At 44.5% G+C, this 72089-nt stretch overlaps 1 protein-coding gene across 2 annotated transcripts; it reads right to left on the reverse strand.

Annotated features, from left to right (window-relative positions):
- Positions 1 to 6812: 6812 nt before the first annotated feature.
- On the reverse strand, positions 6813 to 55002 carry LOC146556027 (uncharacterized). Of its 2 annotated transcripts, none has more exons than XM_085249970.1 (23): positions 54884 to 55002; positions 46147 to 46174; positions 45791 to 45838; positions 44221 to 44268; positions 43545 to 43592; positions 41975 to 42022; positions 41299 to 41346; positions 39729 to 39776; positions 39053 to 39100; positions 37483 to 37530; positions 36807 to 36854; positions 35237 to 35284; positions 34561 to 34608; positions 32991 to 33038; positions 32315 to 32362; positions 30745 to 30792; positions 29682 to 29723; positions 29535 to 29582; positions 18201 to 18248; positions 17928 to 18102; positions 9531 to 9632; positions 9377 to 9454; positions 6813 to 9147 (listed from the first exon to the last, which is right to left on the reverse strand). In XM_085249970.1, exons 2-23 carry the CDS (start codon positions 46152 to 46154, stop codon positions 9073 to 9075), a joined length of 1248 nt encoding a protein of 415 aa, XP_085106096.1. In that variant the 5' UTR covers positions 46155 to 46174; positions 54884 to 55002; the 3' UTR covers positions 6813 to 9072. The 2 variants fall into 2 exon arrangements, with proteins under 2 accessions (XP_085106096.1, XP_085106094.1); XM_085249968.1 differs by having other exon boundaries at positions 6813 to 9261.
- Positions 55003 to 72089: the final 17087 nt, after the last annotated feature.

Raw genomic sequence — 72089 nt, forward strand, 5'->3', positions numbered from 1 at the left:
GCGAACACCATGAGACCGGACAGTGTGCGCACCGCGGATGACGTCAGTGCGCACACTGTGTCTGAGGAGGATGTGCGGAGGTGCTTCAGGAAGGTGAACGCGCGCAAAGCTACTGGTCCGGACGGGATTCCCGGCCGCGTCCTCAAGTCATGCGCGGCTCAGCTGGCTGGAGTGTTCACACACATCTTCAACCTTTCCCTCTCTCTGTCTGTAGTCCCAGCCTGCTTCAAAATGGCCACCATCGTCCCTGTACCCAAATCCTCCACCATCTCCTCATTGAATGACTGGCGACCTGTAGCCCTGACCCCCATCGTGAGCAAATGCTTCGAGAAGCTGGTCAGGGACTTCATCTGCTCTGCACTACCCGACTCACTGGACCCTCTACAGTTCGCATACCGCCACAACAGGTCCACTGATGATGCCATAGCCCTGACACTACATACTGCCCTGTCACACCTGGAGAAGAGAGACACGTATGTGAGAATGCTGTTTGTAGATTACAGCTCAGCATTCAATACCATCGTTCCCTCGAAGCTGGACAGGAAACTGCAGGATCTAGGACTGAGCAGCTCCCTCTGCAGCTGGATCCTTAGCTTCCTGTCTGACAGACGCCAAGTGGTCAGACAGGGCAGCATCACCTCATCCCCCATCACACTGAACACTGGTGCTCCACAGGGGTGTGTACTGAGCCCTCTCCTGTACTCACTCTACACCTACGACTGCACAGCCACTAACAACTCCAACATCATTGTGAAGTTTGCGGACGACACTACAGTGGTGGGTCTTATCGCCAACGGTGATGAGACGGCTTACAGGGAGGAGGTCAGCGCCCTGACCCACTGGTGTCAAGACAACCATCTCACCCTCAACGTCGCAAAGACAAAGGAGTTGATAGTGGACTTCCGGAGGTGCAGAGAAGTACACACCCCCATCACCATCAACGGCGCTGCTGTGGAGAGAGTGAGCAGCTTCCGTTTCCTTGGAGTACATCTGGCTGAGGATCTTACGTGGTCAGTACACACAAACAAAACAGTGAAGAAGGCGCAGCAGCGCCTCTTCTTTCTCAGGAGACTGAAAAGATTCGGCATGAGCCCCCGCATCCTCAGGACCTTCTATCACTGTGCCATTGAGAGCATCCTCACTGGATGCATCACCACCTGGTATGGCAACAGCACCGCCTACAACTGCAAAGCTCTCCAGCGAGTAGTGCGGTGCTCTGAACGGATAATTGGAGGTGAGCTTCCCTCCCTCCAAGATATCTACAGGAAGCGGTGCCTGAGGAAAGCGGGGAGGATCATCAAGGACTCCAGTCACCCCAGCCATAAACTGTTCAGACTACTTCCATCAGGAAGGAGGTTCTGCAGCATCCGGTCCCGTATCAGCAGACTGAGAGACAGCTTTTTCCATCAGGCCATCAGACTGCTGAACACTTCATAGACACCTCAGCTTCACTACGGGAACTGCAACACTATGCACTCCACACACTGTATATAAATGCCACTTGTTTTGCACATATTCAACTCTGTATATTTTTATATATTTTATTTATTATTATTATTTTATTTTATTTTTTTTTACTATTTAATCTGTAAAAATGTGTATACACACACACACACACACACACACACGTAGGATAATATTTAGTATACACATCCAGAAATGCATACACTATTATATATTGTACATATATTTATTAGTTTCAGATGTAGCCATTCTTGTATTTTGCTCGTTTGTGTTGTTGTGTTTGTCTGTTGCTTGTGGGGCTCGCACACAAGAATTTCACTCGCATGTGCTGTGCCAATGTGCCTGCACATGCGATGTGACAATAAAAGTGATTTGATTTGATTTGATTTGATTTGAGGAGGTCGAAAAGTTCCAGACCGGGCAGAGAATGCGGAGACAGCGACAGGCGAAAGGACAAAACCTACAGCTCCCGATGGTGGAAGTGGCGGGACCCGAGGGCAGCAGCTGTTCAACGGGGCACTCCGATCGAGGCAACCTCTTACGTTTCGTCCAGTCCACCATGTCGTGTACCAAGGTACACCCCGGTCCGGAAAACACGTGTCTAGCACAGTGATCGCGACACACGTGTCCTGCGGCCTCACTGCTGAACATGCTTGCGTTTTCAACGCAATAACTCACCCACTGGGGATCGTCTATTAACCCCACAGATCGTCTATTAACCCCCACAGGAAACCCGGGTTTATACCCGGGTTTATACCCGGGTTTCCTGATCCCATCGCCATCTTCTGTGTGTGTGTGTGTGTGTGTTGTCCTGTCCTGTTCTGTCTTGTCACGGTTGCTCTGTGACTATCGTATGTACGTTCGTTGGAATTGCAATGCGAAGTTGGTTCTGATCACACTTTGTTGGTTTTGTTTTATTACAGGCGAGCAGGGGACAGAGCGCGGATCTGATCTTGGTTGACGAGGTGGGATTTGTCAGCTCCAAAGTGCTACTAGCCATTCTCCCCAATATAGCATTCAGGGGACGCAAACAAGTGCATATCACCAGTCACATCAATAACACCCCTTGGTTGAATAAAGTAGCAGACATCTGAGGGGACGACAGCGAACCTGCCTATCGCGTCGTATCACAGAGTTTCAAATGTAAACACCACGCGAGCGATCCTGACTCCACGTGCATTTGCATGGGAATCTACTGTCCCCAGCACATTTCCCTGGACAACCTTCTGAAGCAACTGATGAACATAATTGTGTCTAGGGGATTCGAGAGCGAGGTGACGGGTAGCAGCAGCACGTCCTCTTCGGACACCAAGAGCGTCACGACTACTCCGTTCGAGGCTTGTATCATAAACAAGTTCCTATCCAGCAACTGTATAGAGTTGGAACGCATGCTCCGGAGTTCAGCGGAGGCTCCAAGTCCTGCACCAGAGTGTGTTGCGTCGTGGAGCTAAGCGGCGGACAACTGGTGGTGAGTGTAGTCGTTGGACAAGTGCGGCACAAGTAATTCGTGAAATACGTATTCGTAATCCACCTTTGACTGTTGCTGTCATTTATCTCCCTGCGTTTCTCTGGGCAAGTCGTCTACGTGGAGGTTTAGCAGTGTACAAATGTAAGCGGTCACCCTGGATTCCGATTGTAACGTCAAAGAGGTTTCGGTGTCCGCAGTAGAGCGCGATTTCATGTCCATGACCTGAGCCCACGTCCCGCATGTACACACTAAACCTGCCAATCTCGCCATCCACCCCGTGATGGCAGTGGAAACAATTGCATGTAGATCGCATCGACCCCACTCGCCCTGATTTTGTAACACAGCCATGTATCGCAGAGCACTCCCGCGGATGCCTTCTACGGACGCGAAGGCCGCCAGTATCATATGGTTGTATCGAGAAAAACATCTTATTTTACTGTCACTATATATCATTCATAAAGCACCGTCATTATTTCATCGTTACTTCATTAGTCTCTATTACTTATCTTCAGTTTATCATGTATCATTTATCGTTTATTTCAGAGCACGCAGGATAAAACCCATTCTAGATGCTCTATCATGTGGCGAAAGCACCTCTCGAGCTAGAGGGTCCAGTTGGGCCTTCTGCATCCACTTGCAGGCTTACATAAACATGCACATACAGAGTTATGTAAAAACACGCACGTTCACATACACACTTATTAAGGAAAGGGAGGTCGTCTCAGGACATGCTCCCTGTTTGACATACACACACTCACAATAGACACGAATAGACATGCACACCACACACACTGTTTTCTCCGAGTGCTGGACTGAGTGGAAACATCTGGAGGCCATATAAGGGGAACTTCCCGAGTTCTGAGAACTGACTGATACTTATCATGTGACTTGACGTCATCATTGCAATAAAAACCTTGTGAAGTGATTGTTTCGGGGGAGATCAGCTCTTAAAGGCTTGTGATGCTCATCTTCCCCATATGTACATATGTATAATAAAAATCACTATTTTGACATCTACTGAGGACCATGCAGTCGTTTGTCTCCTCCTCAAATTCGAACCTTGACAGTTGTAACTGAGGAAATTACATTTGGCTATACACGTGTGTATGAACCACTTGGGCACTCCATTGCCTAACGCCAGGGTTATAACGTCCAACAGTGTACAAGGCACGGTGGGCCTGACGAATTCGGCGGCGTGATGGTGCTGCGCCTTGTAAGTAGACACTAATTTGTAGATCACTAGAATCCTGGCAGGAGAGTATGAGACCAGTTGAGAATACATGGTCTTAAGTTGTCTCAAGTCCGTGTTTGGGTAGAACGTTATGTTGCGGCGGTAGGCGGTGAACACAGTCATGAATTCATAGTGCGATATCACATAGTCCCACCAAGCAGCAAGCAACTGTTGGATGTCCCTTCTACACATCTCACATGTATGGCAAAATATTGTGGCCGCGATCTACTCAGACCGATGGTGATGTGTGTTGTTTTTCTTTGTCCTAACAGGTGGTGGGCTTGGAGGAATTGGAAATAGCGGACCTGGATCAAGTGACTCGCGTGTGCTCGGCAGTGTTGGTCAAGTTACTTCAAAAAAGAAATCAGTAACTAATTACTGATTACTCCCCCCAAAAAGTAATCCCGTTACTTTACTTATTACTTATTTTCAAAAGTAATTAATTACTTAGTTACTTTTTAAAAACACGATTTACAACCTGAAGAGGTGATAAAGCGATAGATCTTTCAGCCCAATTCTACTTTTTCTGCATAATCCATCTTACAAAATGTAATCAAATGGAAAAGTATCTTTTTTTTAACTTGTTTTATCAGTTTTAATCTTTTAACTTTATGCATCAAGCAATAATTATGTGCAACATTCTCTGACTTGAATAAATTAGTTTAACATTTAAACCTATTTTCTGCACATTCCAGCACATAAAATAAAATATTTTTTGTGTTTACATTCACTCTTTCAAATAGATGCAAGTAAAACACAGCAGAAAATAAATAAAGTCAAAGACTCAGCGTTCCTGTTGCTCTATTTTCACCTGTAAAGTAAGACTGGGGTAGGCGGAGGTTTACCCTGGTGCAGGTGTGGTGCGGTCAGACAAGAATTGTGAATTTCCCATTACGTCGTTGCACACTTGGTGCTTGTTTAGGGGTTTTTTCGCTGTAAAAAGAAGTTTTCTTCCCACGCACAACGGACGCTAATGTTTTTGTCACTTTTTATGGAATCAAACTCAAAGTAAGGCCAGTACAGCCACGCTTTAAACGCTGCACGCTCATATTCTCTCCCACAATCGACATATGATCCATTGTTGATCTGCACACAGCTGATATCACTAACGGTGCACTCGCTTACGTCACTGTCGTGAGACATTCTTGCAAAAAAATCACGGTTTTAGTAACGCAGTAACGCAGCATTCCTACGGGAAAGTAACGGTAATCTAATTACCGTTTTGGCAATAGTAATCCCTTACTTTACTCGTTACTTGAAAAAAGTAATCAGATTACAGTAACGCTGTTAGATTTGTATTGTTGATTGTCATTTATGCTTAGAAATATTTACTTATATATGCTTAGAGTTTTGTAATTAGTTGTAGATTGGTAGAGGTTTTGTTCCTTGATAGTCTGCAAACCTTGTGTGTATTAGAGAGCACTCTGAGAGCACGAGAAAGGTCGTATCTTGTCTTTATTGTTTTATGGTAGGATTAACGTAGCTACGTCTGTTCTAGTCTAAGTGCTTTTTCGTTTAGATGAACTGCTGGACTTCCTCACCGGGGGGGGGGGGGGGGGTGTCTACCCTCTTCCTGACCAAGGATGTTTGACCCTTTGATCAGCAGTAACACACACACACACACACATACACCCACATACACAGGCAAGGTACTCTTTGTGTGTATGTAGACGTCATGTGTTAATGAACCTATGCATATTCATGCAACCACAATAAAAGAAGTGCTATGGGGAGCCTGGCTGAGACTCTGATGGAAGTCAGGTGGTGGGACGACGCTTGGCTCCAGCCAGATCTCCCTCATGCATGAAGTAAACATGAAGAACCTTGCCTACTTGTGTCTTGCTTTGCAGTGTAATTATATTGTCTTCAACGTTCCAGCGGATGGGTTCAAGCTACAAACCTATCAAACGCGTTACTTGTAACGCGTTACTGCCCATCTCTGGTGCTCGGCTTTGCTGTGTACTCACGTGAGGCTATTGAAGGTGCTCATGCCCAGAGTCATGTGGAAGGAAGTACCTGTGGTTATAGTATTCGAACAAAACACGTACGTCAAAGCACTCGTGGATGTGAAGAACCCGATGGAGCAATCCTTGTTGGGTTCGGGATCTCTGATCAAATTCTACAACAAATGGTCTCACGTCAATAACAAATACATGCTCGGGAAACACGTCAGCGCCAAGACCAAACTCGACATGATGCTAAGCGCGGGATATGCAAGGGTACGCTTTGTTACTGTGACACCGTGATGTCTCTAGGCTTGGCCGTGCTTTCCGAGGCCACGAAGAAGACCGACGTGGTAGAGATGACTATGGGCTACACCAAGGGTCCTGGTTCCAGCAACAGAATGGGTTCGACTATGAACGTTGGTTTGTACAAGCGATCTTGGAGGGTGGCAATCTCCCCACAGCTATCACCGCGCGCATGCTGGAGTCGCACAATGTGACATCGTTACCGGATCACAGGCTGATGGACAAAATGCACGCTTAGCAAGGTGTTATTGGGTAAACTGAGGGAGGAAATGTCCATGGTCGCCATAACAAAGTCGTAAAAGGGCTTGGATGTTGTGAGCACGGGTGAGCATGGCAAAAGGTCTGTTTCCGGTCGTACAATAGTACAATGTGTGTTGTGTGTTGTGTGTGACAGTGTGTGTGCGTATCAAGGTAACTTTATTTATACCCATAGGCAAGGGAAAGTTCCTTTACAGAAAAATGATAGCATTTGGCATCCCTTCAAAAACACACATACCTAATAAAGATATAAACCTCACTGTAGCACATATATAGTAATTTAAATTTTTGAATCAAAAACAAAAACAGTTCTTATTTAATTCAGTGACAGCAATGGGGACAAAGCTATTTTTATAACACTTTGTCCTTCATCTCGGAAATAGAAACCGCCATCCTGAGGAAAGAAGCTGAAATTCACCCCTTAGAGGATGGGAACCATTTTTAAGGATTGATAAAGCCATCCTCTGTACCTGCTTAGAGTACAGGGAGGCTAAACAAGACTGTGGCTCACCTATCAGACGACTGGACCATCTCACTATCTGATTTAGAGAGTTTTTCTCTGTGACAGGGGTCTGACCAAAACACGCCACCAAACAAAAGGATAAAACAGACTCAATAAAAGAATGATAAAACAAAGTTAAAATTCTTTGGTCAATGTGGAAATGAGCAAGTTTCCTAAGGCAATAAAGGTGCTGGTGACCCTTTTTACAAACTGATTTGCAATTTTGATCAAAGTTCAGTTTTTCATTGATTATGGTCCCGAGATATTTATATGATTGTACTTGCTCTACTTTCTGACCTTTAATTAAAGTGACTCCGTGTCCATATTGTTGTTCCTAAAATCAACAACCATATCTTTTGTTTTAGATATGTTCAGCTGGAGATAAGACTCCTCCCACCACTGAACAAAGTCATCAATGACTGGGCCGTGGTTAGTTTCACCCTCTTTCAGTAAGCTGACAATAACAGAGTCATATGCATATTTAATGATGGCCCTGTTTTCATATCTGCTCTGACACATGTTTGTATAGAGAATGAATAATAAGGGTAATAAGACACACCCTTGAGGAGAACCTGTGGAGGAGAACACTGGGTCAGACAGAATCCAATTTATTCTCACTCTTTGTGACCTGTCAGTTAGAAAATCTAAAATCCAACCCACCAGGTTTTTACTAATTTCAAACTGTTCTAATTAAAATATGGGGCTGTGTTGTATTAAAAGCCAAAGAAAAATCAATGAAAAGAAGTCTTGAAAAAGTCCCTTTACTCTCTACATGTTTAAGAATCAGATTTAGTAAAGTCAAAAGTGCGTCCTCCACTCCTCTATTGGGCCTATATGCAAACTGCATTGGATCCAGCTGACCTTCAGTCTCTTTCATAATCAAATTTCTGATGATTTTTTTTCAAAGACTTGAAAGTGAGGGCAACAGTGAGGGCAACAGGCCTGAAGTCATTCAGAATTTTTGGACGACTAGATTTAGGGACAGGAACCACAACTGCTTCTTTCCAAACAGAGGGCACATGGTGTGTTTGCAAGGATTTATTAAAAATAACCTAAAATATAGGACTGAGTTCGACAGTGCAAGATTTAATTAGGCGGCCACTAATATTATCAGAACCCTGGCTCTTATTCACATTAACTGTATGAAAGGCCTTTTTGACATCGCTGAGTTCAATGATAAAGTGCTGAGTATCTCTTAGTTTCTGTTTCAGTTCCAAAATATCCTCGCTGAAATCAGAAGAACTAAAACGAGCATACAGTCAACAAAAATATAAACGCAACACCTTTGTTACTGCTCCCATTCCCCATGGGATGGACGTAGAGACCTAAAATTCATTCCAGATACACAATATAACCATCCCTCCCAAACAGTGGTCACAAATCAGTCCAAATGTGTGGTAGTGGGCACATCTGCTATATTGAGATAATCCATTCCACCTCACAGGTGTGCCACATCAGGATGCTGATCTGACATCATGAGTAGTGCACAGGTGTACCTCAGACTGCCCACAACAAAAGGCCACCCTTTTGATACAGCAAACACTGGATCAGTGTTTTCTGTCCTAACAGGCAATATTATCAGCATTTGCCACTAGTAGCTTCCGGCTGAGCCTTAAATCAATAAATGTCAGTAAGTGGAAAAAAGAACACTTACTGTAACAAAACTTTAAAAAAAATACATTTAAAATAATTTCTAATCATAGTTTACTAACAAATACTTGATTTACGCTCCATCTGACACCAAGGACCCAAAACACTACAGTTTGATTTATTTTTAAAGAAAAACAGTTATTGTAAATAAAGCCTCCAATTAAATCACAAAATTAAATAATAAAGATAGTAATTTGTGACCCCTTATGAATGACTATGACTTTGCTTCTTAGTTGCATAATTGGCTTCCTCATGAAGATGGCTTGATGCATCGAGGGAAGATGTCCCAACGGTCCATCCCAGGAATGTGATTCTGCCAGTCCGGCTGAAGAGAAGGATTGTTTAAAGCCATTAAGCAACCCAACCAGTAGCATTCAGAGAGCAGAGGTGCCAGCTTCACCATCACATCCTCATCAAGCTCTTTTCCAAAGACAGAAGTCTGAGGGAGAGAAACTATTCAATTTCAGCCCTGTAATTACGTCTGCTGGCCAGTTCTCACATCCACAAGTACGCTTTTGAAATTAAAGAGTTTAAAAATATAACTTGATAGATACCTTCAGAAGATCTTCTTTGTTGCTGTCGTACAGAGACACCTGAAGACTCTTAACCGCTAATATTTTGTACTGGTTAACCTGCACCAGGGAAAAATACTGCTTACACAAGTATCTTGAAACAAACAGTTATTTAGACAATAGCCCAGTTCAGTACCTTTTGCAGAGTTAGTCCACTTCCAGATTCGATCAATCCAAACACTTTTGCTATATTTTTCTTCTCTTTCTCCATTTGTTCTGATGCATCTCTAAAAATATTCTGTAATGAACCATTGAATTGTCAGTCAAATCAACATAGAAGTGCATTAGCATGTGTTCACTGTTTGAATTGCGAGTGGGCACTGTTAGGGTTGAAAATAATTATATAAAGCTCTTTTTAAAATTATTTTTATATACACAATACAGTGTGCTCATAAACGAGTTGGCCTTATGTATTTTGGGGGTCAAAAGCCTCGTCTAGCCGTATTTCTGGACGAAGCCTGAATAGAGTGTCCCGAAATGGTGCTTTCATGTCTGTCATTTTTATTCCAGGAAGGAGCAGATATGAGGCAAGGTGGGATGTGAATGGAGAATAGACTTGTAGGGAGACAATAGGACTGCCACATTGTGGAAGAAGCCATAACAATACTTGTTATTGTTGCAGTATAAAACTGGATGGCCCAATTCAGGGTTATCCTTGGTGTGAGGCAGATGGCTGTGTTCACATCATGGTGCAGCGCTTTAACTTGTATTTCCACCTGCCAATGCAAATTAAAGCTTTTTAAAACAACAGTTATTTCCCCTTACGTCCCTCTGAAAATATTTGAACAAGACAGCACTGAAATAGAGAGTAACGGTAAAGAGCAGGGGAAGTAATGGTTTTATTTTGTTGAATTTATCTGCAATACGTTAAAAGGCCAGTCCGTGAAAATAGTTTCAGACATAAGTCCATGGCGCAAAAAAATGTTGGGGACCGCTGAAGTAGTGTGTTCCTACAAAAAATGGCTAGAAAAAGGCAATTAACAATAGAAGAGAGACAGACCATCATAAAACTTAAAAATGTCGGTCTTTCCTATAGAGAATTTGCAAAGAAAGTCGAGGTGACAGTGAGTACAGTTCCCTTCACCATCAAAAGTCACCCAGAAACTGGGGCAAACTTTGACAAGAAGAGGTCTGGCAGACCCAAAGCCACAGCTGGATCAGAGGAGAAGATTCTGAGAGTTAACAGCTTGTGTGATAGGTGGCTCAAAGGACTACACCTTCAAGCACAGCTTAATGGTGGTTGTGTCAAACAAGTAGTGATGTGTCAGTCGTGAACGAAATGGCTCTTATAGCTTTCTTTTTTTTCCTCTGTCTCACTTTTTTTCACTTCACGCCACACATGAGCCTTGTGTTTGCGCTGAGCAGAGGTGGGAGGGGCAGTAGTTACACTCCCATTAGCACAGCAAAAGAGCAGGAAGGAGAGAGAAAAAGAGAGTCAGGGGCAAGAGCAAGAGACACCATCATCACATTAGAAAGGTATAGTAATCATCCACAACTATTTTCAGTTGTGGATGATAAAGGATTCAGAAAGGTTATTCATGCAGTGAATCCTATGTATGCAATTCCAAGCAGGAAAAAAAGTCTGGCATGAGATGAAGATGGTTAGTGCAAACAAATTGCTTCCAATTTCGCAGGTTTAATGTCCTTCACTGGTCACCAGGTCTTTCAATTCCAGTTGTTCTTCTTCAAGATCTTATCCATATTGTGCTAAAAAAAAACACAGTCTGAGTACACAAAGCCCTGCCCTTTGTCTTTCATGTCGGCCAGCCTTGTGGGATTTTGAACAGCTGTAGCTGCTTCTTGTTCTTTGATAAGCCAGGTACGAGCCAGCTCCAATCAGCCAGAACTCTGTTATCATGGTTCCGAATTGGTAGATGTCGTACAATGTCCTCCACTGAGAGTGTATCCAGACACATGACGAGACCGAACAATCAAGAATCCGGCAGCAAACGTCTCCGCAGGACAAATGGGCTCTTCCCAGTCCAGGAGTTTGTCAGTTTCGTTAAGGGACCAGTTGATCAAATCCATAATTCTTCTTTAGGTTTTTAGAGGACAAGTGTGGGAAACTCTCTTAGGGTTAGAGAATAAACGAGACTATACAAGACATGAGAATCCAAGCAGGAAAGATAAGGGAGAGGGAGAAAGTGCCACCGCCTCCATCAAGAGCCAAGAGACAGGTCAAGTTGGCTATGATTCCCCGCCATTGGGCTACTGAAGACTGGAAGAAGGTATTATGGACTGATGAATCATCACACAAGATCTTTGTACACAGTCGAGTAGGCAAAAGGAAATTTCCACAGTGTGTGGCATCAACTGTCAAACATGGAGGAGGAAGTGTAATGGCCTGGGGCTATTTTGCTTTTTAGTTGGTCAGGGGTTCATCCTACAGCAAGATGATGACCCAAAACACAAGTCCAAGCTATGCCAGAACTACCTCAGGAAAAAAGAACAAGAAGGTAAGCTTGAAAACATGGAGTGTTCAGCACAGTCTCAAGACTTAAACCCCATCAAGCGGGTTTGGGATGAACTGGATAGAAGAGTGAAATTTTCAGTTAAAAAATGGAAAAACTGGGGTGTTCTACAACTTTTGACCAGCAGAATATGTGGTGCTGAATTTAGATGGGTATCATAACAAGGTATGCAACCTTTAAAGCATTCAAAGACAGTATCATTCTAGAGCATAGAAAACATTAGGGTGTGCTGGTACAGAGGTGGAACAGTTAACTCAACATGCGTTCATCCAAATTCTGCTATTCCCACTGAGGTCACTTGTGTCTCATCATTTTGAACAAGATGTTTTTTAACATAATAGTGAAAAGCAGTCCTCCTAAAGAGCTGTAAAATAACACATTTGTCAGTTAGAGGGGTGGTAGTGGAGTAATTCACAGATTTATTAGCCAAAAGTCTATGGGTTGTTTAATTATTTCAATTTCACTCAGTAATTAGTTGATCTGAGTCACGACCAGTGTTGGGACTAACGCGTTATTAAGTAACGCGTTACAGTAACACGTTACAGTAACGCGTTACAGTAACTACGTTATTATTGTGGTAACGAGCACGGTAACTAGTTATTATGCCAAAACCAGGAACGCATTACTCGTTACTGGGATTTAGATAGGCTCGTTATTCGTTACTTCGTGTGGTGGCATCGCGGAGCTTCCACAGATTCAATAACTTTAGGAAGTGGTGGAGGCCAGCAGGTGGATGAAGGAAAAGGGAGGCAAGAGGAGAGACCCGAAGTGGCCGCTGGTCCGAGAGTGTCAGGTGAACTGAACTTCAGGTAAGAAGTTATGACCTGCAGTCCATCCGGGTCAGATATGAACCAAGTTTAGGTGGAGTTTATTTTCGTTATGCTGACTTTTCCGTACTGCGTGCTAGCTAGCATGACAGAGTTTCTATACAGCTGGGTGGTGCTATAATGTTACTGATGTTGAACTTTATTTTGTTCATAAGATTAGTTAGTAGAGTTGCCAACCGTCCCCTAAAAAACGGAATCGTCTCGTATTAAGAGAAAATATTACGAGTTTCATATTGAGGTGAAAAGGAACAGTTTGTCCCGGACTTCAGCTACAATGAAAAAGACACAAAGCTGGAGTTATTCTGTGTTTACGCTGCACAGCTGCCTCTTCTTCTTTCATTCCACCCCCTCCCTCTCCTGTTGCTACTTCAATCATGAAACTGATCAATGATCAGCTGATCGGCTTTTCTCTCTTGTTTGTTTATCGCCCACTTTGCGCCAGAAAGAGGAAACCAGTGGATGTCGCGGTAAACAACAGCAGCACGTTTAAGCTTGATCAGCTGTTGTTAGAATTTATTTAATATTAATTTCTAGTATCAGCTGATGTTTGCTGGAGCCACAGCTGTAAAGCTGCTGGTCATGATGTTGGTTTGGATATGTGGTGAGAGGGAAACATGAAGATGAAACCAGGAGATGTCTTTACTGAATCATCAGAGCTGAACAGGTGATGGAGAAACAGGTTTACCTTTTAGGTGACATGGATGAGTTGAAGGGAAGTTATGAACTGTTTCTGAGAGACAAATAACACCAGGATCCTTTTCTAAGTAGCTGACAGCTGGTAACTGTGCAGGGGCGGGTCTAGCAAAGTGTTGCCAGGGGTCCATGTAGGGCATTAACGGGGAGAGGGGGGCACAAAGAAATACTTTCTTATTCTCATTTAAAATGTCTCGCTTTTAAAAAAAATATAATTGTCTGAGTCTTACAGCAAACGATTGATAGATTGATACATATATACCATCAGAAAGGTGTACATCACTTTCACAACAGCGTTTGTTTTCATTCAAAGGCTTTATGATTTTTCCTATAATATAGTCATATTCCCTGGGACGATTTTTTTTTGTCCCAGTCCAGCTCTGTATGCAGCTCATCTGCAGTCTGGTGTTACCTACATCTTCCTATTCAGAAGGCAGAATTTCCGAGTTCTGAGTACAATCAGAATCAGAATCAGAATCAGAATACTTTATTGATCCCTGGGGGAAATTATTTTTTGTTACAGTGCTCCATTTTAAACCAACATTAAGACAAGACAGACAATACACTAACTAAGAATAGTACAATATATACATATATATACATACATACATACATAAGTCACTCATAAATAAACAGTTGGAAAAGAAACGTGTGGTTGTAGCAGTAACCAGTGTGTTAAGTGGATGCGTTGTACAGGGAGCCACAGGCAGGAAAGATTTCCTGTGTCGTTCAGTGGTGCATCATGGGTAATCTCAGTCTCTCACTGAACGAGCTCCTGTGACTGACCAGCATGTCATGGAGTGGGTGGGAGGTGTTATCCAACATTGTCTTTATCTTGGACAGCATCCGCCTCTCCGACACCACCTTGAGGGAGTCCAGCTCCATCCCCACAACATTGCTGGCCTTACGGATTAGTTTATTAAGTCTGTTGGCATCTGCGACCCTCAGCCTGCTCCCCCAGCATGCAACAGCATAGAGGATCGCACTGGCCACAACAGACTCATAGAAAATCCTCAGCATTTTCTGGCAGATATTGAAGGACCTCAGTCGCCTCAAAAAATAGAGACGACTCTGGCCCTTCCTTTAAAGTGCTGTGGTGTTTTTAGCCCAGTCCAGTTTATTGTCAATGTGTACTCCAAGGTATTTATAGTCCTCCACAATGTCAACACTGACCCCCTGGATTGAAACGGGGGTCAAGTGTTTCCTGGTCTTCCTGTCAGGTAATCAACAATCCAGGACACCAGAGAAGCATCCACCTGCATCGCTGCTAACTTATCACCCAGGAGGTGGTGTTGAAAGCACTGGAAAAATCAAAAAACATGACCCCCTCACAGTGCTCGCCAGCTGGTCCAGATGGGTGTAGACACGATTGAGCAGGTAGATGATGGCGTCCTCAGTTCCGAGACGAGGCTGATAAGCGAACTGAAGGGGATCCAGATGTGGCCTTACTATGGGTCGCAGCTGGTCCAGGATGAGCCTTTCCAGGGTCTTCATGATGTGGGAGGTCAGTGCCACGGGCCTGTAATCCTGGGGGCCACTGGGACGTGGCGTCTTTGGTAAAGGTACATGATGTCTTCCACATCACCGGGACCCTCTGCAGACTCAGACTCAGCATAAACAGTTTATGAAAGACTCCACACCGCTGGGGGGCACAGGTCTTGAGGACGAGGGGACTCACTCCGTCTGGTCCAGCAGACTTGCCTGAGTGAAGTCTCCTCATTTGCATATCAACCTGGTATTGAGTGAAGGTGATGGGTGGGGGAGGGGTGTCAGGAATCTCACAGGAGGCAACATGTGAAGAGAGAGGCTGGCACAGTGGTGTGGCTCTGGATTCCAGGCTGACTACAGGTGAGGTTGTGGGGGTGGGAGCAGACACTGTGGTGTCGAATCTATTGAAAAACAGATTCAACTCATTGGCTCTATTCTCACCTCCCTCAGCTCCCCTGCTGTTGGTTGGCCTGAATCCAGTGATGGTCTTCATGCCCCTCCACACCTCTCTCATGCTGTTCTGTAATTGTCCTTAGCCTCTCTGATCTTGTCCTTTAGTAACACCTGGATCTTCCTCACCTCCTCTTTGTTGCCCCCTCTGAAAGCCCTCTTCTTGTTGTTGAGGAGGGCTTTGATGTCCTTAGTCACCCACGGCTTGTTATTTGGGTAACAATGAACAGTCTGAGCTGGAACAATGGAGTTGCTGCAGAAAGTTATGTAGCCTGTGATACATTCAGTAAGCCCATTGATGTCCTCGGCGTGAGGCTCACAGAGTGTTTCCCAGTCGGTCACCTTGAAGCAGCCCTGTAGTTCTGCTAAGGCCTCCTCTGACCACCTCCTGACAGTCCTGGTGGTCACAGGTTCCCTCCTCACAATTGGCACATAGCGGGGGGTGAGGTGAATCAGGTTATGATCTGACCTACCAAGTGGGGGGAGGGAGGAGGAGCTGTATGCATCCTTGACGTTAGCATACAGTAAGTCTAAAATTGTCTCTCCCCTGGTGGGACAGTCCATATATTGTCTGAATGTTGTTAGTGTATTGTCCAGTGATTGTCATGGTCCTGGGTCGTGTGACCCAGTGTGTTATGTTTAGCCTATTTTGATGTTTATTGTTTGTTTAGGTTCTCTAAGGTAGTCCAGCCATTTGCATATATTACCCTTGCATTAAGTCTCCCTTGCCCTTCGTGGGTTTATGTCTGTGTGTCTTGTACTGTCAAGTTCATGCTGTCAGCTATGTCATCTCCCCTGTACTGAGTATCCCTGGGTCATGAGTCCTGTCTGCGTGGTTATGTTTAGTTCTTGTCGTGTCTAATTTCCATGTTTCCTGTTTTACTTTGTAAGTCTGTATTCATTGTCAGTGTGTTCAGTTGCACCCTCCTGTCCTGTCGTTAGGTTCATGTGTGTCAGCTGTGATCCCATGTGTGGCCACTTCCCCTGATCATCCCTCATGTGTATTTAGTCTCTGTGTTTCATGTAGTCTGCGTCGCGTCGTCTGTGTTATCTCCCCTACCCCTTGTCATAGTTCCCCAGCCTTAACTAGTCCTAGTTTGTACTTTGTTTAGCCATAGTTTTCCCAGTCTATGTTCAGGTTTTCCCTCAGTTGCTTTGCTGCCTTGTTCCTTAAGTTTTCGGCCCTAAATAAAGGCTCGCCTTCTGTTAAGTCCGGTTTTGTGTCCTCACCTCTGTTTGCTCTTGGGTCCTCCACTCACTCCACACGGTCTGCCCCGGCGGTCCGTGATAGTGATACATGGTTGAAGTCACCCGAGATCACAATAAAGGCACTCGGGTGCTGAGTCTGTAACCGAGCTATGGCAGAATGGATAGTGTCACATGCAGCTGTGGGGTTAGCAGAGGGAGGGACATAAACAGCCACCAAGATGACGTGAGAGAATTCCCTGGGTAAATAATACGGCCTGAGTCCAACAGCACACAGTTCAGTGTCCGGGCAACAAATCGTTTCTTTTATTGTTATGTTGGCAGGGTTACACCACCGGTTGTTAACTAGAACAGCAAGCCCACCTCCTTTCCGCTTACCGCTAGCGATGCTGTCCCTGTCCGCCCGAACAGTGTGGAAGCCTTCCACGGAAGCATTCTCATCGGGAATGTCCTGGTGCAGCCATGATTCGGTGAAACACATCAGGCTACACTCTCGGTATTCCCTCTGACTCCGTACCAGTGCTGAGAGCTCGTCGATTTTAATTGCCAACGATCGCACATTTCCCATCACGATAGACGGCAGACACGGTTTAAACCTCCTCCTCGCTTCGAGCCTCCGCTGTCTCACCGTCACCTTTTTTCTTCTCTTCTGTCCTTGACCTCTGCATCCCCGATGTGTTTTCCTCCAAATTTCAGCTGGTACTTCTGCGGGCCTGGCCAGCGAGCCGGCCGGCATCAGGGCGATCAGCTGATCTCTGGAGTAAACAGTCCGTGAGTGTGAGTGCCGCGTGAGTGCCGCGGTCCCGTTCCTTGATTAAAGTAACAGTTCCACGGCCACCAGAAGAACAAAAACTTTCTCAATCCACATGATTGAGTAAGAGATAGAAAACGGAGGAAAATACAAGTCAGAAAAAAAAAGAATACGTAAGAAAAAAGAGCTAAACTAAGAGAAAAGCAGGAGCGGCTGTAACAGGCAGCACGCTGGTTGGCGCATGCGCACTGAAGATCAAAGCACCATGACTGCAGTTTTTGTGTTGGATGTAAAAAGCAGGCTAGAATCATGCGGCGGTCAACGACGGTCCAGGCGTGGGATTTCTCTCGTGGAAATGTGCACATTATTTTTTTCCTTTCTATTAATAGGTGGCACAGTGCACTTGTGGCAAGTAAGCAAGCTAGAAGACTGGCAAACTTGCTGGGTATCCAGTTACAGAAGCAACACATTAACAAGAGAATTCTGAGTAAAACCAAAGTTACTTTCCCTAGTAACTAGTTACTCTGAAAGTAACAAGTAACTTGAAGTAACTGAGTTACTTTTGATAGAAGTAACTAGTAATGTAACTAAGTTACTATTTTAAAGTAACTTACCCAACACTGGTCATGACACAGTTGGTACTTTACCTGAATGCAGTGATTGGTGGCTTCTGGGTTGATATCTTCGGATTTAAGATGATCTTTGATCTTGGGCCACTGTAGCAGTTTCAGCTTTTGATACATCTCAGTCAGTCTTGTTTTATTGACTGGATTATTCATGCACTCAGTTAATCCTTCTGAAATAACCACCTCTGGTGTCACTCTATTCAAAAGATTCAGTCAATTTATTATGATACCGTAAAAGTGAAGAAATACACACAAATGTAATATTACTGATCTGGCTCTCTGTATGCATAGTACCTGTCTTTAAAATATTTCAGTTCTTCCTCTTTTAGCTTCAAAGCAGATCTGTGGAGAAAGAATTAACGTTTCATGTTACACTGAGAATAGAATAGAATAGAATAGAATAGAGTAGCCCTTTATTACCATTGAATATATGTAGCCCTGGTAAGTAAATAGTTAATTTATTTTGATGATTGTGTAAGAAAGCATATGCAAATGCATATTGAGCTGTGTGTCAATTAGACTTGCAGACTTTGCATTTTGAGGTGTCTGTCATTATTTTCTGTAATTTCATTGGCATGTGCTAAAGCCACGGCCAACCCGGAAGTAGTCTCAGGTAAAAGGGGTGGGACTTAGTGGGGAGCAGTGTGCATTCCTGGAACGAGGTATTTGTTAACACAGACAGACGGTTTCAGTGTGAGTGCGCAGGTGATAGTGTATCGGCACCCACATATTATTTAATTATTTGGTTTCTGTTGGTATTAGAGACCTTAACATTGCTCACCAGCTGTATCACTGTTACTCATTTTCTTTTATACTATTGGAACTAAATATCACTAAAGTTGAAATGAATTAAAACTGGCATGCTTGTGTGTGGTTCATTTCCATATGACCTATTTTAATGCACATTTCATGTCACAAGCACATATACACATACAGCAAAATTATGGGTACTCCATGCCAACTATGCATGAGTAAAAAATATAAATAGTAAAGATATTAGAAATAAATAGTAAACAGGAGAGATGTATACAGTCAAGAAGAATATATACGAAACAGAAATACACACATTGGAGAGCAAAGTGCTTGGAGCCAGTGCAAAACAGCATCACTTCATACAGTGAATACTTCTCTATATATATATCTATTTTATTTATTAAAAAGACACATCCACCCACTTTCAGGCCCTTTTATTCACACCTTAAAATTTGAGGAAATGTTTGAACATGAGCATCTAAATATCTATAACAGATAAAAACCTGATCTTTTTGATTTTTTTGAGTGTTTGCTATTCCAAGGACTGTTCTCGGACAAGGATCTTTGATGTTTTTCCTGGGATCGGCTGGAGCCACTCACCTAACTTGGGGGTCACTGCATCGAGTGCTCCGATTGCCATTGGGACCACTGTTACCATCACCCTCCACAGACACCTTTCCTTTGCTTGTCCTCCACTGCTATGGCTGGTTTGTTAGCCATCACCAGTTTGTTTGGTTAATTATGTAAGTCACACAAGATTTTATATTCTCAACTAACCTAGGTGGTGTGTGGCATTATGACCTCAAGACTTCCAGGCCATATTTGACACAGTTGTTCCTATATACTATCCCATCAACTCTTCACATGTATCAAGCCATGTGTCTGTTCATCTAAACTACTATGATGCCTGACAGGTGCTTCCATGTAGATTATGTCATGAGAGAGAGAGAAATAAGTGAAGCCCACATTAACAAGGTTCGCATCAGGTTTTGACGAACCAGAACACACTGATGAAAAGTGGGCTACTGGAACAAGAATGTACAAGTGGGCAAGGAATGAGAACGGAGCGCTGTTCAAATGCTACTATACAAGAAACCCCCCGTTGAAGGGGTTACATGGAGAGGATTAGGACCTCTGGAGTCTTCGATACCCAGCATCCACACTAACAGCACAACAACTAGTAGCTTGGTGTTCCAACATTTGAAAGGAGCAACTGTTATCACAACTGGCGTTACAACTGAGTCACTACAGAAATACTACAGCAAGGGGTAACTAGGATGTCACGGCAGGAGGGATATCTCATCAGCCACACTCAAGATTGGGTACCAAGCCCCACCTATGACTGAAGGTGCAACTGAAGGTGAGTACAAAAGCAGGTGACCTGAGAGATAGGATAATGGCGAAGCTGGAAACCCAGACCCTAACTGGCCAATTACCAAGACTGCACTAAGCACCCTCTGAAGGTCTACTGGAAGTTGTGAATTCAGCATTACGGAGAGTCCCTACTGCAACCATCATAGAAACTAACCAGCTGACCTAAACCATGGCAGCAATGACCACAGAGATGCTTGGCTGTAAAATGAACAGCCACAGGGATTTGATTAAAAAATTAAATTTAAAAATTTAAAAAAGGGTCCTTAAGAAGTATAGCAAGCCATCTATACCTGACACCCAGGAAATTATCAAGCAAAGACTCACATCCTTGGTGAAGCACACTCTCTGTGTACTCACATGCTAATTTATAGTCAAAGTATTCACTCACTGTGTCTTTAGGGTTTTGCAACCTTAACTTAGCTCAGCTGTTAGCCGAATCGCTAGCAGCATGGCCTCCTCACCTGTCCGTCCTGCACTTTCCTGCTCATTGTGTCAGATGTTTAGTTACTCATGAGGTTCCTCTAGCAGAAATGATACTTGTAATAAATGTGTAATAATTTGCAGCTCTGGAGGCAGGATCACTGAATTGGAGACTTGGCTTCACACCCTTGAAAAACCCATCACTAGCCAAGCAAAAGGTAGAGTAGGCCCCGCTAGATGTTCCCCTGGCAGACTGTTCAGAGCAGCAGTGAAAAGAGAACATCAAGGGTGAGGAGGAAGCATAGTCTTAAACAGAAGCCCAGGTACACCACCAACTATCTGAGTTTCTATCTGATTTCTCAGACTTTTTATCTGATTTAGTGCTCAGCTCAGATAAAATAATTATTGTGGGTGATTTTAACATCTATGTAGATGCTAAAAATGACAGCCTCAGCATGGCATTTAATTTGTTATTAGTGTTATGACCCAGTGATGTGTTTGTTGGTGTTGTGCCTCCCACCGGAGGATGGCTGGCCCCTTTTTTCTCTCCTAGGAAGTGGACACCTGGGCGTGGCTGCTAGGTATCTGGGTGGAGTCTCTACCTATCTTCGGACTGGATAATTGATGGACCACCTCCAGTACTTAACGTCCGGATGACAGTCACCTGGCAGCGCTTTTGGGAACCCTTGACTTGATCACGGAGTTGTGTGTTATGTTATTGTAGTGCAGGCTGGAGTATTCACGTGTACCTCTAGCCTTGCCATGTAAATAATAGTAAATAGGTTAACAAGTTGCGGTCACTTTTTGTTCCTTTGCTGTATAACTTTCACTGCCGCAGCCTAGTAGGCGTGAGAAGCCGTTTTCTTTTGTTGAACAAGTTTTCTCCTGTTTTTCGTTAGATAGTTAGGTAAGTGACTTGTCTTTTGTTTTGGCTTCTTTTTATTTTGGTGTAGGGAAGTGTAGGGATTATTTTGTAGGGAGTTTTGTTTATTGTTTTGGCATTGCTCACTGCCGATGAAAATAAATGGCTGCTTAAATACTTGAAAAAGGTGTCGTTGTTGGGGTTTGTGCGTGGGTGGGAAGTGAGTGGGGCAAACTTTTTGTTGCGTTTGATTACTTGCCGGGACCAGAACGTAACATTAGACTCAGTTGGCTTCTCTCAAAATGTAAAAGAACTCACGCACCACTTTATTCACACTCTAGATCTTGTTTTAACATATGGCATAGAAACTGAACATTTAACAGTGTTTCCTGAAAAACCTCTCTTGTCCGGTCATTTGGTTATAACGTTTAAATTTGCAATAATTGATTACACAGCTCCTCCTTGAATCGCTACCTTATCATGGTGGAGGGGTTTGTGTATCCCAGGGATCCCAGGGGCTATGTTGTCTGGGGGCTTTTGCCACATTGTAGGGTCTCCCATGGCAAATTGGTCCTGGGTGAGGGACCAGACAAGGAGCGATTCAGAAGACCCTTATGAAAAGAACATCGAGGAAACAGTTTACTCTGCCCGGGATAGGGTTACCGGGGCCCTGCCCTGGAGCCAGGCCCGGGGAGGGTGCCCGAGGGCAAGTGTCTGGTGGCTGGGCCTTCGTCCATTGGGCCCGGCCGGGCACAGCCTGTAGAGGAGACATGGGCCCATCCTCCCGCAGGCCCACCACCCGCAGGAGGCGCCATAGGGGTCGGGTGCATTGTGTGCTGGGTGGCGGTCAGGAGCAGAGGCCCTGGCGGACTGACCCCTGGCTGCCAAGACTGGCAATAGGGACATGGAATGTCACCTCTCTGGTGGGGAAGGAGCCTGAGTTAGTGCGTGAGGTTGAGAGATACCGGCTAGATATAGTTGGGCTCACCTCTACGCATGGCTTGGGCTCTGGAACCACTCTCCTGGAGAGGGGCTGGGCTCTGTCTCACTCTGGAGTTGCCCCTGGTGAGAGGCGGCGGGCTGGGGTGGGTATTCTAATATCCCCTCGGCTTGCTGCCGGTACGTTGGGGTTTTTCCCGGTCGATGAGAGGGTTTGTTCCCTGCGCCTTAGGGTCGGGGAACGGGTCCTGACTCTCATCTGCGCTTATGCACCGAGCGGCAGTTCGGAGTACCCAGCCTTCTTAGAGTCCCTGGGGGGGGGGGTGCTGGAAGGTGCTTCACCAGGAGACTCTGTTGTCCTGCTGGGAGACTTCAATGCTCACGTGGGTAACGACAGCGAGACCTGGAGGGGCGTGATTGGGAGGAACGGCCTCCCTGATCTGAAACCGAGCGGGGCTTTGTTATTGGACTTCTGTGCTACTCACAGTTTGGCCATAACGAACACCTTGTTCGAACATCAGAGTGTCCATAAGTGCACGTGGCTCCAGGATGCTCTAGGCCGTAGGTCGATGATCGATTTTGTAATCGTATCACCAGACCTGCGACCATATGTTCTGGACACTCGGGTAAAGAGAGGGGCTGAGCCGTCAACTGATCACCACCTGGTGGTGAGTTGGATCAGGTGGCGGTGGAGGACACTGGACAGACCTGGTGCACCTAAACGCGTAGAGAGGGTGTGCTGGGAACGTCTAGCAGAGGCCCCAGTCCGCGAGATCTTCAACGCACACCTCCGGCAGAGCTTCAACAGCATTCCGTGGGAGACTGGGGACATTGAGTCCGAATGGACCATGTTCAGTGTCTCCATTGCTAAAGCTGCTGCATTGAGCTGAGGCCGCAAGGTGGTTGGTGCCTGCTGTGGTGGTAATCCCCGAACCAAATGGTAGACACCAGAGGTGAGGGGAGCCACCAGGCTGAAGGAGTCCTATCGGGCTTGGTTAGCCTGTGGGACTCCGGAGGCAGCTGACAGGTATCGACAGGCCAAGCGGAATGCGGCTCGGGCAGTGGCTGAAGCAAAATCTAAGGTGTGGGAGGAGTTCGGCAATAAGTCGGACTCGTTCCCGGTGGGTGATGGGCTCCACCAGGGCTGCCCTTTGTCTCCGGTTCTGTTCATAATTTTTATGGACAGGATTTCTAGGCGCAGCCAAGTGGCGGAGGGCTTTCGCTTTGGTGGCCTCAGAATCTCATCTCTGATTTTTGCGGATGATGTGGTTCTGTTGGCTTCATCGGGTGAGGGCCTCCAGCTCGCACTGGAATGGTTTGCAGCTGAGTGTGAAGCAGCGGGAATGAGGATCAGCACCTCCAAATCTGAGGCCATGGTTCTCAGCCAGAAAAGGGTGGAGTGCCCACTCCGGGTCGGAGTGGCTGGCCTCTCCCTTAGAAATAGGGTGAGAAGTTCGGCCATCCGGAGGGGTTCAGAGTAGAGCTACTCCATATCGAGTAGACTTTATCACAGCAGATGTCTTTCTGAAAGTGCTGTAACTAAGTTTAAGAATATAATCTACCCAGGGTTATCATCTATCATATATTGATGATATTGAGCACTGTTGAGCCAACCATTCCTTTAACGTTAACTGCTGTTACACCCAAATTTCCAATTGTGGTGGATTATTCTATTCTATTCGTCTATTCTTCTAATGTCTTCATGAACTTCTTCACAAATAAAATTTTAACCATTGGAAAAAAAATTGCCCATAATCACGTCACAGATGTAACATTATCTTCAGCTACTTTGAGTACCACTGATATTCATTTAAGAATGTTTTTTGTCCAATTGATCTTTCTGAGTTAACTTCAGTAATTACTTCCTCCAAACTATCAACGTGTCTTTTAGACCACATTCCGACAAAACTGCTCAAAGACTCCCTGCAATTAATTAATGCTTCAATATTAAATCTGATCAACTTATCTCTAATAATCGGCTATGTACCACAGGCCTTCAAGCTGGCTGTAGTTAAACCTATACTTAAAAAGCCATTTCTTGACCCAGCTGTCTTAGCTAATTATAGGCCAATCTCCAACCTTCCTTTCATATCAAACATTCTTAAAAGAGTAGTTGTCAAACGACTAACAGATAGTTTGCAAAGGAAGGGTTTAGCTGAAGAGTTTCAGTCAGGTTTCAGAGCCCATCACTGCACAGAAACAGCTTTAGTGAAAGTTACAAATGATCTTCTTTTGGCCTCTGACAGTGATTTCTTCTCTGCACTTGTCCTGCTAGACTTCAGTGCAGCTTTAGATAATGTGAACCATAAAAAACAAACAAAACACAAGGAGACAGAAACCAAAACACAGGTAACAAAAGTCCAAAACAGATCAAAACAACTGCACTGAGGCCCAGGAACAGGTAAAAAGGACACAAACAAAAGGGTCCATGAAAGGTGTAGAGGCCCAGGCAACAGTCTCGAAAAGGGTCAGGGGGCCGGCCCGGAAGTCGACGGCCCAAGAGTCCAGAAAAAAGTTCAGGAGGTCGACCGCGAAGCCAGCGACAGCGACGGAGCAGGTCCAGAGGCCGGCCGCGAGGAAGGCAGTGGCAGCAACTGAGCAGGTCCAGTGGCCGGCCACGCGGAAGGCAGCACAGAACGACACCGTTCAGGAAGGTGTCCACGATGGCGATGACGCCCAGCCATCGGCCTGGAAAGTGACCGGACAGGACGAGGACGAGCAGGCTGGACAGGACTAGGTGAGGCAGGGCCAGCCGGTGCGGAGACCTCCGGCGTGGACAAAGCGGAACCAGCCCTTGCGAAGGCCTGAGGCAGAAACAAAGCAGGACCAGATGGCAGCATGGCAACCACAGGCAACGGACCAGGTGGTGGCACTGCAGGCGGCAGTGTGGAAACTGCAGGAAGTGGTGCTGCAGGCAACGGCGTGGGAGCCGCAGATGGAGGAGCAGGTGGTGGCAATGCAGGCGACGGCGTGGGATGCAGATGCTGGCGCTGCAGGTGATGAAGGCTGAACGGACCCCTCGGACCCTCCAGCGGAGACAGAAGGCTGAATTGGCCCCTCGGACCCTCCAGCGGAGACAGAAGGCCAAACGGGCCCCTCGGATCCTTCAGCGGAGACGGAAGACGCCTGGAGCAGTTCTCCAGTACCCCCAGCGGGAACAACAGACGAAGGCCAGACAGGCCACTCGGACCCTCCAGCAGGAACAGTAGTAAATGACTGAGGTGGTAACTGAGCTGGCAACTGAGCTGATAAGTCAGCCAATGTTTGAGCTATGGATAGACGTTTAAGATGTATTGACTGTTGTAAAGATGGTAATAATGGAAGGTAAGGTGGTGGATTAGGAGTAAACTGAGCTAGTTCCCCTGAGCCTCCAGAACCTGAAGAAAACTGCTGGACGGGCTCAGCTGAGCCTTCAGTGAGGTCAGAAACAGGTGCAGGTACCTGCCGGACACCAGCCACTCCCACCCGAGGACAAGGTATGGGTGCCGGAGCTAACTGGTTCCCGGTCATCCTCAGCCTGGGAGCCGGGACAGGCACCGTCAATGGCTGGGCAGCTGCTGTCCCCACCCGAGGAGCTGGTCCGGGTGCAGTGACAGGCAGAGCCTCAGCCGGCCTGCACACCGGAGCAGGGACCAGCTGGACCTCAGCCTCCCTCACCCGAAGCACTGAAACAGGTGCAGGGGAATGCTGGGCCCGACCTGCCCTGGGAGAAGGAACACAACGGGGCGAAGGAGCAGGCTCAGCAAACACAGACTCCTCTAAAATGTTTTTTAACTTCCTACCACCACCACCACCACGTCTAACAGCCTTAACAGTCTCAACAGTCTTGGTTTTAGCAGTGTTCATATGATTGTCTTTTTCCAGCTCAGAAGAACGAAAGCAGTCATTATAACTCACCACTGGGAGTTGCTCCGCAGAGACAGAGTGGTGACGGCGTGTGCACCGCCTCCTCCGGGAAGTGAGAGGTGGCAAACTGGGCCGCAAATCCCCCAACGGACCAGGCTGCGATGAGGAATCAGAGACTGTATGAAGCTCAGAACGCTGCAGTCCCATAAAAGAGCAAAAGACTGTAGCGGAGTAAGTCCAATGTCTGCCGTTGCATAATCCTTCTTCCTCCGCTGCTTCAGCCTCTTGTTGGACTGGTAATCCAGGGATGGAGGTGTAGCGACTGGAGAGAATGAGCATGGGCTCAATCTGATCGCCTGAGGCATAGGCGCCGGCTCGGCCGTAGCCATGGCAGTTTGAAGGCTGCGGGGCCCTTCCCAAGCCAAACGTGACCCATAGAAGGGTGACTCAAGCTCCCGGGCATGCTTAGCCTCCTGCCTCATGCTCTCTTTGAGGAAGGCAGAAACTGCGGGTTGCCGATACCACACGGAGTCTGCTGGGTCCATGTTCTGGCCGCGATCTTCTGTTATGTGAAGGCTGTGTGCAGGCAGGAAAAGGACCCAAAGTGCAGACAGTCGGAGACAAAAGCTGAACTTAAATCAACTTTAATGCAGAGCTCCAAAAGGTAACAAAACTGAGACTCCAAGGTAAACTTATGCAGACAGAACACACAGCTAGATAAGGGTAGATCGCAACATGGACACAGAGAAACACAGGGCTTAACTACACAGAGGGAGCAATCAGGGAATGGGTAACAGGAGGGAAACACAGCTGGGGAAAATCAGGCCTAACGAGACAAAGGAAGCAAAACCAGACGCATTTACATGAGACACGGACTTTCAAAGTAAAACAGGAAACAGAGACGCAAACTTGACAAGGAGATACAGCTGACAGGGGAGACAGAGCAACTAGAGAACACAGAGACATAAACCATAAGACAGAACTCTAACAAAGAAACCAAAGACTAGAAATGACAAATAATATAATGAACTCAAAACCCTGGGTCAACGACCCAGGCATCCTAACAGTATAGCATACATTTACACTGCTATGCAAATGACACCCATCTCTATCTGTCCATGAAGCCAGACAAAACACACCAATTAGTTAAACTGCTAAACTTAATTCAGATAAAACTCAGATTATTGTACTCGACGCTGAAAATTTTAGAAATATGGTATCTAACCAGATTCTTCCTCTAGATGTTCTTTTCCAGCTGTAGAGGAATTTTGGTACACTAATCTCTTCATAATTCTTGCAATTTAGTCACATTGGAGGTTTTCCAGCATGGACAAACTTTTGAAGGTCATACCAAGACATGTCAATTGGATTCATATCAGGACTGACTGAGTCCACTCCAAGGACATTTTGGTTTTGGTTTGATTGCTCTTAAGCTATTTTGAGTTGGACTTGTTGTTTTTGGTGTTTTGACATTGTACAGAACCCAAGTGTGCTTCACCTTGATATCATAAACAGATGAACAGACATTCTCCTTCATGATATTTTGTTAGAAAGCAGAATTCATGGTTCAATTTAACATAGCAAGTCTTCTAGGTCCTGAGGTAGAAAAACTCCCCCATCACAACATTCAGGGAAAGATTGGTGACTGTTAGTTTTCATGGTCGAGATTTCCAGTAGAACTTGTGCCTATATTGGGCACTGATTTTCTTTATGCCCAAAGACTGCTTGTTGATGTTTCTAAAAGGCACTTAATCCATGCTCTGTCCTTTTCTTCAATACTCTATTTTACTCTTTACGCCGAGCCGCTGGTACGGGCTAATTTGATGACTTCCAGAAATGTTCTTCAGCGTTTGCTTTTGGAGTTCCCTTCACTGACTATCTCATTGTGGTGGACCACTACAGTGGCTTGCAAAAGTATTCAGCCCCCTGTAGCTGGCTCCACTCCCACCCAGTGTATGGAAAGCACAAATTGTTCACTTGTGCTGTGATGAAGAATAAACCTGGAGTGAAAATTGAGAGCTCTCGTGTCATCTTTGTTTGCCTCCACACTCAGGTGATATTTTTTTAGACCAAACTGTCCTGTGGGACTTCCAAATACAGACGGACAATATGGTGATGGCTAATCAACCAGACATAGTAGTGGTAGAGAAGCAGATAAACATGGCCATAGTGACTGTCAGGGGTTGCTGAGTGGATGTGGAGAAAAGGACTCAAACGTAGGACTCACGGTGAAGATGCAGGATGTTTATTGTGAGGGACGAATGACGAAAACAGGAGATGGCTGACTGACTGAATAACTGAATGAACGGCTGACTGATCTGAACTTGGGAGGCAAACATGGGGCATAGACAACAGTGACAACATTAATGACGCGACGCCGACCAGGAGAGAACTGAGGACTTAAATACACTGGCTGAACAATGACTGATAGGTGACAGTTGAGTGAGCAGCTGAACACAATTGAACTAACGATGCATGGAATAAGAACTAGAACATAAGGCACACAGAGTAACGTAACACAAAACAGGAAGTGGAACGTACAGAGGATAAACAGTGAACATGAACTGAAAATACTGGGTCAACGACCCAGAAACCCTGACAGTGACGCATAAACCTATAAAGAATGATAGCAACATCAGGAAGAAGGAACATGGGAAGTGCGAGAACTACAAAGGGCTCAGAGAGAGCGTGAGAGGATTTGGAGGGTGAAAGCAATAGTGGTCCCATTGGGAATTGGTATTCGGTGCTGTGACTCCCAAGCTGGGTGGGACACAAACAGATCCCAGTAACAACATACATAACAAATACCATTCAGAAATTGTGTGATATTGTCATCATTTCTGAATGGTATTTAGGTAAATTTTACAATAACGCAAAATGAAATATAATTTTCTTGTTTTATTCACAAAAAAGAAGAAAATGATTAAAGCTGGGATGATAAAATGTAAGTTGAATCACAAAAACAGTAAAAACATAGGGTTTTGAAGTTTATTACACTTTTTGGATTATACATTCCCTCTCTTCAGCTGTCTGATGTTTGCTTGCAAATTTTAGATTAGCTCTTTGTACAGCATGAACGGAGAATGAAAACAGCATTTTCCTATTTGTTATGAATAACTGTTTTACATCAAAAAGTATTCTATAGGTTTTGTTTTGCATTATTGTAAAATGTAACTAAAAACGTTTACTCATTAAATAATTGTCACTAACTTTCTATTGCAATGTGAATTTTTGCATTAGCACATACTCAAATATGGAACAGTAATTTATCTGTATTGATTTTCTTTACCAGCCAATACTCTAAAAGGTATCTCACTCAAATGTCAAAATGAATTTTTAGCCTTTAACCATATAATGTAAAACTACAGAACCATAGAAAATAGACGCATGTCAGACTGATTCCTGAGTAAACATAATTAGAGAAGAATACTTACTTCAATTCATCTATTTCCTTACTTAGGATTTTCTTTAAAAAAATCAGTCTGTATTAAAACACACAAAATAAAATGTTTGAAGCAGTCACGATTAAGATTATGAATTGAAATCACTAGCTCTGGGAAAATTGGTGATTCAATACATGCCTTTGTTTGTGTTCACAATCATGTTGTTCAAACTGCTTACACCTGGATGTGGTGAACAAAAGAAAAGCAATTTCTTAAAGGTTAATTGTAGATCTTAAAGCATTAAAACATTATTTGAGATTCACTGGTTTAATTAACATGCTGTAACATGAAAAGCTCCAAAGATGTCAAAATATTTCATTTCTCAAAGTTAATTAGTGGAAAAAAAGTAAAAATTAACTTAATGTGGAAGGGAGTAGAAAATTTTTAATTTGTATATTCATAAAGTTATTGTAAATTCAGATCAGGCCATCCAATACATGTAAATGTCTTACTATTTACCACTGTTTCATCTCGTTTACTGAAAGATAACAGAAAAGTTTTTTGAATCATGTCAGAAAAAGATCTGTTTATTTCGTTAGAATCCATCAGCAAAACCACGGCTGAATCCAGTGATCTCTAAGTGGGTTTTTAGCATTGTGAGTCAACATTTACAATTAATCAGTCCTTCTTGCTCTTTACATGGTCAATATGTTGACCCTGAACAGAAATTATTAGCTGTTCTTACTGTACTGTCTCATCACTGAATCATGCCTGGTCGTGGTCATTTCATTAGAATCAGTCTGTGGTTTCACTTGTGGAACTGAAATCAAACCATGCTAAACTGGTTGTTAATTTCACGTTTGTGCTCACTAGACATTTGCTGATTTGAGCTGAGACGTGTAATGCGATTTACGTAAGCTCTGCTCTGTTGGAGGGTTAACTCCTCCAAAATTAGACACAGCATGGTGTGAAAAAGTCTCCCCGCAGAACTTGACAGTCCTGTTTGTCCAAATATTTGAACTATGTATTGTGTCTTGTGCCATTTTGATTGTGGCACCCTCACCAGACCAGATGACACTTGATGAAAATAGTTTTCCTAATGCTGTGTTTGATTAGGTATTCACAAGTCCTTTTAAGAACGGATCTGAAAGAAGATTCGGCAGATGCACTCTTAAGTCCACTGATCTCCAATTGAGTTTCGAGCATTGTGAGTCAACATTTACAATTAATCAGTCCTTCTTGCTCTTTACATGCTCAATACCTGTTTTTTCCTTCGGACTCGTCTGCATTTTCTTCAGGCTCATCAGGGCTGTGGTCGGCAAACAAAAAGTGTGAAAATGATTAATTCTACTGTTAAACACATCATAAATCACCAACTGAAATACTGTGTACACTGATTGACAGGCATTGGTCACTGTGCTCTACTGGGTATTGTGTCATTTCGTACCAAGGTCAGTTCATTTTAGTAGACTCAGTCAGTGGTTTCACTTACACAAATAAAATAAGTCCTTGCCGAGCTGCTAACAATAAACTCACTAGGCATTATCTCACATTAGCTACCACATACATCCCACTTTAATACGGGTAGGTCCATTCATGGTTGGACAACAACACATTTATTGTTATTGTACCTCTGCCCATCATCACAGTGGATATTACAACAAGCAGTCACAATGTGACTGAAATGCAGCGTTCCAGCCTAATTTCACGGCGTTGAACAGAAATGTCACAGTATGTGTTCAGAAATGAGAAATGCTTTCGGATACAGTACAGCATTTTAAGAGACTCGTAAGTCATCGGGCAACTGATGAAAAAGCAGTTTCCCGGCCATGTGAAGGCTGCTCCCTTATTGTTTCATGACAAATTCAGCGGATAAAACAACAGGATCCATTCCAAGTGTTCATCTCAGTTGCTGTTCACTGAAACTCTCAATATAAGGTCCCAAGGTTATGCCATGGGCATGTGCCAGTGGAAGTGTTTCACCAGTGATCATGTGAAAGCAGACCAACCTCTCTCTAATACAGGACTGTGCTCCCTGTTGAGATTCAGCCAAATGGCCAAAAAGTAGTAAAGATGATCGTAAAATTACGTTAGTTTGTCCAATGACTGTGGAGGCTCAGAAAATGTGCCGCTATGAATTCAAATGTCTGCAATTCCAAATACTTTTGTGGAACCCCATGAATTACAGCCGAATATCCTCAAGTCAGGCACATCTTCATTAGTTGCTTTAAAATCCACTGTGCTGGTGTACAGAGGCAATATTGCAAAAATACCCCCCAAAGTATGTCGGTGTTGAAAACCCTTTGGAGCGGACTGTACGAGTGAGATACAGCACGGTTTACATAAAGTCATCCCAAAGAACTTGATACTTGTGTTTGGTGGACAGAACAACAAAGTCGTAGAGATTGATCTGATCTGGAATGGAATCAATCAAACATTTGCAAAGGTTGATCTTCAAACAGAGCTGACTGGCACTTTTTTAAAAGTGTGACTGTGTCAAGCTTCACACAAACACAAGTCACTGTAGGGACACTGTGTTGGCTGGCTTTCCTATTAGCGAGCTGCTATCGTATCTACTTTCTCTTCAAGTTTTACTTCATCTACAGTCTGTTTTTATGTACTTTCGAAGATAACCCCCATGAAAATCGTCTTCTCTGATCAGATGCCAATGTGGCAGGTGAGTCTGTGTCACTTTCACTCTGTTAACAACATCATGAATTATCTCAGCACACAGGTACTTTCTTAAGGCCACTGCCGTCTAATTTGGTCTGATCATTCCGGGTAAACATTTACATGAAATCACGCCTTGTAGCTTTTTGCATGTACAATACCTGCTCGTTTCTGCTGCCTCATTTTCCTTTGTTTGGGATGTATCAGAGCTGTGGTAGAAAGACAAAGAGTGTCAAAGGGATTAATTCTGTTGGGGAACAACTACTGAAGCATCAGCAGAGGTAATGTTCACCCTGAACAGCAATTATTAGTTGTTCTTGCTGTACTGTTTCTTCACTGAATCATGCCTGGTCATGGTCATTTCATTAGAATCAGTCTGTGGTTTCACTTGTGGAACTGAAATCAAACCATGCTAAACTGGTTGTTAATTTCACGTTTGTGCTCACTAGACATTTGCTGATTTGAGCTGAGACGTGTAATGCGATTTACGTAAGCTCTGCTCTGTTGGAGGGTTAACTCCTCCAAAATTAGACACAGCATGGTGTGAAAAAGTCTCCCCGCAGAACTTGATAGTCCTGTTTGTCCAAATATTTGAACTATGTATTGTGTCTTGAGCCATTTTGATTGTGGCACCCTCACCAGACCAGATGACACTTGATGAAAATAGTTTTCCTAATGCTGTGTTTGATTAGGTATTCACAAGTCCTTTTAAGAACGGATCTGAAAGAAGATTCGGCAGATGCACTCTTAAGTCCACTGATCTCCAATTGAGTTTCGAGCATTGTGAGTCAACATTTACAATTAATCAGTCCTTCTTGCTCTTTACATGCTCAATACCTGTTTTTTCCTTTGGACTCGTCTGCATTTTCTTCGGGCTCATCAGGGCTGTGGTCGGCAAACAAAAAGTGTGAAAATGATTAATTCTACTGTTGAACACATCATAAAGCACCAACTGAAATACTGTGTACACTGATTGACAGGCATTGGTCACTGTGCTCTACTGGGTATTGTGTCATTTCGTACCAAGGTCAGTTCATTTTAGTAGACTCAGTCAGTGGTTTCACTTACACAAATAAAATAAGTCCTTGCCGAGCTGCTAACAATAAACTCACTAGGCATTATCTCACATTAGCTACCACATACATCCCACTTTAATACGGGTAGGTCCATTCATGGTTGGACAACAACACATTTATTGTTATTGTACCTCTGCCCATCATCACAGTGGATATTACAACAAGCAGTCACAATGTGACTGAAATGCAGCGTTCCAGCCTAATTTCACGGCGTTGAACAGAAATGTCACAGTATGTGTTCAGAAATGAGAAATGCTTTCGGATACAGTACAGCATTTTAAGAGACTCGTAAGTCATCGGGCAACTGATGAAAAAGCAGTTTCCCGGCCATGTGAAGGCTGCTCCCTTATTGTTTCATGACAAATTCAGCAGATAAAACAACAGGATCCATTCCAAGTGTTCATCTCAGTTGCTGTTCACTGAAACTCTCAATATAAGGTCCCAAGGTTATGCCATGGGCATGTGCCAGTGGAAGTGTTTCACCAGTGATCATGTGAAAGCAGACCAACCTCTCTCTAATACAGGACTGTGCTCCCTGTTGAGATTCAGCCAAATGGCCAAAAAGTAGTAAAGATGATCGTAAAATTACGTTAGTTTGTCCAATGACTGTGGAGGCTCAGAAAATGTGCCGCTATGAATTCAAATGTCTGCAATTCCAAATACTTTTGTGGAACCCCATGAATTACAGCCGAATATCCTCAAGTCAGGCACATCTTCATTAGTTGCTTTAAAATCCACTGTGCTGGTGTACAGAGGCAATATTGCAAAAATACCCCCCAAAGTATGTCGGTGTTGAAAACCCTTTGGAGCGGACTGTACGAGTGAGATACAGCACGGTTTACATAAAGTCATCCCAAAGAACTTGATACTTGTGTTTGGTGGACAGAACAACAAAGTCGTAGAGATTGATCTGATCTGGAATGGAATCAATCAAACATTTGCAAAGGTTGATCTTCAAACAGAGCTGACTGGCACTTTTTTAAAAGTGTGACTGTGTCAAGCTTCACACAAACACAAGTCACTGTAGGGACACTGTGTTGGCTGGCTTTCCTATTAGCGAGCTGCTATCGTATCTACTTTCTCTTCAAGTTTTACTTCATCTACAGTCTGTTTTTATGTACTTTCGAAGATAACCCCCATGAAAATCGTCTTCTCTGATCAGATGCCAATGTGGCAGGTGAGTCTGTGTCACTTTCACTCTGTTAACAACATCATGAATTATCTCAGCACACAGGTACTTTCTTAAGGCCACTGCCGTCTAATTTGGTCTGATCATTCCGGGTAAACATTTACATGAAATCACGCCTTGTAGCTTTTTGCATGTACAATACCTGCTCGTTTCTGCTGCCTCATTTTCCTTTGTTTGGGATGTATCAGAGCTGTGGTAGAAAGACAAAGAGTGTCAAAGGGATTCATTCTGTTGGGGAACAACTACTGAAGCATCAGCAGAGGTAATGTTCACCCTGAACAGCAATTATTAGTTGTTCTTGCTGTACTGTTTCTTCACTGAATCATGCCTGGTCATGGTCATTTCATTAGAATCAGTCTGTGGTTTCACTTGTGGAACTGAAATCAAACCATGCTAAACTGGTTGTTAATTTCACGTTTGTGCTCACTAGACATTTGCTGATTTGAGCTGAGACGTGTAATGCGATTTACGTAAGCTCTGCTCTGTTGGAGGGTTAACTCCTCCAAAATTAGACACAGCATGGTGTGAAAAAGTCTCCCCGCAGAACTTGATAGTCCTGTTTGTCCAAATATTTGAACTATGTATTGTGTCTTGAGCCATTTTGATTGTGGCACCCTCACCAGACCAGATGACACTTGATGAAAATAGTTTTCCTAATGCTGTGTTTGATTAGGTATTCACAAGTCCTTTTAAGAACGGATCTGAAAGAAGATTCGGCAGATGCACTCTTAAGTCCACTGATCTCCAATTGAGTTTCGAGCATTGTGAGTCAACATTTACAATTAATCAGTCCTTCTTGCTCTTTACATGCTCAATACCTGTTTTTTCCTTCGGACTCGTCTGCATTTTCTTCGGGCTCATCAGGGCTGTGGTCGGCAAACAAAAAGTGTGAAAATGATTAATTCTACTGTTGAACACATCATAAAGCACCAACTGAAATACTGTGTACACTGATTGACAGGCATTGGTCACTGTGCTCTACTGGGTATTGTGTCATTTCGTACCAAGGTCAGTTCATTTTAGTAGACTCAGTCAGTGGTTTCACTTACACAAATAAAATAAGTCCTTGCCGAGCTGCTAACAATAAACTCACTAGGCATTATCTCACATTAGCTACCACATACATCCCACTTTAATACGGGTAGGTCCATTCATGGTTGGACAACAACACATTTATTGTTATTGTACCTCTGCCCATCATCACAGTGGATATTACAACAAGCAGTCACAATGTGACTGAAATGCAGCGTTCCAGCCTAATTTCACGGCGTTGAACAGAAATGTCACAGTATGTGTTCAGAAATGAGAAATGCTTTCGGATACAGTACAGCATTTTAAGAGACTCGTAAGTCATCGGGCAACTGATGAAAAAGCAGTTTCCCGGCCATGTGAAGGCTGCTCCCTTATTGTTTCATGACAAATTCAGCGGATAAAACAACAGGATCCATTCCAAGTGTTCATCTCAGTTGCTGTTCACTGAAACTCTCAATATAAGGTCCCAAGGTTATGCCATGGGCATGTGCCAGTGGAAGTGTTTCACCAGTGATCATGTGAAAGCAGACCAACCTCTCTCTAATACAGGACTGTGCTCCCTGTTGAGATTCAGCCAAATGGCCAAAAAGTAGTAAAGATGATCGTAAAATTACGTTAGTTTGTCCAATGACTGTGGAGGCTCAGAAAATGTGCCGCTATGAATTCAAATGTCTGCAATTCCAAATACTTTTGTGGAACCCCATGAATTACAGCCGAATATCCTCAAGTCAGGCACATCTTCATTAGTTGCTTTAAAATCCACTGTGCTGGTGTACAGAGGCAATATTGCAAAAATACCCCCCAAAGTATGTCGGTGTTGAAAACCCTTTGGAGCGGACTGTACGAGTGAGATACAGCACGGTTTACATAAAGTCATCCCAAAGAACTTGATACTTGTGTTTGGTGGACAGAACAACAAAGTCGTAGAGATTGATCTGATCTGGAATGGAATCAATCAAACATTTGCAAAGGTTGATCTTCAAACAGAGCTGACTGGCACTTTTTTAAAAGTGTGACTGTGTCAAGCTTCACACAAACACAAGTCACTGTAGGGACACTGTGTTGGCTGGCTTTCCTATTAGCGAGCTGCTATCGTATCTACTTTCTCTTCAAGTTTTACTTCATCTACAGTCTGTTTTTATGTACTTTCGAAGATAACCCCCATGAAAATCGTCTTCTCTGATCAGATGCCAATGTGGCAGGTGAGTCTGTGTCACTTTCACTCTGTTAACAACATCATGAATTATCTCAGCACCCAGGTACTTTCTTAAGGCCACTGCCGTCTAATTTGGTCTGATCATTCCGGGTAAACATTTACATGAAATCACGCCTTGTAGCTTTTTGCATGTACAATACCTGCTCGTTTCTGCTGCCTCATTTTCCTTTGTTTGGGATGTATCAGAGCTGTGGTAGAAAGACAAAGAGTGTCAAAGGGATTCATTCTGTTGGGGAACAACTACTGAAGCATCAGCAGAGGTAATGTTCACCCTGAACAGCAATTATTAGTTGTTCTTGCTGTACTGTTTCTTCACTGAATCATGCCTGGTCATGGTCATTTCATTAGAATCAGTCTGTGGTTTCACTTGTGGAACTGAAATCAAACCATGCTAAACTGGTTGTTAATTTCACGTTTGTGCTCACTAGACATTTGCTGATTTGAGCTGAGACGTGTAATGCGATTTACGTAAGCTCTGCTCTGTTGGAGGGTTAACTCCTCCAAAATTAGACACAGCATGGTGTGAAAAAGTCTCCCCGCAGAACTTGATAGTCCTGTTTGTCCAAATATTTGAACTATGTATTGTGTCTTGAGCCATTTTGATTGTGGCACCCTCACCAGACCAGATGACACTTGATGAAAATAGTTTTCCTAATGCTGTGTTTGATTAGGTATTCACAAGTCCTTTTAAGAACGGATCTGAAAGAAGATTCGGCAGATGCACTCTTAAGTCCACTGATCTCCAATTGAGTTTCGAGCATTGTGAGTCAACATTTACAATTAATCAGTCCTTCTTGCTCTTTACATGCTCAATACCTGTTTTTTCCTTCGGACTCGTCTGCATTTTCTTCGGGCTCATCAGGGCTGTGGTCGGCAAACAAAAAGTGTGAAAATGATTAATTCTACTGTTGAACACATCATAAAGCACCAACTGAAATACTGTGTACACTGATTGACAGGCATTGGTCACTGTGCTCTACTGGGTATTGTGTCATTTCGTACCAAGGTCAGTTCATTTTAGTAGACTCAGTCAGTGGTTTCACTTACACAAATAAAATAAGTCCTTGCCGAGCTGCTAACAATAAACTCACTAGGCATTATCTCACATTAGCTACCACATACATCCCACTTTAATACGGGTAGGTCCATTCATGGTTGGACAACAACACATTTATTGTTATTGTACCTCTGCCCATCATCACAGTGGATATTACAACAAGCAGTCACAATGTGACTGAAATGCAGCGTTCCAGCCTAATTTCACGGCGTTGAACAGAAATGTCACAGTATGTGTTCAGAAATGAGAAATGCTTTCGGATACAGTACAGCATTTTAAGAGACTCGTAAGTCATCGGGCAACTGATGAAAAAGCAGTTTCCCGGCCATGTGAAGGCTGCTCCCTTATTGTTTCATGACAAATTCAGCGGATAAAACAACAGGATCCATTCCAAGTGTTCATCTCAGTTGCTGTTCACTGAAACTCTCAATATAAGGTCCCAAGGTTATGCCATGGGCATGTGCCAGTGGAAGTGTTTCACCAGTGATCATGTGAAAGCAGACCAACCTCTCTCTAATACAGGACTGTGCTCCCTGTTGAGATTCAGCCAAATGGCCAAAAAGTAGTAAAGATGATCGTAAAATTACGTTAGTTTGTCCAATGACTGTGGAGGCTCAGAAAATGTGCCGCTATGAATTCAAATGTCTGCAATTCCAAATACTTTTGTGGAACCCCATGAATTACAGCCGAATATCCTCAAGTCAGGCACATCTTCATTAGTTGCTTTAAAATCCACTGTGCTGGTGTACAGAGGCAATATTGCAAAAATACCCCCCAAAGTATGTCGGTGTTGAAAACCCTTTGGAGCGGACTGTACGAGTGAGATACAGCACGGTTTACATAAAGTCATCCCAAAGAACTTGATACTTGTGTTTGGTGGACAGAACAACAAAGTCGTAGAGATTGATCTGATCTGGAATGGAATCAATCAAACATTTGCAAAGGTTGATCTTCAAACAGAGCTGACTGGCACTTTTTTAAAAGTGTGACTGTGTCAAGCTTCACACAAACACAAGTCACTGTAGGGACACTGTGTTGGCTGGCTTTCCTATTAGCGAGCTGCTATCGTATCTACTTTCTCTTCAAGTTTTACTTCATCTACAGTCTGTTTTTATGTACTTTCGAAGATAACCCCCATGAAAATCGTCTTCTCTGATCAGATGCCAATGTGGCAGGTGAGTCTGTGTCACTTTCACTCTGTTAACAACATCATGAATTATCTCAGCACACAGGTACTTTCTTAAGGCCACTGCCGTCTAATTTGGTCTGATCATTCCGGGTAAACATTTACATGAAATCACGCCTTGTAGCTTTTTGCATGTACAATACCTGCTCGTTTCTGCTGCCTCATTTTCCTTTGTTTGGGATGTATCAGAGCTGTGGTAGAAAGACAAAGAGTGTCAAAGGGATTCATTCTGTTGGGGAACAACTACTGAAGCATCAGCAGAGGTAATGTTCACCCTGAACAGCAATTATTAGTTGTTCTTGCTGTACTGTTTCTTCACTGAATCATGCCTGGTCATGGTCATTTCATTAGAATCAGTCTGTGGTTTCACTTGTGGAACTGAAATCAAACCATGCTAAACTGGTTGTTAATTTCACGTTTGTGCTCACTAGACATTTGCTGATTTGAGCTGAGACGTGTAATGCGATTTACGTAAGCTCTGCTCTGTTGGAGGGTTAACTCCTCCAAAATTAGACACAGCATGGTGTGAAAAAGTCTCCCCGCAGAACGTGATAGTCCTGTTTGTCCAAATATTTGAACTATGTATTGTGTCTTGAGCCATTTTGATTGTGGCACCCTCACCAGACCAGATGACACTTGATGAAAATAGTTTTCCTAATGCTGTGTTTGATTAGGTATTCACAAGTCCTTTTAAGAACGGATCTGAAAGAAGATTCGGCAGATGCACTCTTAAGTCCACTGATCTCCAATTGAGTTTCGAGCATTGTGAGTCAACATTTACAATTAATCAGTCCTTCTTGCTCTTTACATGCTCAATACCTGTTTTTTCCTTCGGACTCGTCTGCATTTTCTTCGGGCTCATCAGGGCTGTGGTCGGCAAACAAAAAGTGTGAAAATGATTAATTCTACTGTTGAACACATCATAAAGCACCAACTGAAATACTGTGTACACTGATTGACAGGCATTGGTCACTGTGCTCTACTGGGTATTGTGTCATTTCGTACCAAGGTCAGTTCATTTTAGTAGACTCAGTCAGTGGTTTCACTTACACAAATAAAATAAGTCCTTGCCGAGCTGCTAACAATAAACTCACTAGGCATTATCTCACATTAGCTACCACATACATCCCACTTTAATACGGGTAGGTCCATTCATGGTTGGACAACAACACATTTATTGTTATTGTACCTCTGCCCATCATCACAGTGGATATTACAACAAGCAGTCACAATGTGACTGAAATGCAGCGTTCCAGCCTAATTTCACGGCGTTGAACAGAAATGTCGCAGTATGTGTTCAGAAATGAGAAATGCTTTCGGATACAGTACAGCATTTTAAGAGACTCGTAAGTCATCGGGCAACTGATGAAAAAGCAGTTTCCCGGCCATGTGAAGGCTGCTCCCTTATTGTTTCATGACAAATTCAGCGGATAAAACAACAGGATCCATTCCAAGTGTTCATCTCAGTTGCTGTTCACTGAAACTCTCAATATAAGGTCCCAAGGTTATGCCATGGGCATGTGCCAGTGGAAGTGTTTCACTAGTGATCATGTGAAAGCAGACCAACCTCTCTCTAATACAGGACTGTGCTCCCTGTTGAGATTCAGCCAAATGGCCAAAAAGTAGTAAAGATGATCGTAAAATTACGTTAGTTTGTCCAATGACTGTGGAGGCTCAGAAAATGTGCCGCTATGAATTCAAATGTCTGCAATTCCAAATACTTTTGTGGAACCCCATGAATTACAGCCGAATATCCTCAAGTCAGGCACATCTTCATTAGTTGCTTTAAAATCCACTGTGCTGGTGTACAGAGGCAATATTGCAAAAATACCCCCCAAAGTATGTCGGTGTTGAAAACCCTTTGGAGCGGACTGTACGAGTGAGATACAGCACGGTTTACATAAAGTCATCCCAAAGAACTTGATACTTGTGTTTGGTGGACAGAACAACAAAGTCGTAGAGATTGATCTGATCTGGAATGGAATCAATCAAACATTTGCAAAGGTTGATCTTCAAACAGAGCTGACTGGCACTTTTTTAAAAGTGTGACTGTGTCAAGCTTCACACAAACACAAGTCACTGTAGGGACACTGTGTTGGCTGGCTTTCCTATTAGTGAGCTGCTATCGTATCTACTTTCTCTTCAAGTTTTACTTCATCTACAGTCTGTTTTTATGTACTTTCGAAGATAACCCCCATGAAAATCGTCTTCTCTGATCAGATGCCAATGTGGCAGGTGAGTCTGTGTCACTTTCACTCTGTTAACAACATCATGAATTATCTCAGCACCCAGGTACTTTCTTAAGGCCACTGCCGTCTAATTTGGTCTGATCATTCCGGGTAAACATTTACATGAAATTACGCCTTGTAGCTTTTTGCATGTACAATACCTGCTCGTTTCTGCTGCCTCATTTTCCTTTGTTTGGGATGTATCAGAGCTGTGGTAGAAAGACAAAGAGTGTCAAAGGGATTAATTCTGTTGGGGAACAACTACTGAAGCATCAGCAGAGGTAATGTTCACCCTGAACAGCAATTATTAGTTGTTCTTGCTGTACTGTTTCTTCACTGAATCATGCCTGGTCGTGGTCATTTCATTAGAATCAGTCTGTGGTTTCACTTGTGGAACTGAAATCAAACCATGCTAAACTGGTTGTTAATTTCACGTTTGTGCTCACTAGACATTTGCTGATTTGAGCTGAGACGTGTAATGCGATTTACGTAAGCTCTGCTCTGTTGGAGGGTTAACTCCTCCAAAATTAGACACAGCATGGTGTGAAAAAGTCTCCCCGCAGAACTTGATAGTCCTGTTTGTCCAAATATTTGAACTATGTATTGTGTCTTGTGCCATTTTGATTGTAGCACCCTCACCAGACCAGATGACACTTGATGAAAATAGTTTTCCTAATGCTGTGTTTGATTAGGTATTCACAAGTCCTTTTAAGAACGGATCTGAAAGAAGATTCGGCAGATGCACTCTTAAGTCCACTGATCTCCAATTGAGTTTCGAGCATTGTGAGTCAACATTTACAATTAATCAGTCCTTCTTGCTCTTTACATGCTCAATACCTGTTTTTTCCTTCGGACTCGTCTGCATTTTCTTCGGGCTCATCAGGGCTGTGGTCGGCAAACAAAAAGTGTGAAAATGATTAATTCTACTGTTGAACACATCATAAAGCACCAACTGAAATACTGTGTACACTGATTGACAGGCATTGGTCACTGTGCTCTACTGGGTATTGTGTCATTTCGTACCAAGGTCAGTTCATTTTAGTAGACTCAGTCAGTGGTTTCACTTACACAAATAAAATAAGTCCTTGCCGAGCTGCTAACAATAAACTCACTAGGCATTATCTCACATTAGCTACCACATACATCCCACTTTAATACGGGTAGGTCCATTCATGGTTGGACAACAACACATTTATTGTTATTGTACCTCTGCCCATCATCACAGTGGATATTACAACAAGCAGTCACAATGTGACTGAAATGCAGCGTTCCAGCCTAATTTCACGGCGTTGAACAGAAATGTCGCAGTATGTGTTCAGAAATGAGAAATGCTTTCGGATACAGTACAGCATTTTAAGAGACTCGTAAGTCATCGGGCAACTGATGAAAAAGCAGTTTCCCGGCCATGTGAAGGCTGCTCCCTTATTGTTTCATGACAAATTCAGCGGATAAAACAACAGGATCCATTCCAAGTGTTCATCTCAGTTGCTGTTCACTGAAACTCTCAATATAAGGTCCCAAGGTTATGCCATGGGCATGTGCCAGTGGAAGTGTTTCACTAGTGATCATGTGAAAGCAGACCAACCTCTCTCTAATACAGGACTGTGCTCCCTGTTGAGATTCAGCCAAATGGCCAAAAAGTAGTAAAGATGATCGTAAAATTACGTTAGTTTGTCCAATGACTGTGGAGGCTCAGAAAATGTGCCGCTATGAATTCAAATGTCTGCAATTCCAAATACTTTTGTGGAACCCCATGAATTACAGCCGAATATCCTCAAGTCAGGCACATCTTCATTAGTTGCTTTAAAATCCACTGTGCTGGTGTACAGAGGCAATATTGCAAAAATACCCCCCAAAGTATGTCGGTGTTGAAAACCCTTTGGAGCGGACTGTACGAGTGAGATACAGCACGGTTTACATAAAGTCATCCCAAAGAACTTGATACTTGTGTTTGGTGGACAGAACAACAAAGTCGTAGAGATTGATCTGATCTGGAATGGAATCAATCAAACATTTGCAAAGGTTGATCTTCAAACAGAGCTGACTGGCACTTTTTTAAAAGTGTGACTGTGTCAAGCTTCACACAAACACAAGTCACTGTAGGGACACTGTGTTGGCTGGCTTTCCTATTAGTGAGCTGCTATCGTATCTACTTTCTCTTCAAGTTTTACTTCATCTACAGTCTGTTTTTATGTACTTTCGAAGATAACCCCCATGAAAATCGCCTTCTCTGATCAGATGCCAATGTGGCAGGTGAGTCTGTGTCACTTTCACTCTGTTAACAACATCATGAATTATCTCAGCACCCAGGTACTTTCTTAAGGCCACTGCCGTCTAATTTGGTCTGATCATTCCGGGTAAACATTTACATGAAATTACGCCTTGTAGCTTTTTGCATGTACAATACCTGCTCGTTTCTGCTGCCTCATTTTCCTTTGTTTGGGATGTATCAGAGCTGTGGTAGAAAGACAAAGAGTGTCAAAGGGATTAATTCTGTTGGGGAACAACTACTGAAGCATCAGCAGAGGTAATGTTCACCCTGAACAGCAATTATTAGTTGTTCTTGCTGTACTGTTTCTTCACTGAATCATGCCTGGTCGTGGTCATTTCATTAGAATCAGTCTGTGGTTTCACTTGTGGAACTGAAATCAAACCATGCTAAACTGGTTGTTAATTTCACGTTTGTGCTCACTAGACATTTGCTGATTTGAGCTGAGACGTGTAATGCGATTTACGTAAGCTCTGCTCTGTTGGAGGGTTAACTCCTCCAAAATTAGACACAGCATGGTGTGAAAAAGTCTCCCCGCAGAACTTGATAGTCCTGTTTGTCCAAATATTTGAACTATGTATTGTGTCTTGTGCCATTTTGATTGTAGCACCCTCACCAGACCAGATGACACTTGATGAAAATAGTTTTCCTAATGCTGTGTTTGATTAGGTATTCACAAGTCCTTTTAAGAACGGATCTGAAAGAAGATTCGGCAGATGCACTCTTAAGTCCACTGATCTCCAATTGAGTTTCGAGCATTGTGAGTCAACATTTACAATTAATCAGTCCTTCTTGCTCTTTACATGCTCAATACCTGTTTTTTCCTTCGGACTCGTCTGCATTTTCTTCGGGCTCATCAGGGCTGTGGTCGGCAAACAAAAAGTGTGAAAATGATTAATTCTACTGTTGAACACATCATAAAGCACCAACTGAAATACTGTGTACACTGATTGACAGGCATTGGTCACTGTGCTCTACTGGGTATTGTGTCATTTCGTACCAAGGTCAGTTCATTTTAGTAGACTCAGTCAGTGGTTTCACTTACACAAATAAAATAAGTCCTTGCCGAGCTGCTAACAATAAACTCACTAGGCATTATCTCACATTAGCTACCACATACATCCCACTTTAATACGGGTAGGTCCATTCATGGTTGGACAACAACACATTTATTGTTATTGTACCTCTGCCCATCATCACAGTGGATATTACAACAAGCAGTCACAATGTGACTGAAATGCAGCGTTCCAGCCTAATTTCACGGCGTTGAACAGAAATGTCACAGTATGTGTTCAGAAATGAGAAATGCTTTCGGATACAGTACAGCATTTTAAGAGACTCGTAAGTCATCGGGCAACTGATGAAAAAGCAGTTTCCCGGCCATGTGAAGGCTGCTCCCTTATTGTTTCATGACAAATTCAGCGGATAAAACAACAGGATCCATTCCAAGTGTTCATCTCAGTTGCTGTTCACTGAAACTCTCAATATAAGGTCCCAAGGTTATGCCATGGGCATGTGCCAGTGGAAGTGTTTCACCAGTGATCATGTGAAAGCAGACCAACCTCTCTCTAATACAGGACTGTGCTCCCTGTTGAGATTCAGCCAAATGGCCAAAAAGTAGTAAAGATGATCGTAAAATTACGTTAGTTTGTCCAATGACTGTGGAGGCTCAGAAAATGTGCCGCTATGAATTCAAATGTCTGCAATTCCAAATACTTTTGTGGAACCCCATGAATTACAGCCGAATATCCTCAAGTCAGGCACATCTTCATTAGTTGCTTTAAAATCCACTGTGCTGGTGTACAGAGGCAATATTGCAAAAATACCCCCCAAAGTATGTCGGTGTTGAAAACCCTTTGGAGCGGACTGTACGAGTGAGATACAGCACGGTTTACATAAAGTCATCCCAAAGAACTTGATACTTGTGTTTGGTGGACAGAACAACAAAGTCGTAGAGATTGATCTGATCTGGAATGGAATCAATCAAACATTTGCAAAGGTTGATCTTCAAACAGAGCTGACTGGCACTTTTTTAAAAGTGTGACTGTGTCAAGCTTCACACAAACACAAGTCACTGTAGGGACACTGTGTTGGCTGGCTTTCCTATTAGCGAGCTGCTATCGTATCTACTTTCTCTTCAAGTTTTACTTCATCTACAGTCTGTTTTTATGTACTTTCGAAGATAACCCCCATGAAAATCGTCTTCTCTGATCAGATGCCAATGTGGCAGGTGAGTCTGTTTCACTTTCACTCTGTTAACAACATCATGAATTATCTCAGCACACAGGTACTTTCTTAAGGCCACTGCCGTCTAATTTGGTCTGATCATTCCGGGTAAACATTTACATGAAATCACGCCTTGTAGCTTTTTGCATGTACAATACCTGCTCGTTTCTGCTGCCTCATTTTCCTTTGTTTGGGATGTATCAGAGCTGTGGTAGAAAGACAAAGAGTGTCAAAGGGATTCATTCTGTTGGGGAACAACTACTGAAGCATCAGCAGAGGTAATGTTTGCCCTGAACAGCAATTAATTTCATCTTTTGAGTTATCCCGTCTTGTCACTGGAAAATGTCACGCGAGGTGTTTATTTTAGACATTCAATTGAATATATTTCTTCTTTATTTATACACTGCCTAATCACAACAACCGTCGTTTCAAGGCACTTTCTATTGCAACGCAGTCTGTTCATTAATACATACATAATAATAATCATTCTTCCTGTTCTTCACATGTAACATACCTTTCCATTGCTTGCCTTTGAGAGATCTCTGTGGAAACAAAACAGAATTTTCATAATGTTATTCAACAACAAGAATGAAGAAAAATCCCTCAATATCCATCTTGCATTAGTCATATATTAGCCCAGTATATCAATTTCATAAAATATTAGATCAAAGGAAGTCCAACAATGTGACTCTAACTTAGTCTTTCTTGGATAGCCATCTTATGTAACCATTAGCAGTTAGTGGAAAGAGAAAAAAGAAGTCTTTCCTATTTGGTCTTATCTTTGAATGTAGAAACTCCAACATAGAAGAGATGCACGTAAACGAAATGCAAAATTTCTGCACATCTCTCCCCTTACTACTTGGGCCACTTTGGTGCGTCTCTGATGTGTCAGACGCTGATTGGTGATCATTGTCTTCTGACCGTTTGAACAACCCTCTCTTTAGGAGTTGTGAATACAGGTGTTGGTGCTGCCCTGGCAACAAGTGCTTCAAAATGGATTTAACATCTTCCACTTACACAATATTTCCACAACAAAGGAGCCTTTTCATTTCTACAGTTTTATCTTTCTTTTTCTGAGCTAACAAGTTAAGAATAGCATTTTTCTTCTCTTTCTTTTCTTTCACACAAGGTCTTGGTGGCACTTCTTTTGAAATACAGTTTTTTTGTTTGTTATATTGGCCTTAGTTCATCCTGGAGTTTATTCTTTTGGGTTTTGGTGCTAAACCCTTGACCAAGAGCAGTAATAAACCTCACCTTTACTTGGGAAATGTGGATAAACTTCTGGTTTTTGGCAACTGGAGCAGGGGCACCCTTTTAACCCTCATCTTGTAAGCTGGTTACTGTAACTTTAGAAGTGGGTGACTTTGTCCAGACAAAGAGCGAATCAGAAAACCCCTATGAAGAGAACACCAAGGGAAAAGTCCACTTTACCCTTGGTGTTCCCCACCCTGGAGCCAGTGCCGGGGAGAGTACCTGAGCATTTGTTGGCCAGGCCTTAGTCCAGCCGATCTTCCTGCAGGCCCACCACCTGCAGGAGGCACTGTAGTGGTAAGTTGCATTGTGAGCAAGGCTGCGTCAAGGAGCAGAGGTCCTGGTGGACCAATCCCCAGCTTCCAAGACTTGCAATTAGGACATGGAATGTCAGCTCTCTAATGGCGAAGGAGCTTGAGTTAGTGCGTGAGGTTGAGAGGTACCAGCTAGATATAGTCGGGCTAACCTCAACTCATGGCTTGGGCTCTGGAACGAGTCTCCTGGAGAGGGGCTGAACTCTGTCTCAGTCTGGAGTTGCCCCTGGTGAGAGGCGGCGTGCTGGGTATTTTAATATCCTCTCGGCTTGCTTCCTGTATGTTGGGGTTTCTACAAGAGGACAAGAGGGTTTGTTCCCTGCGCCTCTCGGTCGGGAACTGGGTCCTGACCGTCGTGTGCACTTATGCGCCAAGTGGCAGTCTAGAGTACTCAGCCTAGTTAAAGTCCCTGTGTGGGGTACTGGTACTGAAGGGTGCTCCGCCTGGGGACTCTGTTGTCCTACTCGGAGACTTCAATGCTCACGTGGGCAATGACTTGGAGGGGCATGACTGGGAGGAATGGCCTCTGAACCTGAGTGGTGTTTTGTTGTTGGACTTCTGTGCAAACCACAGTTTGGCCATAATGAACACCATGTTCAATCATAAGAGTGTCCATAAGTGCATATGGCATCAGGAAGCTCTAGGCCGCAAGTTGATGACCCCCTGGTTGTGAGTTGGATCAGGTGGCAGGGGAGGATGCTGGAAAGACCTGGCACACCCAAACGTATAATGGGGGTGTGCTGGGAATGCCTAGTAGAAGCCCTGGTCTGTGAGATCTTCAACACAAACCTCTGCCAGAGCTTTAACAGTATTCTGAGGGAGACTGGGGACATTGAGTACGAGAGGACCACTGCCAAAGCAGCTGCACTGAGCTGCGGCCAGAAGGTGGTTGGTGCCTGTCGTGTTGGCAACCCCTGAACCAAATGGTAAACACCAAAGGTGAGAGGAGCCACCAAACTGAAGGAATCCTATTGAGTTAATGACCTTGTAGTACCATATCACCCTATTAGAGCAGGCCTACTTGTTGTTCCTAGAGTATTTAAAAGTAGAATGGGAGGCAGAGCCTTCAGTTTTCAGGCCCCTCTTCTGTGGAACCAGCTTCCAGTTTGGATTCGGGAGACAGACACTATCTCTACTTTTAAGATTAGGCTTCAAACTTTCCTTTTTGCTAAAGCATATAGTTAGGGCTGGACCAGGTGACCCTGAATCCTCCCTTAGTTATGCTGCAATAGATGTAGGCTGCCGGGGGATTCCCATGATGCATTGAGTTTTTCCTTTCCAGTCACCTTTCTCCCTCACTATGTATTAATAGACCTCTCTGCATTGAATCATATCTGTTATTAACCTCTGTCTCTCTTCCACAGCATGTCTTTATCCTGTCTTCCTTCTCTCACCCCAACCAATCACAGCAGATGGCCCCGCCCCTCCCTGAGCCTGGTTCTGCTGGAAGTTTCTTCCTGTTAAAAGGGAGTTTGTCCTTCCCACTGTTGCCAAAGTGCTGCTCATAGGGGGTCATATGATTGTTGGGTTTTTCTCTGTATCTATGAAGCGCCTTGAGGCAACTTTTGTTGTGATTTGGCGCTATATAAATAAAATTGAATTGAATTGAATTGAATAGAGTTTGGTTAGCCTGTGGGACAGACCAAGCGGAACACAGCATGGGCAGTGGCTGAAGGAAAAACTCGGGTGTGGGAGGAGTTCCAAAAGGCCATGGAAAAAACTTTTGAACTGTTTCGAAGACAACCGTCAGACAACTAAGGAGGGAAAAGAGGTGTTCTACCTGCACTGTGTATAGTGCGGGTGGAGCGCTGCTGACTTCGACAGAGAAAGTTGTCGGGCAGTGGAGGGAACACATAGAGGACCTCCTTAATCTCACTGGCACATTTTCCGTGGAGAAAGCCTAGGGACGAAGGGGATGACCCGCCAATCTCCGGGGTTGAGGTCACTGAGGCATTTAAACAATGCCTTGATGGCAGAGCCCCTGGGGTGGATGAGGTCTGCCCCAAGTTCCTGAAGGCTCTGGATGTTGTAGGGCTGTCTTGGTTGACATACCTTTACAATGTTGCATGGAGATAAGGGACAGTAACCCTGGATTGGCAGACCAGGGTCATGATTCCCATCTTTAAGAAAGGGGACCGGAGGATGTGTTCCACCTACAGGGGAATCATACTCCTCAGCCTCCCTGGGAAAGTCTAGGCCAGGGTGCTGGAAAGGAGAGTCCATCCATTAGTTCAACCTCGGATACAGAAGGAACAATGTGGTTTTTGTCCTGGTTGTGGAACACTGGACCAGCTCTTTATCCTCTCAAGGATACTTGATGGTGCATGAGAGTCAGTCTTCAACTATTGCAGAATAACTAAGGGAGGATTCAGGGTCACCTGGTCCAGCCTTAACTATATGCTTTAGCAAAAAGGAAAGTTTGAAGCCTAATCTTAAAAGTAGAGATAGTGTCGTCAAAGGAACTTGCAAAGAAAAGCGTCTGGACTTTAAGTTACTTGAAGACGTTTCACCTCTCATCCGAGAAGCTTCTTCAGTTCTAAGGTCAAATGGTGGAGAGTCCCAGATATAAACCTAGTGGGAGTGACCCCCCACAGAGGGACAAAAGGACCCCCTGATGATCCTCTAATCGCCTGCGCCAAGGTGTGAAATTGGGTATGGGCCCCAATCAGCCAGAGTTTCGGGTGGGTTCATTGTGAAACCTGGCCCCACCTTATCATGCGAATTCCTGAGATCAGATGTTATTGACATTGTTAAGTCAATGTGGTGTATGCTGTACAGTGCAGCGAGGAATGCCCAGACCTCTACATTGGAGAGACCAAACAGCCACTTCACAAGCGCATGGTACAACACAGAAGAGCCACCTCCACAGGACAAGACTCAGCAGTCCATCTGCATCTTAAGGATAAAGGACACTCTTTCGAGGATGCCAATGTTCACATTTTGGACAGAGAGGACAGATGGTTTGAAAGAGGAGTGAAAGAAGCCATCTATGTCCACTGTGAGCGACCATCTTTGAACAGAGGCGGGGGTTTACGACACCAACTCTCTGCCATCTATAATCCAGTTTTGAGATCCTTTCCCAGACGCCTTAACGCACACTCACATCCTGGGCCATCTGATCTCAGGAATTCGCATGATAAGGTGGGGCCAGGTTTCACAATGAACCTACCCGAAACTCTGGCTGATTGGGGCCCACACCCAATTTCACACCTTGGCGCAGGCGATTAGAGGATCATCAGGGGGTCCTTTTGTCCCTCTGTGGGGGGTCACTCCCACTAGGTTTATATCTGGGACTCTCCACCATTTGACCTTAGAACTGAAGAAGCTTCTCGGATGAGAGGTGAAACGTCTTCAAGTAACTTAAAGAAGTCCAGACGCTTTTCTTTGCAAGCTCCTTTGACTACGATGACCTGGATGACTGAGAACCTTCACAGACATAGAGATAGTGTCTGTCTCCTGAATCCAAACTGGAAGCTGGTTCCACAGAAGAGGGGCCTGAAAACTGAAGGCTCTGCCTCCCATTCTACTTTTAAATACTCTAGGAACAACAAGTAAGCCAGCAGTGTGAGAGCAAAGTGCTCTAATAGGGTGATATGGTACTACAAGGTCATTCAGATAGCGTGAGGCCTGATTATTTAAGGCCTTGTATGTGAGGAGCAGGATTTTGAATTCAATTCTGGATTTAACAGGGAGCCAGTGAAGAGAAGCCAATATAGAAGAAATCTGCTCTCTCTTTCTAGTCCCTGTCAGTACTCCTTCTGCACCATTTTGGATTGACTGAAGCGTTTTCAGGGAGTTTTTAGGACTTCCTGATAATAATGAATTACAGTCGTCCAGCCTGGAAGTAATAAATGCATGAACTAGTTTTTCAACATCACTCTGAGACAGGTTCTCTTGATGCATTCTCAATCATCCAGGAAAGTAAATCTCCAAAAGTTGAATCTGTTCATCTGGACGTAGTGTTTTGTGGGAGAAACGTTTCGTCACTCATCCAAGGGACTTCTTCAGTCTCAGCTGACTGCAGGTTTCCCCAATCTTATAAACAGTACATTTGCATAATGACTGAAACCAGCCCACTGAAGGAACAATTAGCTGGGAGGTCAGTTCCTTAATCATAATTATGCAAATTCTCATGACCATTGATCAACAACCACTGACCAGAACCCACTGATCAAAGACCACTGTTCAATTGCAATGAGTACCATTCACAGAGAGTTGGGGAATGGCTGCAATCACAGCACTGTAAGATGACAAAAGATGTACCCTTAGGCTCCCTCCTCAATTCAGAGATGGTCTCTCCCTTTTCTCGTAAATGGCCTCCTTGACTCCGCGCTCAAACCAGCCTGGATCTTCCCTATCCAGGATGTGTACATCCTCATCATTGAAAGAGTTTCCACTGGCCTGTAGGTGTAAACAGACTGCAGAGTCCTGGCCTGACGAGGTAGATCTTCTGTGTTGTGCCATCCACTTCGCCAGAGGTTGTTTGGTTTCCCCGATGTATAAATCCTGGCAATCCTCCTGGCAACTATGTTACTCTGTTTGTGTCCCAATCCTCTGAGACAGGATATTTCTAATTTTAGAGATGTTGTGCAAATGGAAGAAAGCAGTCCTACATATTTGTTTAATATGTGCATTCAAGGACATGTCTTGGTCAAAAATGACTACAAGGTTCCTCACAGTGTTACTGGAGGCCAAGGTAATGCCATCCAGAGTAAGAATAAGTAAGATACCATATTTCTAAGATTTTCAGGGCCAAGTACAATAACCTCAGTTTTATCTGAATTCAGAATCAGAAAATTAGAGGCCATCTTTATGGTCTTCAGGTCTTTATGTCTCTAAGACATTCCTGCAGTTTAACTAATTGGTGTGCGTTATCTGGCTTCATGGATAGATAGAGTTGGGTGTCATCTGCATACCTTCTGCCTTCTGATGATACAGCCTAAGGGAAGCATGTATAATTTGAGCAGAATTAGTCCTAGCACTGAACCCTGTGGAAATCCATATTAAACCTTAGTGTGTGAAGAGGACTCTCCATTTACACGAACAAATTGGTAAGATGCCAAATGGATTTATTTATTTATTTATTTATTTGTTTATTTATTTATTTATTTATTTATTTATTTATCATTATGGCTTTGCCATATTGTTCCACAACCGAAGACTGGTCTGCTTCATTGTTCTTTTGTCCTATCTGAGCAGCTCACTGCTCAAGGATTACAGACAACTTGACATTAATCAAACAACTGCAAAAAAAATATTTGTTAAATCTTACTTTATTGACCCTTTTCTTTTCTTCTGTTTAAAAATTTCAGGATGGTTGGTTCAGCCCTGGCTGAACCCATAGGCCAGCAACTGGATTTCTGGAGGAGTGTCTAAGCAATGTCAGGAAAAGGCTTTCTTATATCAGGAAGAAGAATTCGGCACCAAAGAAATCCCAAGAAAATGTTCACTTTGCCTGGTACTAGAATAGATTTCTTTCTGCTTTTTGAAGCAATCTAAGGTCTGTTGATGGCTGCTTCAAAGCATCTTTTGTTTTTGATGCAAGTTACGCAAAGTCATGCGCCCAGTTTTGGGAATACCTTCACACCGTCATCTTTCCCAGGAATAGCTGAATCCCAGGACATGAATCAAATCTGATCAAATTAATGAGGGCTCATTTAGCTATAATGCAAGCGAAAAATCTTGCTCATAAAGATGTATGAAATGATCTTAGAGTGGGATTCCCTCTTGCCACTTTTCCAATGTTGATATATGTTGTGGCTGGGGAGAGGGAGGTCTGGGTTTCTCTGCTTAGGCTGCTGCCCCCGCGACCCAGCCCCGGATAAAGCGGATGAAGATGAATGGATGGATGGATGGATATATGTTAAGTACTGAAAAAATCATCAATTTATCTGTTTTTTAGAGTTTTTACATGCAATTTGTTCTAAAGCAGAACCAGCTTTACATAGCATGTCTTCATGTGTATTAACATGTACATGTGCTATAACCAAAAGCTGATTTGAAGTAGTGGATATAATATACAAACCAGGGTTGGTTCGGTTCATATTTAACCAAGCACTGGGTTACGAATTGAATTATTTTTAACTTTTTAATTTAGTGTGTATTTGTATCACCTCCACGCCTGCAATAAAGCAGTGTATTTTGAGTTCATGTTTTCATTTCTATGAGTTTTTATTTGCATCCTATTTCTGCCTGCACACAACCAGTTTGTGACAATTTACTTTATTGCCATTATCACTATCTCAAAGACACAATGCAGAATGAAATTTCAAAATAATATGCAATGTGACAGACTGCGTACTATATTCATACTATGTTTATTCTATAATTTAGTTATTTTGAATAATATCTTTTATAAACACTGTTTACTGTATATGTATCCACTGTATATGTATCTCTAATCTGTATTTCATTTTCAGTTGAACCTGGTTTGTAGCCCAAAACAATGTAACAAAAAATATGTAACTCATGTTATACAATACAAAGGTGTTCAAACACCTGCACTACTTTATTGTCAGAGTTTGGTAGCTGCATGGATTGTAGTGTTGTGTGATTGCCAAAGTCTAGAATTTTATCCATTTTACTCCAGTGGGGAGCATGGGTATGTGTTGCTGTGGGCCAGGATGTTAATCGTTTTAATCAGCTTGTCATCATCATAGACATTGTAAACGTTTGATATAAAATGAAAAAAACAAAACAAAACAACACAACATTTTGGCTGATCCATTACGGAGCCTTTTATACCTTCAAACCGATTTGAGTGACTGCTACCTGCATAGAGCCAAAGAGACTGATTAGGCAACTTCTAGTGGAAAAAATGTCAAGGTTCAGAATTTCAAATAGTGTCTTTTAAAAATTATTTGGCATCAGTTAATAAATTTTAAAAAAAAAATGTTCAGAACATAGACTGTTGACAGCTAGTTACAGCAAGTTACTTTAAGATTTTAAAATTCCATTAAATATATTTTAAAAATAATTTCAGCATCAGCTCAATGTTAACATAATCTTGTGACAATGACATTTTTCATCAGTGTGACTGATTGCAATACAACACAATTGGTCACTAATTAATGTGTTATATGTCTAAAGTTACACTATGTGCAGAAAATTTATCAAGGACAAGGAAAATGGCTGACTCCCTAAAGCTGGATTACTACAGATTCACAGTTAAGAATAACATAAAATCATGAGGGAGCATGTATGTTTCTGTGAATTTATTTTTTATTTATTTATTTTTCTTTTTCAAAAAAAATTCACCAAGAAAATGTTTCTGTGAATTTAGATTAAAAACCATAATCTTTCATTATTCATGAATGAGTTCTTGAACTCAAACATAAAAACAAAATTAAAACCAAAAATATTTACATTTTACTTAATGATTTTGAGTGAGAAGAAATGGCTATGTGAAGACATCTGTCATTTCAATTCACACAGGAAAATGTGGATGTGCAATGAACCAACAAATTCTTATCTAAATTCTGATGTATCTCATGAAAGAGAGCAGCAACGAACAAGGAAATAGGCATTTTTTTTATCATCCCTTTTCCCATCTTTACAGGTAGTGAAAATTAAAAAACATATTTTAACTGTTGTGTGTTCTATATTCAGCCTTCTTCTCTCTTTTGGTATAAACAATTTAGTGTAAAACTTGGTGGAAATTACTCAGGTTTTACAGAGATTTCTTACCTCAAAATATTAGATTGAAGAAAACTAACAACTTTGTAGTTCCTCTGCTGTCTTGTCTTGTTGGTTGTATATCTCTGTCTGACATCGAGACTGCTGTTATGCTTAGCAACTAATCAACAGAAACACACTGTCAGTGCTGTTCATTTCCTGTTTGACTTTTTACATAACCTTAACTTGACTGACCTGTTACTGCACTGGATGACTCCTACACCTGACATACAGGTGTCATTCTGGTCCAGCACTTAACCTGTTATACATGATAGTTAACAACTTTCGCATAGTTTGAATAGCATCGCCACAGTATACTAGATATTTTACAAGTTTTAATGGTTCATTTACAAATCTGTTGATGTGTTCTTGCATGCTATATGAAAACATCACCAGGGGGAAGACTCTACTGATAAACTGCTAAGCCCAGTGAACTGATGGTGAGTGTGAATCGGACACGAAATGTAGCTGTTTTGAATCATTTCTGGTTTTGTGTTACTGATGTCCCGATAGGTGATTGAGGTGTGAGACAAACGACCACTGGTCCAAGTGCATCAAAACAATGATTTTATTAAACACGTGTGGGAAGAAATACACCATCACAATCCTCAGCATAAATCTCCACTAGAAAGCACACTTCAAATGTTTTTTTTTTTTTATGTCAGATACATAACATGCATAAATTACAGTCACCACAGTCCTTTGTTGACAACCTTTAACACACTCAAAGAGACATTTTCACCGTCTCCCCGCCAGGTGCTTCCTGTTCATCTTCTTCTTCTCGCTTATCTCTGGAACATCAGGAGCACATTCTGCAAAACTGTTGCTTATGCAGGTACAAAATGCAGTTACGAGCAAAATATGTCTTAACTCTAACCTAGAAATTAGTCTATATGATGTCTGTGTCTGCAAGCGTGCATGCCTTGGCATCTATATTACCTTTCACCTCACCAGATGAAGCTTGTAACCCCTTAAAGGACAGAATGCCAACTCTTTTATGAGTATTTATTAAACTGTTTGTTTAATAAATTTAATAAATGATTTAATCAAATGCCACTACTCAAAGCTTAATAAAAAGGATATAGAAGAATAAACATGATATAAAAATGATATAATTCCCACACTGATAAAAGGTCCACAACTTCCCAACCTGAAATTGACTTAAAAGTTGTAAGTGCAACTTTTAAGTGCAACTTGCCTGTCAGTATGTTTCTATGTCATAGTGAAGGAAAAGAGTCCATAATTTTACAAAACATTGTTTTACGTTCATGGCTTTGTCATTGGTAAATAGAAAGAAAAAAAATTAGTAGGGGCACGAATGGTAAAAATAAAACAATAAACCCACGTCACGACTCACAGGGTTTTTATTTGCAAATTTTAAAAAAAATACCACATCCTGTAGCATAAACATATCCAACCTCTGATCTCTGATATATGAGGAATAGAATGGATTTCATATTGCATATTTTATTGCATATTATATTCACTCTTGACTCTGACTCTTGGTGGCGCTGTCACTTGGTGTTCGCTCGCTCTGTGGTAGAGTATCACTTCCTGTTCCTACTCAAACACAGTGGTGTTTATGAGTAGCTTATCTGCTTAGCAATTTAATTAAAAACGTTAAATACATTCTTTTTTCATAGTATAATCTTCACATGCTTCATCCGAGGCACACTTTCTGTGTAATCACTACCTAATTTATAGCCAAAGTATTCACTCACTGTCTCTGTACTGTTTCGCTAGCTTAGCTTAGCTTGTAGCCGACTCATTAGCACCATGGCTACTTCACCTGTCCTTCCTGCACTTTCTTGCTCATTGTGTCAGATGTTTAGTTACTCCTCGGCCTCCTTTAGCAGTAATGATATCTGTAACAAATGTAGCATATTTGCAGCTCTGGAGGCCAGGATTACTGAATGGGAGACTGGGATTCGCACCCTTAATTCACCCGTAGCTAGCCAGGCCCCTGTAGCTGGTGCAGCCGAATATAGCGTAGGCGCCGTTAGCTGTTCCCCGGCAGACCCCAAGCAGCTGGGGAAAGAGGGCGGCTGGGTGACGGTGAGGAGGAAGCATAGTCCTAAACAGAAGCACCATGTACACCATGTGTTCATGTGTCTAACCGTTTTTCCCCACTCGGCGACACACCCGCCGGGGGTCAAAATCTGGTAAATGGTGATTCTGTTCTCAGACATGTGAAGTTAGAGACACCGGCAACAATTGTTTTCCAGGCCAGAGCAGGCGACATTGAGGGAAATTTAAAACTGCTGGCTAAGGGTAAACGTAAATACAGTAAAATCATAATTCACGTCGGCAGTAATGACACCCGGTTACGCCAATCGGAGGTCACTAAAGTCAGTATTGAATCGGTGTGCAACTTTGCCAAAACAATGTGGGACTCTGTAGTTTTCTCTGGTCCCCTCCCCAATCAGACCAGGAGTGACATGTTTAGCCGCATGTTCTCCTTAAATTGCTGGCTGTCTGAGTGGTGTCCCAGAAACGATGTGGGCTTCATAGATAATTGGCAAACCTTCTGGAGGAAACCTGGTCTTGTTAGGAGACACGGCATCCATCCCACTTTGGATGGAGCAGCTCTCATTTCTAGAAATATGGACAAATTTATTAAACCCCCCAAAATATTACTATCCAGAGTTGGGACCAGGAAGCAGAGTTGCAGTCTTACACGCCTCTCTGCAGCTTCTCTCCTCCTGCTACCCCCCCAAATACTCATCTCCATAGAGACTGTGTCAGCTTCCAAAAAGACAAAAAACAAACTAAAAACCAGCAACAAACAACTTAAACATAAACAATCACAAAGAAAGAACAATACAGTATCCACATCTGAACCAAAGAGTAAAACAATGAAATGTGGATTATTAAATATTAGGTCTCTCTCCTCCAAGTCTCTGTTAGTACATGACTTAATAATTGATCAACAAATCGATTTACTCTGCCTTACAGAAACCTGGTTGCAGCAGGATGATTATGTTAGTTTAAATGAATCAACACCCCCGAGTCATTCTAACTACCAGAAATCTCGAAGCACAGGCCGAGGGGGCGGTGTGGCAGCAATTTTTCACACCAGCCTATTAATTAACAAAAGACCAAGACAGACTTTTAATTCATTTGAAAGCCTGAAGCTTAGTCTTGTCCACCCCAGCTGTAAAACTCAGAAACCAGTCTTACTTGTTATCATCTATCGTCCACCTGGGCCTTACACAGAGTTTCTGTCTGATTTCTCAGACTTTATATCTGATTTAGCTCTCAGCTCAGATAAAATAATTATTGTGGGTGATTTTAACATCCATGTAGATGTTTAAAATGACAGCCTCAGCATGGCATTTAATCTGTTATTAATCTTGTGTTGACAAGATTGTCAGTTAATCATTGAATTACAAATCAATTTTGTCTGTATGGACAACAATTTTTTTTTAAAGTGACCATGTAAAACTGCGATTTTAAGCCATGTGCTTGAAAAAATTGGGTGCATCTAACTTTTGTGGAGGTGCACATAAGAAAAAAAAATTAGGCGCACCAGTGTAACCGTGGCAAAAAACTTGCCCTGATATATATATATATATACAGGGTGGGCCATTTATATGGATACACCGTAATAACATGGGAATGGTTAGTGATATTAAAGTCCTGTTTGTGGCACATTAGTATATGTGAGGGGGCAAACTCCTCAAGATGGGTGGTGACCATGGTGGCCATTTAGAAGTCGGCCATCTTGGATACAACTTTTGTTTTTTCAATAGGAAGAGGGTCATGTGACACATCAAACTTATTCGTAATGTCACAAGAAAAACAATGGTGTGCTTGGTTTTAACGTAACTTTATTCTCTCACGAGTTATTTACAAGTTTCTCTTTGTTCACCTCTTTGACATGTCGAAGAGTTTAACACGTGAGGAGTGGATCGAAATTGTGTTGATATCTTGTGAACGCAGTAACCGGGTCATTGCAGCAGTTTTCAATGCAAGACACCCTACGAGACCACCCATCTCCCATGCTACAGTCAGCAAACTGCTTGCTAAGTTTTGTGAAACAGGTTCAGTGTTGGATTTGCCAAAATGTGGACGCAAGAAAATTGTCACTAATGAAGAAACATCAGTGGCTGTCCTAGCTTCATTCAGGAAGAGCCCACAGCGTAGCACTCGCCGCATGTCACTGGAGAGTGGCATTAGTCGAACATCCCTTCGGCGAATATTAGCTACTCACAAATGGCGCTCTTACAAACTCCAGCTACTGCAGCATCTCAGCGAGGATGACCCAGATCGGCACACAGAATTTGCAGAATGGGCAAAACAAAAATTGGAACAGGACCCTCAGTTCAAGCAGAAGATTTTGTTCAGTGATGAGGCAAACTTTTATGTGAATATTGAGGTTAACAAACAAAACCACCGCTATTGGTCTGACACTAACCCACATTGGATGGATCCATCCAAGACTGTTGGAACAACAAAAGTGATGGTTTGGTGTGGTATATGGGGTACAACGATAGTGGGTCCATTCTTCATCAATGGAAACCTCAAGGCCACTGGATAATTGGAATTGCTACATGATGATGTGCTTCCATCTATTAAATTTCATTCTTTTTATTCTTTTGGCGGCAAAGAAAGGCTCAAAGTGTTCTAATCAAAAAGGATCTTTATTTTACATTCCCGGGAACGGAGAGCTGTTAGGGGCTATCATGCACTCACAGCTCTGAAAAAATCACAAGCTGCATGTGTATATACTTTCATTTGGTTCTTTAGCCGTCAGAATTGTTTGTTTTTTGTTTGTTTTTTTTGTTTTTTTTTTGTGTCCCGTTTGGATCTTTAGCCATCAGAATTGTTGTCTTAAGGCCAAGAAAGATGCCAAGCGGATTTATTTTACCAAGTGGATCATCATGGCCCTGCCATGTTGGTCCATTTGATTGACCTTTATTATAATTATGTATTTATTTTTCAAAAGGGACAGACATGACTGGGGGATAGGACAGGGAGAAATAATGAAAGAAAGAGAGGGAGAGAAAGAAAATCAGAGGGGAGAAGAGACGGTGAGAAAGGGGGGAAGAAAGAAAGAAAAACAAACAAAACACCTGGATCACCTGTATTGGAGAAAAAAAAAACAGAAAAGAAACCAAACAAAAAAAAGAGCAACATAATAAATACAGCACCATCACAATACACTAGCTAGCAGTAGTTAACAGGAGATACTAAATATTAAACGATATTGTGCAGCACGCAAGATAGACAGAGCACAATGTGCTTTGAGGCAGCAGCCAAGAAAGGTGTAGTCCGGGTCTGTGAACACCCGTGTGTACACCTGTGTGCATACCTGTGTGGATCAGCATGCTTGTATTCCAAAGGTTTCTCCATGTAACGATCTGCTAGGGCGTGTGGGGAGCCATAGCCCCGTCCCCCAGGGCATGAAGCAGGTATGGAGGAGATCCAGGCCCCAGATATCCAGAGGCCCCAGAGTACGAGGACCCAAGGAGGACCACCAAAAGGGGGGGAACCGTGCCACCCTCCTGGGTAGAGCTGAGTAGAACCCGAAACGAGAGGTCACCCAGCAGCTTCGGAGCAGAGGCCAGAGGGGGTTGCAGTGGTGTGCCCGCCGGCTCTGCCGGCAGCCAGCTGTGCAAGAGAGAACCGAGCTTCAGGCCCAGAGGCCAGATGCCCAAGGGTACCCACCCCCCATAAGGGGACCAGCCGGGCCACAGGCTCCAGGCCCCGGCAATCGGCCACCAGGAGTGAGCCGGTACATACTGTACATGAGCACCCAGCCCCAGTTGACAAAGACCACCAACACACCAATGTCTGAGGGCATCAGCCACTGGCAGGGAGTGTGGTGAGGGGAGATAGGCCTCCGTACTTTAGAGGGCCTGAGATGTACCCAGAGAGGTTGAGTCTAAGATCCAACCTGACAGATAGACACAGACGAACAGGCGCACGCGGACACAAATGTGCATTCCCACCCCCATATACACAACCAAATACTCGGAACTCACCCAACGTGTAGACAGACACAAATAGACACTGCACAGACAGTCACACTCCCCAAACATACTCTATATCCCAGGTCCAGGTACCCCTGCCCCCAGAGGGGCAAGCTACTCCTAGACCCAGGAGATGTAACCCTTCTCTCTGGGGTGGAGGCAAGCGGACCACCTCCTTATCTGCAGTAGCAGGGAGGCCCTACATCCCAGACCCCAATCTGATGGCCAGCACCTCCTCCCAGCCCCTCAGCCCTGACGGCTAACAGAACCGGGGTGAGTGAAGACCCCAAACCTCCCTACATCGCTCATATGTAGTGTTGCTGTGTGCTGTTCTAAATTGCATTTAAAACACAGGAGAGCATTGTTCCTGCTTCCTCTCAGAGAGCAGCACGGCTCCTCTCGAAAACCCTCAGTGTCTATGTGCATTTAAAATTGAGGGTAGGACACCAGCGCCAGAGGTGGGTTGGAAAACACTGACCATCCTCTGGATGCTGTAAACCGTGCCCACCCCCAAGGCCCTATATGTATGTGTTATGTGAGAGTGTGAGTAATGTGGATGTCTAGGTTGATGAATAAAATTGAGGAACAGGTGGCCAGAAGGAGACAGACGGGGAGTGCCTCCCCTGTACCCTGGTGACACACCTGCACCCCAAGCCCTGCGTGTGTGGGTGGGTGTGGTAGAGCGGGAATAGGGAGGCAGCTGAGGATGGGGAGGGAAGAAAGGAGGGGCAAGCGGCCCCTCCCTGGGGCCAGCTCCCCCACTGACCCCAGTAGGCACCCCCACACTCTGGAACCCACCAGGGCAAGGGGGCCTAGGCCCATCCGGACCAGGGCCCACAGTAGCAGCAGTGCCCAGCCCCACAGAGTCCGGGGAAGCTCACCCGACTTCACTCCAGAGAAAACTGCACCCACCCCATCATCCAATCATCTCCCAAACTACACAAGACAATAGACACCCAGGTTGAGTTCATTCTCTACCTCTTGTATATCTCTCCCCCACCTGCAGAGGGAGCTCCTGTAGAGAGGAGATCACCTGCAAAGATATAACAGCCTCCCCACCAGTTAGAGAGCCCCCTGGTTGGGCCGATGCACCAGAGGTCCCCTGCACTGGGGCTGGGCCCCCCTGCACCCACCCGCCCACTGCTTCAGCAACACAACAGCCAGGACCCAAGCCCCCAAGGCCCAGCCAGCACCCCAGACCAGGGGTGGAGCACCCCCAGACCCCAAAGCCTCCACGCCCATCCCGGACCCACCCAGGAGCAGCCAGGCTACCAGGCCAGTAACCAACATCCACCAGCACAGACCCTCCCCCATCTCCGCTGTACTCAGCCACAAGGAAAACACCATCTAAGAGCCACCAGAGTCCCTAACCAGGTCATGGCCACATCCCCCGGGTTAGGCCCTCCAGGGAAAACGTCCCTAGGGACTCGCCAGACGCCCCAAGGCAATCCCTACCCCCATATCAACCACAATAGCGAAGGCAGGACCAAACCATGACCCCCCCACCCCCACTAGGTGATGAAGCCGACCAAAGGAGCCCAAAGGGATTGATCAAATGTGATGGCAGAGTCTTTATCACGACTGATGTGATCTATTAGATGGTTTTTATATTGGTTAGAATTAAGATTATTTTTATTTTTCCAGTTAATGAGGACCATTTTCTTGGCAATGCATAGGGCCGTAAAAACAACGTGGACTGTATTAGTTTCTGTAGTAACATCATCGAATTTGCCCAACAAGCACACTAAAGGGGAGGTTGGAATTTTACATTTCAGACACTTTGATAAGTCTTCACATATCTCACGCCAAAATGTCTGAACTGGTGGACAGAACCAAACAGCGTGGATGTAATTGTCCGGTGTATTGGTTTGACAGTGTGAGCAGTTGTTGGAAGACGTAAAGCCCATCTGGCACATCTTTTTTTTTTTTTTTTTGTGTCCCGTTTGGATCTTTAGCCATCAGAATTGTTGTCTTAAGGCCAAGAAAGATGCCAAGCGGATTTATTTTACCAAGTGGATCATCATGGCCTTGCCATATTGGTCCATTTGATTGACCTTTATTATAATTGTGAATTTATTTTATTTTCGGTTGCTACAAACGGAACAGACATGACTGGGGGATAGGAAAGGGAGAAGAGAGGGTGAGAAGGGGGGGAAGAAAGAAAAAAACAGAAAAAAACAAAAAAAAAACAAAGCACCTGGGTCACCTGTATGGAGAAAAAAAAACAGAAGAGAAAGCAAACAGCAACGAGCAACATAATAAAAAAACCCAGCACCATCACAATAAACTAGCTAGCAGTAGATATCAGTAGTTACTAAATAATAAACAATATTGTGCAGCATGCAAGATAGACAGCGCACAGTGTGCTTTGAGACAGCAGCCAAGAAAGCTGTAATCCGCATCTGTGAATACCCGTGTGTACACCTGTGTGCATACCTGTGTGGATCAGCATGCTTGCATTCCAAAGGTTTCTCCATGTAATGATCTGCTAGGGAGTGTGGGGAGCCACAGCCCTGTCCTCTATGGAATCAAGCAGGTATGGAGGAGATCAAAACTCCAGACATCGTGAGGCCCCCAGAACACAAGAGACCATGGAAGACCAACAGAGGGGCAGCCGCGCCACTGTCCCAGTAAGAGCTGAGGAGAGTCCCAGATGAGGGTTCACTCAGCAGCCGCGGAGCAGAAGCCAGGGGGAGTTGCAGTGACGCACCCGTGAGCTCCGCTGGCAGCCAGCTGTGCCTGAGTGACCGAGCCCCAGGCTGAGAGGCCAGGGGCACCCCACCTCCGAAGTGGCCCGAGCGAGCTCCAGGCCCCGATAAGCGGCCACCAAGGAGTGAGCTGGTGTGTAACTGGACGCCCATCCCCAGACACAAAGAACCACCAACGCACCGACACCTGAGGGAGTCCGCCACTCGCAGGGGAAGTGGTGGTGGGTGGAGATAGGCCTCCAAACCTTGGAGGGCCTGAGATGTCCCCAGAGAGGTGGCGTCTGATACCCAACCTGACATATAGACACAGACATACAGGCACACACAGACACAACCATCCATTCCCACCCTCATGCTCTCATATGCACTTACTCCACACTCAACCAACGTGGAGACAGACATAAAGAGACGCTGTACACACGATCACACTCCCCAAGCGTACTCTACGAACCGGGTCTAGGTACCCTTGCCCCTGGAGGGGGGAACTGCACCCAGAGCCAGGTGGTGTTACCCTTTTCCTTGCGGTGGGGAGAGGCAGACCGCCCCGACTCCGTAGCAGCAGGGAGGCCCCACACTCCAGACCGCAGTCAGATGGCCAACTCCTCCTAGCCCTCCCGCTCCAGCAGGCCGCAGAGAATGGGGGTGGGAGAAGACTCCAAACCTCCCTCCACCCGCTCATTGTAGTGTTGATGCATGTGTGTTCTAAGCTGCAATTAAAACCCAGGAGGGCACTGACCATGAACTGAGAAAAGTCAAGCGTGCAGCTGCCAAGATGCCACTTGCCACCAGTTTGGCCATATTTCAGAGCTGCAACATCACTGGAGTGCTCAAAAGCACAAGGTGTGCAATACTCAGAGACATGGCCAAGGTAAGAAAGGCTGAAAGACGACCACCACTGAACAAGACACACAAGCTGAAACGTCAAGACTGGGCCAAGAAATATCTCAAGACTGGTTTTTCTAAGGTTTTATGGACTGATGACATGAGAGTGATTCTTGATGGGCCAGATGGATGGGCCCGTGGCTGGATTGGTAAAGGCCAGAGAGCTCCAGTCCCACTCAGATGCCAGCAAGGTGGAGGTGGAGTACTGGTTTGGGCTGGTATCAGCAAAGAGCTTGTGGGGTCTTTTCGGGTTGAGGATGGAGTCAAGCTCAACTCCCAGTCCTACTGCCAGTTTCTGGAAGACACCTTCTTCAAGCAGTGGTACAGGAAGAAGTCTGCATCCTTCAAGAAAAACATGATTTCCATGAAAGACAATGCTCCATCACACGCGTCCAAGTACTCCACAGCGTGGCTGGCAAGAAAGGGTATAAAAGAAGAAAAACTAATGACATGGCCTCCTTGTTCACCTGATCTGAACCCCATTGAGAACCTGTGGTCCATCATCAAATGTGAGATTTACAAGGAGGGAAAACAGTACACCTCTCTGAACAGTGTCTGGGAGGCTGTGGTTGCTGCTGCACGCAATGTTGATGGTGAACAGATCAAAACACTGACAGAATCCATGGATGGCAGGCTTTTGAGTGTCCTTGCAAAGAAAGGTGGCTATATTGGTCACTGATTTGTTTTTGTTTTGTTTTTGAATGTCAGAAATGTATATTTGTGAATGTGGAGATGTTATATTGGTTTCACTGGTAAAAATAAATACTTGAAATGTGTATATTTGTTTTTGTTAAGTTGCCTAATAATTGTGCACAGTAATAGTCACCTGCACACACAGATATCCCCCTAAAATAGCTAAAACTAAAAACAAACTAAAAACTACTTCCAAAAACATTCAGCTTTGATATTAATGAGTTTTTTGGGTTCATTGAGAACATGGTTGTTGTTCAATAATAAAATTATTCCTCAAAAATACAACTTGCCTAATAATTCTGCACTCCCTATATTAGTGTTAAAGATACAGGAACATGATTGCTGACAGCTATAGGGTGAATCTCAGTGTCTGAAATGTCACTCAGCAGTGAGCTGCTGACTAGGAAATAATCCAGACGAGAGTAGGAGTGATGGACATGTGAGAAGAAATAATATTCCTTACTGTTGGGGTGAAGGGAGCGCCATGCATCGCAAAGGCCATAGTCGCTCATATACTGTTTGATTATATTTGTGGACTGCCAGTTACGCTGAGTTCCCGCTGTATTGAGCCTATCCATTTCTTCATTTAGTCCAAGGTTGAGGTCGCCTCCAAGAAGAAGTGTGCCATCGAGGTGTTCAGAGAGTGCACTAAATAATCCGTGGAACAATGAGGGTTCACCAACATTTGGACCATATATACTTAGAATACATACCTTTTTTTAAATAATGATAATTTAATAATAAGGAATCTACCCTCTGGATCTATAACTGTATCGAGTACTGTAAAATTAACATTTTTATGTATCAAAATTGTTACTCCCCGTTGTCTAGAATTATAACAGGCTGCAAACACGTTAGGAAACTCAGGTGTTTTAAGTTCGTTTAAACCTGTGATAGGTCTGTGAGTTTCTTGTAATAAAACAACATCTGCCTGTAGTTTTTTAATCTGGTAAAATATCTTTAACCTCTTTCCTCTGGTGCCAGCTCCATTAACATTCCATGTGACAAACCTTAGTGTGCCCATAATTGTGTGTGTATGTCTAATGATGTACGCTGGGTGTTTCGTTTAGACGGGTGGAGAGAGTGTGGAAACATCACTTGTTTGTAAATAAAAAGAGAAAAAAAAATGTGTAGTGAGAGGCTCCATAAGTCTGACTATGTGTGTGTATATTCACTAATATGAACAAGCGTGGCTTGTGTGTGTGTGTCCTATAAGTCTGTGTGCGCTGTGAGGCTGGTGTAAATGTGCTGCCGTTGAGCGCATGTGTTTGCGTGATCGTGGTGTGTGAATATGCAGAAATAGAGGGTGTTGTTTGTAGGTGAGTGGGGAAGTGTGTGATCACAGCAGTGAAAGAAAAGAGAAAGAAAAAAAACACGAACGGTGAGTAACAACAAAAAAAAGAAAAACAGAAACTTTTCAATAAAAGCAATGATGGAGGGTGACGGTGTTATATCTGCTATGACATCATACTGATATTACTAGGTTAAACACATTTTAAAGGAGAGAGTGTGAATGAATAAGAAAAGAGTGTAGCGGGTTCTTATCTGGAGTGCAGTCAATATAACCACGAAGTGGTGCCGGGGTCGCGGTAGAGCTGTCCGTCCACGTAGAGCCGGTCCACGCCGATGACAGCGCAGGAGCCTCTCTGGATGAAGCTACGTCGAACTGGGAACAGGACCTTGTGTCGTTCCAGGTTCTCTTTTGGGAACTGGTCGTTCACGCTGAAGTCCGTTCCTTTCTGCTCCCTGCCGCGACTCTTCACCTGTTCCTTCTGTTTGAATTGGCCGAAGTTGGCCACAATCGGACCCAGTCGGCGACCTCATGGCCTCATGGCTTTTCACTGTTGCTTCTGCATCCTATCCGGCAGATTCTGGAATACCAGAAAACACAAGGTTATCTCGCATGCTACGGGCTTGTAGATCGATAACGGATTATTTTATTTTTTTTATTTTCTATGTTTAACTGGGTAACGTTAGCGGTGAGAGATTTGACCGACTCCCATAGCGTGGCATTTTCAGCGGCAAGTGTTTTCACCTGCTGCTGTCTGAATTCCAGGGATTCTCTCAGAGATTTAAATTCCCAGTGTAAAATCTCTACCAGGGACAGCCTCGCATCGAAACTGGACAATCGCTTTTCGATTGACTCCAGGATGTCTGCAATATTTTTGCCGGCAGGCGATGTTGTGCCGGGGGAGTCTGCCGGGCGACATCTCTTCGATTACGGTGTCTCAATTTTCACCAGGAGTGAGACAGTGTGGTGGACCCCCGGGTGGCAGGTGAATTTTGCTGCCCAGTGTAGCACCTGTGACTGGAAGGCACAAAGACTAGCCCAGGAGGACCCGTTCCTGGGTCTGGTTCTGTTCGTTGGGTCTCCCCAACGGCCGATTCGATCTCCCATGTCAGGGTCCCAATGACACACGAGGGGGGAATCATGGGAGAGTATTGAGCAGTTTCCTCCGAGGCATTGAATTGGCGAGAGAGAGCGTCGGGTTTGGTGTTGCGGGAACCTGGCCTGTAGGTTATAGTAAACTGAAATCTTGTGAAAAACAGGGCCCACCTAGCCTGTCGGGCATTAAGCCGCTTTGCTGACCGGATCTATTCCAAATTTTTATGTTGTGTCCAAACTACAAACGGCTGGAGTGTTAAAGTGAATTGTTAAATGTTGTCATTTTTATGCTTACCATCTCTACATTGTTTCAACTCTGTGATCAAAGGAATTCCTTTGTCCCCTCCCCAGCCTCTCGAGGTTCTGGGGGGGTTGTAGTGTTTTATCACAAGCACATCCTTGTGAAGGTTTGTTCGATGTTTGGTAAGCTTCCTGCCCTTTTTATGTCTTCACTGTGTTGTGTATGGTGAAGCAATACAGGAATTGTCATGGTCCGCGGCCCGGCGTCCGGGGTGCTGCTGGGATGTCCACGCCCACGAGCGTGGCTGCTAACCCCACACCTGCATCCCATCCCAGGCGATCACCAGGTGGACTATTTAATCCTGCCCTACCTGCTGCTCCACGCCAGTCCGTAGTCGCCTCTCAGCGGTAACGTACACCTGGGGAAAAAGAACTCTTATGACTAACTCTCCATCGGACCTAACATTGTTTTTGTCCTGTGTACCCAGATCACAACTCGGCGTGTTTTGTGTACGAGCCACCTGCCTGTCCACCTGTCCGCCTGTGATTTGGATCACCATCAGCTTCGCCATCTCGACCCCTTTTGGAGCTCCACACCCCCCTCTGGTTCACTCGGCCCGGCTATCACCGTGAGACGCATACTCCACCTTCCCTCGTATGCTGCCTTTTTTTCCGCACCCCAGTAATCTGTTTCTCTTTTTATTTTACAGCCTCTCACAGCCCCGCTCTCGGCGTTCCCTGCGCGGTCCCTCGGTTTCTTTTGGCTCCATACGTTGTTTTTCCGGCTACCCTCACGGGACACCTTTAGTTGCAATAAAATTTACTTTCTTTATTTTCTCCTACCCTGGTGTGTGTGTTCTGCTACTGGGTCCTGCCTGCGCTCGGAACTTCGGTTCAAGACAGTACGGACTGGCCAGTATGGACCCAGCAGATCCACTCCGCTCCGCTATTAATAAACAGGGCGCTATCCTCGGTCGCCACGATCAGCAGCTCCAGTCTCTCCAAGACCGTTGTCAAGAGCTCAGTGACACTCAGAATAAGTTACAAACTAGGCCGTCTGACCCCGTGCACCGCAGCGTTTCACCTCCGCCGCTGGAACCCTTCCACAGGGAGTTGGACCTGTGTGGGGGGTTCCTTTTCCAGTGCTCCTTGTTTTTCAGTCGCACGCCTCACGCGTTTCCCACGGATGCTGCTAAGATCTCCCACTTCGTGGGATTGTTACGGGGGCGTGCTCTAGCATGGGCTGAAGCGTACTTAAACTCTCACCCCATTCGTTATTGCGATTACGATGAATTCCTGGAGGAGTTCCAGGCTACGTTTTCCCCTCCGGTGTCGGAGGACGATGCCGCGCAGAAGTTACTGGGGCTCCGTCAGGGGCGGCGCAGTATTGCGGAGTACCTAGTTGAATTCCATACTCGAGCGGTCGCCGTGGGTTGGCCCGATTCGGCTCTTCGTGGGGTTTTTTTACGGTCATTAAATGACCAGATGAAGGACCAACTAGCTTTTCACGAGGAGACCAGATTCTTTGATGAATTAGCCTCCCTCTCCCGTAGGATTGACAGACGCTTGCGGGAGAGGGATGCCGAGCGGCGGTCTAAGCCTATGGGCTACGTATTGCGCCCCGGGATTCGCGTTTCTCCGCCCCCGCCCCCAGCTGCGTGTGCGCGCTCTCCGTCGCCGCCCCCGCCCGAACCCATGCAGATCGGATGCTCTCGGCTTTCTCCGGAGGAGAGGGAACGCCGATTTCGGGCTGGAGAATGTCAGTACTGTGGGAGGCCCGGTCACCGCATCGCTGTTTGCCCAGTCCGCCCAAACGACCCGGCCCACCGGTGAGTCCGGGGATACGGGTGGGCAGCACTCTAAGCACTACTAGACCCCGATTGTTACTGTCCGTTACTATCGTGACTTCTAATCAGACTTTTACATGCCCCGCGTTAGTGGACTCCGGGGCGGAACAGAACCTTATGGATGAGAAGCTGGCTAAGAGGCTAGCTGTGTCTCTTACTCCACTCGAACCGCCCATCCCTGCGTCTACATTAAACAACCAAGTGTTTGCATACATAACTCACCAAACCGCGCCTGTACAGTTAATCACATCAGGTAACCACCAAGAGCAGCTGTCTTTTTTCACTTTTCCTGCTCCTGACACCCCTCTTATCCTAGGCTACCCCTGGTTACAGAGACATAACCCACACATAGATTGGGCCGGAAAGAGTATCGCGAGCTGGAGTGTGTTTTGTCTGGCGAACTGCCTGAGGTCAGCCGTTCCCTCTGCCTCAACGGAACGGAGGCCCGCCCCGCCACCCGCGCCGGACCTCTCTTCCGTACCCCCCGACTATCACGATCTCCAGCAGGTGTTCAGTAAAGATGAGGCGCTCTCACTCCCGCCTCACCGTCCATATGACTGTGCTATCGATCTGCTCCCGGGTGCAACGCTGCCCTCTAGCAGATTATACAACCTGTCTCGCCCCGAAAGAGAAACCATGGAGAATTACATCCAGGAGTCACTAACTGCAGGACGTATTAGGCCGTCATCCTCTCCCGTGGCTGCGGGTTTTTTCTTCGTGGGAAAGAAAGACGGGACGCTCCGCCCGTGCATCGATTACAGGGGGCTGAATGACGTCACCATCAAAAACAAATATCCCCTCCCGCTCATTAGCTCTATTTTTACCTCACTCCAGGGAGCTACTGTCTTCACCAAGCTAGATCTGCGGAACGCCTACCACCTGGTACGGATACGTGAGGGCGACGAGTGGAAGACCGCCTTCAATACCCCGCTAGGGCATTTTGAATATCTGGTGATGCCGTTCGGGTTAACGAACGCCCCGGCGGTTTTTCAAGCCCTAGTCAACGACGTGTTACGGGATTTCCTAAATGTGTTTGTTTTTGTTTATCTGGATGATATTTTGATTTTCTCCAGGACGCTCGAGGACCATCGCATCCATGTGAGGAGCGTGCTACAACGGCTGCTCGAAAATAGACTGTACGTAAAAGCGGAAAAGTGTGTGTTCCACGCCTCATCCGTTTCCTTCTTGGGCTACATCCTCGCTGGTGGGCAGGTGAAGACCGACCCGGTGAAGATCAAAGCAATATTGGAATGGCCGGTTCCGGAGACACGAAAGAAGCTTCAGAGCTTCTTGGGGTTTGCGAATTTTTATCGCCGTTTCATTCGAAACTACAGCCAGGTGGCCGCGCCTCTCACCCAACTCACCTCACCCAAGGTGTCTTTCACATGGTCCCCTGAGGCCCACGCAGCCTTCGCTAAATTGAAGCGATTATTCACGTCCACGCCCATTCTGACCCATCCTGACTCTTCTAAACAGTTTGTCGTTGAGGTCGACGTGTCTGATGCGGGAGTCGGGGCGGTTCTTTCCCAGCGGTCTGGGCCCCTGAACAAACTCCGGCCGTGCGCCTTTTTCTCACGCCGACTCACCCCCGCGGAGAGGAATTACGACATCGGCGACAGGGAACTCCTAGCGGTAAAACTTGCATTGGAGGAATGGCGCCACTGGCTGGAGGGGACCGAACAGCCCTTCGTTATATGGACGGATCATAAAAATCTGCTGTACCTTAGAACCGCCAAGAGGTTAAATCCCCGTCAAGCACGCTGGTCCCTATTCTTCGCCCGCTTCAACTTTACACTCTCCTATCGTCCCGGGTCACGAAACGTCAAACCCGATGCGCTCTCCCGTCTGTATTCCCCCGACAGCGAGGCGCCCCCCCCGCCACCATCCTGCCTGCCTCCTGCGTGGTGGGTGCTCTCACCTGGGAGATTGAGGAGACCATTCGCCAAGCGCTCCCGGGGGACCCTGACCCAGGGACTGGACCGCCAGGACGGCGCTTCGTTCCCGCCGCCGCCCGGGGAGCAGTCATCCACTGGATCCACACAGCACGATTCGCGTGCCACCCGGGCGTGAGCAGAACGGCGCGCCTCCTCAGCAGACACTTCTGGTGGAAATCGCTACTACGGGACGTGAGGGACTACGTGTCTGCCTGTGCCGTCTGCGCTCATAATAAATCATCTACGAAGCATCCCATGGGTCAGCTCCACCCACTCACTACTCCCCACCGGCCCTGGTCTCACATCTCACTCGACTTTGTTACCGGTCTCCCCACCTCTTCTGGAAAATGTGTCATCCTCACCATTGTGGATCGGTTTTCTAAGGCCGCCCACTTCGTCCCGCTAGCCAAGCTGCCCTCGGCTGCTGAGACTGCCCAAGCGTTAGTCACGGAAGTCTTCAGGCTCCACGGAATTCCCCTGGACATTGTCTCCGATCGAGGTCCCCAGTTCACCTCACAAGTGTGGAGGACCTTCTGCTTGAGTTCCGGTTTCC

Source organism: Mchenga conophoros, linkage group LG16, assembly GCF_057382185.1.
Source record: "Mchenga conophoros isolate Kocher_MC1m ecotype Shallow Benthic linkage group LG16, M_conophoros_male_GT1.1, whole genome shotgun sequence".
NCBI classification, from domain to species: domain Eukaryota; kingdom Metazoa; phylum Chordata; class Actinopteri; order Cichliformes; family Cichlidae; genus Mchenga; species Mchenga conophoros.

Bases quoted from the DNA above. Each gene is read 5' to 3' on its own strand.
- LOC146556027 (XM_085249968.1), bottom strand. The intron at 36,855-37,482 runs GTATTGAGCATG...TTTCTACCACAG, and splicing joins GAGTCCGAAGGAAAAAACAG to CTCTGATACATCCCAAACAA. The intron at 33,039-34,560 runs GTATTGTACATG...TGCCGACCACAG, and splicing joins GAGGCAGCAGAAACGAGCAG to CCCTGATGAGCCCGAAGAAA.